Source organism: Numenius arquata, chromosome 5 (genome assembly GCF_964106895.1).
Source record: "Numenius arquata chromosome 5, bNumArq3.hap1.1, whole genome shotgun sequence".
In the NCBI taxonomy this organism is placed as follows: Eukaryota; Metazoa; Chordata; class Aves; order Charadriiformes; family Scolopacidae; genus Numenius; species Numenius arquata.
This window is the reverse complement of record NC_133580.1, coordinates 54,277,340-54,343,149: the sequence shown is the minus strand read 5'-3', so window position 1 is coordinate 54,343,149 and position 65,810 is coordinate 54,277,340. Positions and strand designations below refer to the sequence as shown.

The 65,810-nt window shown below is 48.7% G+C and overlaps 1 protein-coding gene across 1 annotated transcript; it reads right to left on the bottom strand.

Moving 5' to 3' along the window:
* Positions 1-5,637: 5,637 nt before the first annotated feature.
* Positions 5,638-34,399, bottom strand: NAT8L (N-acetyltransferase 8 like). The gene is made up of 3 exons (XM_074148154.1): positions 34,066-34,399; positions 32,457-32,621; positions 5,638-6,005 (listed from the first exon to the last, which is right to left on the bottom strand). Exons 1-3 carry the CDS (start codon positions 34,397-34,399, stop codon positions 5,638-5,640), a joined length of 867 nt encoding a protein of 288 aa, XP_074004255.1.
* Positions 34,400-65,810: the final 31,411 nt, after the last annotated feature.

Sequence of the window (65,810 nt, the reverse complement as noted above, 5' to 3'; positions counted from 1 at the left end):
AGACCTGCACCACGGACGGAGACGGTTCAGTGAGCAACGGGCAGCAGTGAGGATCGTGACGAGGTTTTGTAAAACCACAGTTCCCTTGGGAATTCTGACCACAGGACCGCCTGTTCTCGCAGCTGGCCCCAGCAAGGAAGGGGCCTGATCCCTCCCCCAGGCACCAAGCACCTTCTGCTCCCGCTGCAGGTGGGCAGCGCCGGGACCCCAACAGGCACATCTGCACCCCAACAGCCACCTGCCGGCCCTTGGTCCTGCTTCTTCTGAACAGGGACTACTAAATTCAGACGTCGTGACCTAAACTATCATCCTCATTTCTCCTGGGGACAAATGCTGGGGGGAAATGACTGCCCAGGTCCCAGCCCAAGGGACAGTTGTCCCCAGGGCCGTTTACCCCCCACATTCACTCAAACGAGTCAAGATGCAGAGCTGGCCCTTGGGATTTTAAGAATTTAGGTGCATCCACCTCGCATGTAGCAGAAGAAGGACTTGTGCCCCGCAAGTGGTGACGTTGGCTTTGGGGGTGCAACTACCCCTGCAGCATCGCAAAGGCTTCTGTGCCCCAGGCCACCCCCACCGCACCCCACCAACCGGCTCACCCTGCACTCAGACCCAAAGGGCACTGAGCATCCTCACAGTCTCCATTAAACTCATCTTGCTTCTGACAAAGGCCTTTTGAAACGAGCCCGCTTCTCCCTGACGGAGCTGACTACGCTGCCAGCTACCTCCTTCCACAATGGGCAGCTGGAAAAGCCCCCGCAGCCAAAGCACCCCACGGCCATGCATCTCTCCTCCCCGAGCGGGCAGTGCCCCGCAGCAGCCCCGACTTCTCCCCGAGCCGTACATGCCACAGAGACGGGAAAGGATGGACCGTGTAGGGGACAGCCCAGCTCCTGACATGGGTACAGCGTCCTGTGCCTGGGTTCAGCCTGGAGCACGCGTGGGGAGAGGTAAAGGCTTGCTCAGAAACACCGTCCCACATGCCGCACGGTAACAGCAAGGAAAAGAACAGCCGTCGGCTGATGGCAAAGCCCCAAACTTCTCTGTATCTCCCAGCAGAGATGAATTACGGCTGCCATTTCTAAGCATCTTGCAGGTGCTGTTTGCTTCACAGAGGGAAAACACGGCATGGATTTACAACAAATACCAGCTTCAAGGGTTTCAAGTAAGATTAGAAACCACCTTCTTTGTGGGTTTGATTGCTCAGCATTATTGGCCTGGATCCGTTCAGGGGCCAAGCTTCCCTCAGAGCTTATTGCCAAATATTACATGGGCTTGAGATGCCAGTTTGCTCAGGGTGCACAAGAGGTTCCCACTCACTCCAGAGGGAATGGCCCAGGGTGTCCTGGAGGGCTGGGGCAGGCCTCAGGCTGTGGACCTCAGCCACAGCTATGAAAAGTTTCCCCCTTTTTTCTTTTCTTTTCTTTTTTTTTTTTTTTAAATTTTTGGACATCACCTGGTGCCCTCTCCCTTGAGCAAGGGCTCTGCCCCAGTCCCCTCTGAGCAGAGGACACTCAAGCAGTTAGCACTGCACAGGGATGAGCAGAAAAAGCCTCAACACTAAGGAGGGAGCTGCCAGGCGAGGAGATTGCATCCTCAGAGCCACCACACAGCACGAAGCACAAGAACAGCGGGCTGCAACAACCTACATGCACAGCAAAATAAAAGCAGGCACCTGGCACAGCTGGAGGGAAGTTCCTTCACATCTCCAACACATCCTACGCCTCAATCTGAAGCCGTCTTACATCTTACATCACACTTACCAACTGAGGATAAAACCCAAGAGACGCTCCACTCTTCCCAGCACTCCTTGGAAGGAGAAACCACCAAAATAAATTAGGAGCATCCCCTCCCATCTCACACTGACATAAGTCTCTGTCGGAATTAAGACTCAACAACTGGCAACAGGATCTCAAGGGGTAGGTCCAGATCACAAGCTCTCCTGCTCAAGACCAAAACCACAACCAGCTTGTGCTGCCCTGTACCTACCCAGCTGCTGAACCGGGATGGGAAGTCAGGAGGTAACACTCAAGCCCAGAGAAGATGGGGATGGCCTCGATGCAGGGCTGTGCTGACCACAGCTATCTGGTGCAGGAGAAACAAGAAGCTCTCCAAGGGGGGCTGACAAAGCCAGTACTGGGGGGCACAAGCAACAAGCTGTGGGATCTTTTCCATGCAGTGCTGTTTAAACCAGTGCACCCTGAAAGAGGCAAAGCAGACGGATGGGTGCACCAAAGGCAGTTCAAGCTCAGCACGTCACCCTGTGAACTGCACTGGGGTCCACCAGCATGCTGGCCCAAGCAGTGGGGGTGCAGAGGGGCAGCGGGTGAGTCTGGGTGGTCCAGAGCCCAGGAGCCATGCAGAGCAGTGACTTTCTGGCTCCAGAGCTCAGCCTGAGCTACCACATTTAGGGAAACTTCCCCTGAACACAGGCGAAACGACAGCATCACTTGTTTAAGCCCAACCTTGTCTGATCCTATTCATAGCAGCTCTGGGTGGGAAAGCAGCAACAACGCCGGAGGTCCTGTACCCCGTGCCACTGCTGCTACCAGGGATGCAGCTCTGGCAGTCACAGGGGCTTCCCAATAAAAACCAGGGCTGGGATCAGCAGTGTTTCACCCGCCAGCCCTCTCCATCTTCCGAGGAAAGCAAAACCCAGCGCCTGCTTGGCAGCCAGCCCTTTCCTTCAGAAACGAGCTGTCCCGGCTGGAGAGCTGGGAGCAACCAACCTGGACTTTCTCCAAAGAGCCCGGTCACAAAGCAACTGGCAGAAGCACTAAGGGAAGAAATTTGCTCAGCAGCTACCAGCCAAGTGGCAACGACTCAGTCCTTATCGGTGCATCTCTGGCATCTGGCGTGTCCAGGGAGGAATGCAGACAGCACCCCGAAAGCTGCACCTTCCCAAAGCACCTCTTTCCCAGGCAACTCAACAGGTATTACGATCACATACTGTAATATCATCAGTTAAGGTTTACATGTCTTAAAAGAAAATACTGGTAACCTGATGGTACTTCTGCATCTGTGGGATCTGGTGGGATTTATTCCGGGTTTGGCTTTTCTGACAGGATGTGGAGTTTTATTACAAAGGCACAGGTATCAAACAAAACCAGCAACATTCTTTTAATTAAATATCCCAATAAAAAAAAATTAACGCTCAATTTAGGCTTTACGTATTCCTCCCTTATTAAGAGACTAGTTTGTTTTTTCCTCTCTGGAAAGGTTTTAGTGCAGTGATTATATAGCAACAGAAAAATAAACTAAAAAAGGCACAAACTTGTTTTGTGTTTTGTTTTTTTTTTTCTTTCAACTTTTGCTAACGCTTTATATTTGTCTATTTTACTTCGGTTAATAAATCACTGAATGCAGCAAGAAAATATTCTGCCAATTTCTGTACACTATACAAAAACCCCTACCAACAGTACATTATTTCAGCTTCAGGAGAAATGTACAGCATAGAAAGACTTTTAAAAATATAGTGCCCCATACAGAAACTTTGTTAATTAAACTGACGGTCTCTTGCTACAGTGCCCTTCACCATCCTCATTTTTCCCCCCCTTATTGCTGGGACACACACTGGGACTCTGCCCCACTACCCGCCCCCGGCTCCATACAGGCTGGACCGAGCCCCAGCCCAGCACTGGGCGCTACTGGGTTTGTGCCAAACGGCTCCTCCATCCCTGGCATCGGTGCCCGGTCCTCAGACCCTGCAGGGATGGGGCGAGCTCCTGTTCAGCATCGCCGGCCACGTCTCGGTGCTGGGAAAGCTTTGGGCTGGAGAGGAAAGGGCAGCTCTCGGTACGGGCGAGACGCAGGCAGCATCCCACGCGTGGGTCCATGCTGCCTGCCCCCCGTCCGCCCCACGGCTCCTCTCCTGTCCCCACGCTGCCTCCCTGCCCGGGCTCTCCCGCAGATGCTTCCATTGTGTTTGCAAGTGCGAGCGTGGTTAACGCACGCTCTACCCTTTCATCAAGCTCATCACGATAAGTGGTGGGTCCCTGTCCCCCCCCGCATAATACTTCATAAAATAGTAGTTTTTTTTTTTTTCCCCCCAGGAACTAAATTAAAGAGGTTTTCCCTTTAAATGTATTAACAGAGCTGAACCCCTCCACCCACCCTAAATTAAGTGCAGCCAGAAATGGTTTTCTTTATACTTCTGATACCACATTTTAAAAATTAAAACCTACCGATCTTCTTTTTCCCCAAGACGTTATTCATGCAAAGTTGCTATTTGTTTAAATAAGTTATAAAAGTTGATATCTCAGGCTAGAAGAAGCTGTAGTCTTGGTTATTCTTTAGTTGGCAGGCACTGTACATACATACCGGGTACAGACACATGCCGAATCTGCTTTGCATTGCTTTTTGCATTGTACAATTCACAAATCTGACATCATTAAAGCAGTTAATTACCTTTGATGGAAGGCTGCAGTGAGGCCATCTACATTTATCAAACAAGCAGCTGGTTAAGATAATAAGTATGCTCCCTGCCCCCCCCCCCGCCGGCGCTCCCCAAAAATGCTATTATCTGTCACACGTTGCTTCTCTGAAGTGGTTAGATTTGGTGTGCACATTAATGTGCAAATGTGTTGCCATAGGAACTGCAGCCTCCATTATGCCTCAATGACACCATTCAGCAAAAGCCAAAACTAAAAATAATAATAACAACAACAACAACAACAACAAAAAACCCTTAAAAATGAAATAAAACCAAACAAACATAAAACCCCAAAAGGCAGCAAAGAGAAAGTCCAACGCACATGCGGAGTCTGGCCCAGGACTGCAGGTTACGCGTGGCTACAGAACAGCGCGGGAGATATTTAGGTTTGATCTTAACTTCACACTATGGTACAATGGGGCTCAGAGTTCAGCCGGTCCGAGTCTGTGCTGGCTTAGGAAGGAGGGAGCGGGGGGGATGGAGGGGAGTCGTGGTTACCGGATGCACCCAGGGTCTCTCAGAGATTTGGCAGAATGAGGCACATCCAAAAAAAGTGCAACACCAGTGCCGTGGTGGCAGTGCGATGTGTTTGAGTGCGTGCACGCGCTTTCCTCTTCATGCATTGTAGCAAGCGGGTTGGGGAGGGGGGGGTTGACCCCCTACCTTTTGTTTTTGTGTTTTTGTTTTGTTGTTTTTTTTTTTTTTTTTTTTGAAAACTATTAACCAGTAAATAACAGTAAGACGAATGCATGTTCTACTTACTGGTGCATGAAATACTGAAAACTGCATTCAAGTAATATTTCTGCACTATTACGAATGCGTCACTATGTTATCTTACATTTGGAAAAGGAGGAGACTATGTACACCAGAGCAGTGGGACTATTTTGCAGTTAAAGTTTCTGTGCTTTACGGAGGTACCTGGGAAGGAGAGGCCGCCGGTTCGCTCCGCTCGGCTCTGCCCCGCTGGGCGGCAGGACTCCCAGCACCACCACCTACAGCATGCGAGGAAGGAGCGCTGCTTGGCCGGACCATCCAGCTGCACGGAGCAAACCAAAAGATGACGTGAGGGAAGAAAAACTCAACCCAAAATTGGCAAATCAACAGTGATGAGAAATAGAAGGGCAATTTATTATTTTTGAAGGGGGAGGAAGAGGAGAAAAAAAAAAAAAATATTTTTTTTTTCGTTTGGTTGATTGGGTTTTTTTTTATTCTTCCCGCAGCTGCAGGCGGTAGCGGTGGTAGCGGACCTGGAAAAACATTCTCTCCAGTAAGGAGCGTGTCATCCCTGGCAGGGCATAATGTTCGACGACACCCACGTGCTTGAACCCCAAGGACTCGTAGAGCTTGTGGGCTGCCATCTTCACGGCCGTGGTTCCCAGCACGACGGAGGAGTAGTTGTTGAGCATGGCAAACTCCAGCACTTTGCGGCCCAGGGCCTTGGCGATCCCTTTCCCGCGGTAGTTGGAGTCGACAGACATGCGGAGCAGCTCCACCGTGTTGTCCTCCTCGTTGCCCCGTGCCGCCACGATGCCCACCACGTTGCCGTCCAGGACGGCGACCCAGAAGCAGGAGCCTGCGAGAGATAAAGCAGCACATGTAGCTGCCGGCCACCTCGGACAGGCAGAACGGGCAAGGCACCCGCTTGTGAACACGCTGATGGGGCTGGGCTAGGAGTCAGAAATCACCTGTCACACGTGGGGACTAATGACCTTCATAAATAAGGACCAAACTTGCTTTTTCCTTGACACCATGAAGGGAAACGTGTGCCTGCCGTGGGCCAGATACCCAGCCATGGCCCCAACCTCTTATTAGGACTCATAAGGACGTTGCTTTTTGGGTGCAATGCAAGAACAGCCCTGATGGCTCAGGGCTCCCAGAGAAGGGGGCAATGTCACCCTGCCGTGGGCACCCCAGCACTGGTGTGGCTGTTTCCCCTCCTTGCAACTCAGCACCTTCCCACCACTGCAAACAGTGCATGGAAAACACTCTGGAAGAGAGATGCCATGGGGAAGGCAATCCACTGCAGAGAAACTGCTGCAAGTCCCCAGAGGAGAGGAAGACTGTCCCTCTTCCCCAAGGACGCTTTGCCCTCACCCAAAGCTTGTTCACAGCCACAACCACAGCCTTGCCAGATGAACAGGGCTGGCTGCTGCAACCCTGAGGGGAGATGGAGAGCTGAGACCTCTGCTCCGTGCACACAGGGACAGCACAGGGACCTGGCCTCCCTGCAGCATCCTCCTGCCAGCCCCTTCTCCAACCCATGAGCCCTGGCTTGTTTCTGACCTCCCCCCATGCATGTTTGGAGACGTGAGTGCATCCTCCTCCTGTGGACTTCAGGGGCTCAGTGCAGCACCTGCCTAAGACAGTTTCAAATAAAAAAAAAAATCCAAACTGGGCAGCAAGATGAGAAACTGGGATCACGAAAGCCAACAAAGCATGAACAGGGGAAAATGCCACACACACCTCCCAGAAGGAGAATCTCCTGCACACAGTCAAGATCAGGCTCACCCACCCCTTCCTCCCCACAGTTTGGGGTGCTCATGGCCAGGCCATCCTTGCTTTGGAGCTGCTCGCGTGTGCCAGACCAGAGCATCTCGTGAGCTAGAAACATGGTGCTCAAGCAACTTGGGCCAAAACCACATAGAGTTTCAGTGAGCAAAACCTTAATTGAGCATCCCTAATTGCGCCCTCGCACCAGTCAGATGGCAGTGCTGCTCCAGAAACGAGGACATGGCTTAATGAACAGGCTGTGTGTTTTGGGGGTGCGGGGTGTCAGCATTGCTGCTCTGCAATGGGGCTGAAGGCTCAGAAGGGCAGATGCTGCCTTCAAGAGGCCAAAGCAAAACCCACCTAATCAAAGCCCAGCAGCCTCAAGGTGCACCCAGTTGGGCTTGGGGCAAGCACCCTGAGGTCTCAAGTGCTCCAACTGCAGCCCCAGTTATGAAACTCAAATAAAACCAGACCTTGCTGGAGAGAGGCACCAAAATCATCCCATCCCACTGCTCATAACAACCAACAGACATTCAAGTTGATGCAGTTAGAAACTGCCATAACTCTGGAGTATTACAGCATCACTTGGCCACACCAGCAAACGGACTTAAAAAAAAAAACAAAAACCAAACCCAAATAAAATTCAAGTAAAAATTACTCAGGTCTTAACTAAAGATCTTCACAGGAAATCCTGATGAAGAAAAAGTGTCTTGAATTGAACTGAAAAGACCAATGCTGTCAGCACAGGGCAACTGTGACCTGAACTTGGATATTGCTTAATTAACACCCAAGAAAGCCACTATTCAATTACGGCAGCTAACAATGGGCACTGATGGGGCCTCTTGCCAAGAGGGACTCAGCCCTCAGGAGGAACATGGCTTCACCCGGAGGAAGAGGATCCCACCACAGAAGACACACCTGGGGCACTGCGACCTGCTGCAGGCTGTGGCCTTCTCCTTCCCCAGTGCTAAGCAGAAGGAAATCAGACTTGGGCAGCAGCTCCATCTTTAGCATCAACCTTGCCAACTGCCCTGACCCAAATGCCCGGCACATCTCTGTAAGGACCAAGGTTAAACAGCCTGGGTGGGTGCTCAGCAGTGCATGGCGCCGCTCCCCCTGCAAAACGGGGGGGACAGCGATGACAATTCAGAGTCCTTCATTACTGGAGGAGAGCAAAGCCCGGGGTGGCAGGAGGTGCCTCCCTGGCTGCTGCCAACAGAACAAATGCACCTTGCGACTCAGCAGAGCCACTGGAAAGATAGGGCCGAGGTCCTCTGCTCTTCCCCCCGGATAGCCCAGCTGCCGGGAAAATCCAGGTCTGAGCGAAGCGTGGAGAACCAGCCCAGGTTCAGCCCAGCACACCCGGCTCGTCCCCACCTCCGGAGCGACGCGCAGCTCCAGAGACACTCACTTTCATTCCCACTGCCAGCAGTCATTACGCTGTCGCTATCTAGGTCAACAGCTAATTTTTAAAACACCAGGACCCATCTTGACCCATTTATTGTGAGCAGTTAAGACATCTCTCTTCTGCTGCCGTGTTGACAGCATGGCTTGTTCCCATGCATCCACCCGGATCTCAAAACATAATTTATTCAGACACGACCCAAGACGAAGACCTACAAGCGCCGAAACCCAGCAGCAGCTCTCTCTCTGAATACAGATTGCAGGGCTGCAAGATCTCACTGCTCTCTGCTCCTCAGCCTTGCTTCTGAAGTGCTCCTTACTTGGTGGCTCTGCCCAGAGCCCCCCCCAGCCCATCCATCACACCTCTGGCTGCACGGCAAGCACAACATGAAATCGGGGCCACGGTGATCCTCACCCGAAACGCACAGCCACCAACGTCACCTCCCGTGGCACTGCCCAAAAAGGGGGTTCACAAGTCCCCCCGTGTTCAGGGAGCAGAGGTGGGGTGCTCCCCCAGGGACACGCAGTGTTGTTCCCAGCACCCACCTCATCCTGAGGCAGCCCCAAAAAGTGCCACAAAACAGCTGGTGACCAGTGCCCGTCAAGCTGCAGCTGGTGGCACAGCCAGCATGTCCCTGTCATCCAGCCGTGTGTGTGGCAACTGCTCCTGGACCTATCGATCAGAGACATCAATCTTCATTTCTCTCAGCCCCAAGTTATGCAATTGCTTCACGATTTTATTTGCCATTTTCCCTTCTTAGCAAGACCCTCTCCTCTGTGCCCGCCAAGCCCAAGGGGCTGCTAAAGCTCACTCAGCAACACTTCCCACATTTGTAAAACAGCACGTTTCTAGTATTTTTGGGTCTTCTGCCTATTTAAAACCCAAATCTGGACACGCTCACCACAGCAGAGCCCACAAGGCCCTTCACAACCCCAAGCCCCCTCTGACTGCCCTCCAGTATGGAGGCCATACCCTCACACCCACCCATCCCATCCCAGTTGCAAGCAGCATGACAGCAAACCTGCACTTCATTTTATTTTTTACTTACTACTTTAAAGATTAATTATAACAATCTTGAGTTCAACGTGAAAAGAAATAGTATCTGGCACATCTCCCAGTGTGTGTTGTGCATGCAACGCTTATAATTAGCAGCAGACAGGACACATCTGCTCAAACAATGCGAGTTGCATTCGGCTGTCATTTACACCAGCACCATCAGTCTCTAAGACCTTTACACTGCTGCCCACCCCGTGGTCTGAATCTGCTCTGAAGATCACCAGTGGCCAGATCCTTCAGCCTGCTAAAGACACCTCAGATTTCCAAAGGTGGCTGCAAGCCCAGGAGCAGCTTTCACCCGTGGGGTTGTCAAATCCCTCTCTCCAGGGAGCTGCGTCTCATTCAGATGGGGATTTGCTACCAAAAGTTGTTTTGGGGTTCCACCACGTGCTGCTGACCTTGGGCTGAGACCTTCTCTCCTCTGTGCAAATCCTCTGGTTTCATAGCAGGAGCCCTGAAAGTCTTTGGTTTGCTTTCTACCTAAACACAACATGTTTTCAGCAGTCTGAGCCAGTTGCAGCTCCTCACCACATCTACCCACTGTTCCAACAGCACATACTCTGGAGCAGGATGGAAGCACCCTGAGAAAAGTACCCCTCAGGGGTGGGGGGTGTGTGTGTGTGTCTCCTTCCATCTTTTCTGGACCAAAGGGATTGACTCGGAGCCTGTCTTGGTTTTGCACTTTTTCACACCTAGGATGAAATAAAATTAACTTCATCTCACCTGCCAGTAATGAGCAACAGCCTCGTTGTTCACAGTGCTATTAATAGCAGGAGCTGACGTTTTCCTCTCTCACACTGCTATCTGAAAATAATCACTGCTGCAAAGATAAACACACACCCTGACGGCTACAGTTCCTCCTGCCCTTCAGATACTCATCTCGTGGCAGCGTCTCCATCTCTGCCTTCACTGTCATCTGTCTCCATTTCCTGGGGTCCCCTTGTCACTCATCACTACAGACACCCACAGCCCTTCCAGCTCACCCTGCCCTAAGCTCCTCTCTTCGATTTTTTTTTTTTTTTTTTTTTTTAATCCTGCAAGGAAAGTCACTCCAAGATCTGTTCTTCGTGGATGTCTTGTATTTAACTCCAGCTGCCCTGTGAACACCACTCTGGAGTACTGGCGGTGCCCACTAGAGGCATTAGCTGTTTCCAGCCAAACACCAAGCCTCCTGGCAGCACTGCCTCTTGCCTCCACATCCACGTCAGCCTAAGTTGCCAACAGGCGAAGGTGAGGAGAAGCAGCCATGGAAAGCCCACCACCACCTTGCTCAGCTCTCTCCACTCCCACAGTCCACTACGTCACCACACGAAGCCTCAACTTCAGGAACTCACAGGCAAAAGCCTTAATAAAGGAAGAAATTTTTTTATGATGGCGGGGGGTTGAGACACTGGAAGAGGTTGCTCAGAGATGTTGCGAGTGCCCCATCTTTGGAAGTGTTCAAGGTCAGGCTGGACAGGGCTTTGAGCAACCTGGTCTATTGAAATATGTTCCTGCCCATGGGAGTGGGGTTGCACTAGATGATCTTTAAAAGTCTCTTCCAACCCAAACCATTCTATGAGAACAAAAACTTGAGATGCAACACATCTATGAAAAAGGCACAAAACAGCTGTGACATGCATAACAAGGAAGATGATTTTGGGTTGTTCATGCTTCACAGATTCAGTGAAGTTACCCTGGTTCCTCCAGCACCTCGACAGCAGTCCGCCTGGGAGCCCAGGTCAGCAGCGGACAGGTTTCAAGACAAGAAAGTTGAGCTCCAGAGGGTAACACCCTTCCCTGGAAAGACCCAAGGTATCTCCATGCCTTAACATGCCATGAGGATTCTGCTGTATTTAAATTCATGAATGACGAGACAAAACTCGAGAGGATGTGCACACACTGGTGCAATTGTACACGAGGCAGGTTGCTTTGCTTGCAAACAGGAGCATCTACAAGAGATGTCACAGTGGGATAAACAAGGCCTGCAAGATGCATTGTAAGACAAAGTAAAGACAGGGCTCCTGTATCTCTTGCCTCCTTGAAATTAAATACCTGGCATAGCAAGATGCATGTGGTTCTATTTTACCTTTGTCTCCTCGTCCACGGGTTGTCTGTGTCTCAGCGACAATACCTTTCCATACTCTGGGCAACAAACTAGACCAACTTACCAGCGAGTAACTCAAACCACATACCTGTCTACTAATCCAGACTTCAGCACTGCAAAGCCTCCTGCTCCTACAGCCCCATCATTGAAAATATATTCTGCTTATTGGACACAGAAAGAGCTGCTGGATTTTAGTGAAATTACTAAAAGAAACACACGGAATAATGGAGCAGGGTCAGATGTGTCTCCTCAGCTGATGGCACCCAGGGTCTGAGAGCACACACAAGGGTGATGTCTTTCTGCTTGACATTTAAGGAGGATTCCCAGCTTTTGAAGATCAAAAGACAGCATTCTTTTAATCCACCCACCCCTCTTGCGCAGCGCAGGCTGCCCTCAGACTCCACACGCACCACTGCTGGCCCCATGCCCCGAGGACCTCCCTGGAGCAGTGGCACCACTCTGGCCGGTCATCTTCCACCCAAAGCACCCACTGCTCCTGCCCAAGGAGGACACGCCATGTGATCCCCCAGCTGTGCTTGCAACCCTCCTCTCCCGCTCTCCTCCGCCGTCATGAGCTGCACAGCTCTCCCCCGCGCAGCCGACGAGGATGGTGGGTGAAAATAAATTCATTTATTTTTGCTGCATATTCTTCTACACCCTTTGGTGAATAAAAGGCCAGTGGGTGGATGGGTGGAAAGACTGGAGCCAAAAGCAATAGCAGAGAGTACTGCTAGAAGAGAGGGGGACAATGAGACATCAGCCTTCCCCACCAGCACGAGTCCTGCGTGATTGACTACAGCAGGTTCCCTCAGCTTTCCGAAGCCCCTGAGAACTTAAGGACCACTACCCCAAAACCCAGAATTTAACAGCATGCATTGCTCTGACAAAGCAAAGCTCTGTCTGCCAGGAACTTTTAAAATCCATTGTTTTCTAGTAAATTCTAGCATTTCCACAGGAGCAAGCAAAGCTCTGCTGCCCCAAAACATCCTGAACTCACACTCATGTCCTCCCCTGTGCCAGCACCCACACACCAGGGTGGTGAAGGGCTGAGCCGGGTAAAACCTGTCCCTGCTTTCCACAGGGCTGGAGAGAGGACAGAGTGGCTTCTGCAGCCACTACTGACTGCTGGGGCTAATTTTGCATGGGTGGGGTTGCATCCCTGCAGGAAGGAGCTTTCCTTGGAAGCTCAGCACAGGGTAAGTAAATAAACCGTGCCCAGAGGTTGGCCAGTCTTTCCCCTCTTTCTTCAAGGGTGACACGGCTATCTCCTGCAGCCAAGCTTTTACAAGCTCTTGGAGTGTTATTTGTGGAAAATAATTTCCAGACACACATGCAACCTCTCAAGGCAATGTCCCTTCAAGCACGGACTGTGATTTTCAGTTCTGCTTTAGCATGTCACAGCCATGCAAATGTGAGCAATTTTCCTCCTGGCTCAAAGCTGTGCTGGGTGACGTCCTCAGAGCATCATCCAGATGAGGGGACCAACAGAGCCGCTCAGCAGCTGGGAACCCACCAGGTGAACACCAGCTCCCCTGTGTGCTTACAGCAGAGCCAGGAAAGCATTCAAGGACTGGCCACCAAAAGGAAGCTGGTATCAAGAGAAACTCTGGCCAGGCGAGGTGTGAGCTCTGGGAGGGGATGGAGGCTGCCCACAGGCCTGGTGTGTGTCTTCAGGGCTTTGCTGGGAGCAGCAGCATCCTGCACAGGGCAAACCTCTCTCTCCAGCCAAGATTTTCCTCCAAGCTGCTAGGAAGGGGCAAAAGGACTAAAAAAAACCAAACAAAAACCATACACCGCCCCCTAAAATAACCCCTGTGCTTCCCATAGGGCAGGACCTGTGTCCCTCACTCTTAACATACCTACATAAAAGCTTGCCAAAAGTGACAATCTTGCTAATCCTAGAGATCTGAATGCCCCCAAACTCCTGCCTGTGATCCGCTGACACACTGCAGCATAGCCTGGTGCAGCACCACCGCACGGAAATACCAGGAGAGAGGAAATGCAACACGCTGTTGCATCATGAAGCTTTAAATATTTGCCCTTGGAGTCACTTCTTCAGCATCCAGTGCCATCTTTTGGTGTCATTTTGGCCAGAGCAGCAGCCCTTTCTGCCAAGCAGCGGTGGTCCCAGCGAGGCAGCATAGAGGGAACCAGAGGGCGTCCTACACTTGACACAGTACTGTGCAATTATTGCTTATTTATAGATAACAAAGTAAAAAGCCCCAAAGTTCAGTGTCTCGCCTCTTCTCCTGCCAGTGCTATTTATATACATTGCTTTAAGCGAGACAGGCCCTGTGCGGCAGCAAGTGGACAGAATCCCCAGCCCAAAGCTGTCTGTGCCATGGCTGTGCATCGCTGATGCCATTTAAATCCCTGCCCTTTTATCCTGTCTGGGTTTTGAACAGGGACTCAGCACTGGAGGCAAACCTCCCTCTTCCTTCCCCTTCATCCTTAGCGAAACACAGGGCAGACCAGCCAAGTTACATCAGTGTCACAGGAGAAAGGATGCTCTTCTGGGCAGAGGGTGGCTGCCATGATGTGAAAGCTGCCGGCGGGAGGCGTCTGGGGCACAGACATGGCACATTGGCTGCCGCCCGGCCAGACATGACAGCTCGGACGCAGGGACTAACCAAGGACAGGCAACAGCTGTACCTGCTACTGACTGCAACTGCTCAGCTAGCCAGGATGGGGAAGGATTTATTTCTGTGTTTATGAGGCACGTTATTATCCTATTATGTCTCCTTACTGCCGTCTTTGCCATGTCTTGATTTTCTCTCCCTTCCACCTTTCTAATTCCCCTTGGCTTCAAGCAGGGCTGCACAACAGCTCCCACAACTTCTGCTAATAACTCTACACTCGACTTCAGTTAAAAGGCATTCCTGGAGGGCTCCTACAAAATGATGGCATTTCAGAGTACTTTATGGCCACAGAAACTGGGTGAGATTTGAGAGACCCCAACTCCGACATTCCTGACACCTGTGAGCATCCTTCTACACCAGACAAGGCCCAGGCACGGGGGAGCAAAAAATGTCAGGGACACACAAGAATTATTCATGCATGAAATTAGAAATGCTGTGGGACCCCTTCCTTCCCATAAATAACTCCACATAACCTACCACCGCAGGATTCATTGCCCTGTTATAAATAATTCCCTGCTGGAAGAGCACAGGGCAGCACATCTATATGCTGAGGGTGGGTGACACCCCTTGATTCATGGGGCATCTGGGCAGCAGGCAATGAGATCACCTACACAGCGTGAAAAGAGATGGATGATTTGGTCCCCAGCAACCAGCTCAGCTACTTCCCCATCTACCTTCTTTTCCATCCCTGCTACCTTTCACCTTTGTTGTTGTTGTTACCGAGGGCTGAAGCTACTTGCAACCACCTTGAAGCCCAGGCAAAACCTCCAGAGCTGCAATCTGCAGGGAATGGGTGGGACGACAGATGACATCCAGTATTCGACCTGCAACATGGCCACAGTGCAGTTTCACACACATTCGCTACCAGAAACACCGTGACCACAACAGCAACGGGTCTCAAACTGCCCCAGGAGACCGGAATTCAAAGGGGGCCTGGCCTCTGCAGCTGGTAAACCTGAGCATGAAATGAGACACAGGGGGTGAAGGGGTTTTAGATTGCAGGCAACAGCTGGCCTAAACATCTGTGCAAACCCAAAAGCGTATTCAGATTCATATTGGTATATGCCGTAATGTGCCGCTGCTGATAGACCGGGAGCAGCAGCACACACTGCACAGGGGCTGATCCCACAGGGAGGTTTTGCTCCAGCCCGGCTTTCCCTTCACCTGGGGATGGAAAGGTTGGTGGGGCTGCAATTTAGAAGAACAGTATAAGAACTGACATTCACCAGTGCCTGCTCCACACTTCCTGATGGAGCTGGTCCATACTCAAGAGCACCCAGCTACTTTATCACAGGTATTCCGTTTTGGAGTGCCAAAGTCCCTGGAAAATCCCAAAGGTGTTGACAGCTAGCTATAGTTTCCTTTCATTCTAATATATTGACCGGAGAAGAGAAAAAACACATTCTGTAGCAAACAGACTTCAGAAAGGGGACAGGTTTGGTCCTAAACAGCATCTCCTGCTGTCACTGCGGGGGATGTAACCCAGCAGGCATTTCTAATCTTCTTAAAACCTTGCTTTAAACCTCACCCTGTTCCTCCAAAACACCTATGTGACAGCTCCTATGCATGCACCTTACTCCTGTAAAGCTTCAGGAGAACTCAGCCTGAATGTCTGGATCAACACAAGCTATTACTGGCCATACCACATGTCAGCACTTCACAGGCTGATTTTTCAAACAGGCTTCAGTCCCGCGGGGCCCGGAGCATCTCCATGCGTGACAGCACCAGGGGAGCTCAGCAAAGCCCCGGGAAGCGCTTGACACATCTCAGGAATTGGCTTTTGATGAGACAGCTAGAAATCCAGGCGACGTCGCAGACAGGGTAAAGACATCCAGCACATTTCAGAGGGTGCTATATTAACAAGTGCAACAGCAGGACTTCAAAAATCTTGTACCTGGCTCTTTTTGCTGGCCGTGATGCACCTTGAAAAGCAAAGACTATAGTAAAGTCAGCGCATAACAACTGTTCAAGAAAAGGCTGCGGAAGCAGTTATGTGGGATTAGAAGTACCCTGGTTATCAGGGCACATTTAGCCTGGTCCATCCCTCTGCTCTCCGCTATTGAAAAGAAGGACACACTACAGAGAAAGGAGAGACAAAACCACTGATTTAGCAATTGGGGTCTACCTGCTGGGTCATCAAGAGAAAGCACAGTTTGAGAAACCAGGCATTGTCTGTGGTTTTTGCGTGTGAACAATTGTTATCGATAAGCAAAGAATTAAATAGCTTAAAGGCGCGGATAAAGACTAGAATATGTGATTTTGGCCTGGCATTGTCCTTAGGGCTAACTGGATGGTGAGTCCCAGCTCAATGGAGCTGGCTCAGCAGAATGGACTGGTCTGCACAAATGAACAAAGCCAGAAAAGAGTATTTAAAGTACTTTCAGAGTAGATGTTCCCTATGCATCCAAAATCCACACTAAGCCTTTCAACTGCAGAGTCAGACCTTAAGTAAACTAATGCTTTAGAATTTAGGCTGCTTTTTAGTTACAAGTTTATGGAAAAAAAGAAATTATGCCCTTCTGCCAGCTTTGCTAGCCTGCATCCTCCCAGCAGCTGCTCCAAAAGACTGATGTTACAATTAGCTCCTCCTTAGTTAAATTAGTTTACAAGATAAAATGTGTTGCTGGTTGTGTTTTAAGTCAGCTCCTTAAAAGGACATTGTTAAGGCTCGGTCTCCATCTTCTGCATCAATCTTTAGCTATATGGCTTTACTGCTTTCAGAAAGGTACTGAACTCACATTACAGCACTTTCCACTTCCAAGTACTGAAAAAAACTGGAAAATCTACAATTATTGGATGTTTTAGAATTCATTATTTTCTGGCTGACTTTTACTTCATATGCATTACTGTAAAAAGGCACTGAGCAATAATTATCAAATGACTTCGTTTTAGCTTAGCAGTTGGCCAAGCCATAAATCATATGGGGAAAATGGATAGAATCGATCTTATTTTTGCCATCCATCATTACTTGTGTGGTCTAAATTTAGCCAAGACTCCCTTTAGTTCAACAGAAGTGCCTGTATCTACACAGGTATTGCACCAAATGCTTCACAGCAAAGGGAGAAACTAATGTTACATTTACTTAAGGTTAAACAATAAATGCAATTCAGAGCTCTACAAGGACTTCCATGGAGTTTTATGCTGCTGTAATTGAGGTCAACAACCTTTAAGGTGAGTCACCCACCGTGACAGCCCCTCTTCTGCAAACGACCATAGCAGGAGCCTACATGCCACTACTTTTAGCCAGGAACAAGGTAGGTAAAATGAATAGCACCCAAGGTGCAGCTGCAAACTTAGGGCATGACACAATGCCACGCTAGGACAGAATAACCCATCTATGGGTGCAAGCCATTTAAATCAGAGTCAAAAACAAGGCTGAGAGGTGCTTCCCCTAATTTAAAGCCAGTTCACCTACCTATAGTGAAAAGCGAGGGACTAAAGTCATTCGCGTGTTTAAAAAGTGACAGTCAAGAATCCCCAAAACAGGACTAAATTGCTTACATTGCTCTCAGAGGCACAAGGATGGCAGAGCTGGGAATAAGTCACCCCCCCCAACTGCGTTTTAAAGCATATAATCCCAAAGCACAGGATGGGGCTCCCCAAGTGCTGGTGCAGATGCTCACCGGTTCCGCAAATACACCCAAATCTATGTCTGTAAGGCAGAGAAGTGATAGAAAAGGGCAGTGGCACAACATTCAATTGTAAGTCATGTAAAGGATGAATATATTCAGTCAAAATATGCTGCACAGCATGTTTCAGTGGTTCTGAACATGGGTTTTTTTACTCCCTTAGCACATTCCTGCTGCCCTCAAAAGCCTCTGAATTAGGACTTCACTACCACAGCAGCCAATGAGCAATAATGACAAGAAGCAGTTAGCAGTATCTATGGTGCAGAAACACTGACCAGAAAAGTCTTAGACCCCAGGGCAGCTCCTCTGCTTTCCCTCCTGGGGCGTACCAGGCACTGATGGACAGGGACTGCATTTCACCAAATGCAGCACGGCAAAGACAAGCTACCACAATACTCTCCTAAAACTAGCAATAAATACAACTTTGCTGCACTCAAAACCTTTCTTTCTGCAGATTACTTAAATTTCACAGGAATCCTACCTTTCTGTTAACACAATGCATCAAACCTCCCCGATCTCTAACTTTCCATTGTATTAATAATCTACAGGAGCGAAACAGCAGTCACAAGGAGTTGTATTTTCTCTGAAACCACAGTGAAGAATTGTTTACTAACGTAGAGGGAGACGGGGAAAAAGAAAAGGTTCAGGGCATAGAACTACAGGCTGAAGTCAGTTGGTACATAGAATAGTAGTTGGGCTGGAAGGGACCTTAAAGGTCATCTAGTCCAATCCTCCTGCAATGATGAGGAACATCTTCAACTACATCAGGTTGCTCAGAGCCCTGTCCAGCCTGACCTTGAATGTTTCCAGGCATGAGGCATCTACCACCCCTCTGGGCAACCTGGGCCAGTGTCTCACCACTGTCACTGTAAAAACTTTCTTCCTTATATCTAATCTGAATCTACCCTCTTTTAGTTTAAAACCATTACCCCTTGTCTTATTGCAACAGGCCCTGCTAAAAAGTTTGTCCCTATCTTTTTTACAAGCTCCCTTTAAGTACTTTAAGGCCAGAAACATAGCAATCTGCTTGAGCCTCTTGCAAGCAATAATTATTTCTTCCTATTCCTAGCACAGCAGCTTCAAATGATCCTGCCCTTACACAAACACACCCTTCCCAGAGTTCAGGTGTCCAACAAGGATGCCAACTATAATCAGTTGGGATCAACTCACTCCGTCATATCACAGCACAGCAATAGTCACCACCTGCCACACTGAGATGAGTCCCCAAAATCCATTGCAATGGACTGGGAAGAGCTCTAGAGGTGAGGCATGAGGCACTGAAGCACTGCCCAATACCTCTGTCATCCCCAGCCGCTCACCAAGTGCAATTCTATGGGTGCTTCTCACTGGGACCAACCCTGTCTGACTTGTTAGTATGAGCCCCCCAACAAATGGGTCAAACCTATTCCCCTAATACCTGGGTGAGGAGTAGATGACTAAATAACAGGGGAACTGAAATGATAATAAAGCTGGTAAGGAGAATCAGGCTTGGGTCAACCAACCAAACCCACAGCCTCTCTGCCCTGCTGTCATCGAGGTGGCAGTGTCTCTGGGGAGATGGTCGCCCTGGCATGAAAGGTGACCAGAAAAAAACCAAAAGGTATTTCCACCTGCAGGATGCCAAGAAGCAAGGCTGTTCCCTTGGGAAGGGGATCTGCCATGCCCTTCTGACATTCAAGGCTACCGGTAGTGACAGGACTGATGCTTCAGTTTGTAGCAAATGCAACTCCTGACCCATATAAATAAATGAGTAAATAACTAGCAAACCTCTCTGGAAGCAAACCTTTCTGGTATTCCCCAAGTACTTTAAACACCATCACCTTTTAAACACCAGAGGCCTTCCTCCAGCAATGACTCTTCGTCTACACCATATCAACCAGCCTATCCTCTTCTGGAAGAGCAGGGAAAGGGGCCCACACCCAACTACACAGGACCAGACCCTGAGGCACTTTGCTGTGCTGCTGTGGGGATGAATCTGACCCGTTGACACCTACAGGCACCTCCTGCTCTTTGCACCTTCCCACACCTCCAACCCAACCCTCAGCAGAGCGACACAGTGAGTGGTGACTCCACTGGTCAGGTACAAACAGCAGATGGGGGTACTGCTGTGTTCCCATTCCACTGTGCTTGGAAATCCTGGCTGCAGGAGATGCTGAGCCCCTCCTGAGATGGTGTCTGGGGATCCTCAGCCCTTCCAAAGCAACCAGGTCATTGTGTTAGCCAGGACTCCCAGGGACACTAGTGCAGTGGCCACTCTCTCCTTGAAAATAAACACAGTTTTTTTTCCAGCAGGAGAAGCCTGTGAAGGCAGCCTATGGCCTTTCAGGTACCACCTCCCCATGGCCATCCCATCGCAGGCTCCCACTGTAAATCAACGCTTTTCTTGCTTGCAGCTCTCTTTTCCAGATTTTCTGTGAATATTTAATCCCTAAAGGGCTGTTATATTTATACCTGAGACAAACTAAGCCCTGGTGTGAGGTTGCTCTGATGTCCCGCAGCTGTGTATGCCAACGCCCCCCCACCCACTCGCTCTGCTGGAGCCCTACACAGCAAGGAGGGTGAACACCGCGTCAAGACTTCACTTCTTTCTGCCACCTAAGTAATGATAACAAAGGTCCTCTACAAAGTGGCGGTATTGTCTCTGTCCATCTACCAAGACCTCCCGAGGAGTGTGAGCCTCCACCACCTCACACCACTTCCAACTTTTAACTCTCAGCAAACCAGTGACAGTGCCCCATGCAAAGTCAGAGCGCTGCCACGGCGCAGAAACGCACCTCGCTGTTGTTAAAAACAACATGTTCCTACATCTCTCTTCCAGTACATCAAGGCCAACGTGCCTTGGGTGTAATTCTACTGAACTCCACTACTCCAGACTGAAATTAGCACATTTATTTAACGTGGCAGCACAAGAAAATTCTACATCCATAAATACATGAACATCTGTCAGGCTGGGCACAGAAAATGGACCTGTTGTGGATGATGCATTAACAGAAAATGAAAATTACATGTGTAAATCTCTACATCTCTAAAACAAAAAACCCCCCACAAAAATAAAACAGCCCTTTGTCATGTGTTCAGACTACCATGCCAGACCAGTCTGCCCAAAAAGTCCCTACAATAGCCTAATCCAGTTATTCCCAGATCTCCTGTGATGACCATCTATCAACATCTTGCAGCCTACATCCACCTGAGTGGGGCTCCTTTGAGCCCCAGCCTCAACACCAGTCAATGAGAGCCAGAGATTTGAAAGAGATTTGCAAAATAAATCAATGGAGCAAGTAGGTGACTCTGTTGGGGAGACACGTGGGAAATGAAGGACAGTCTGCTGAGGGCTTGTGAAAGCAGATACTTTTGTGCCCTGTACCATCAACCTGTGGCACACTCATTCACCAAGTACTTGCGGAAAGGGGATCAAGAAAGTGGATCAATCAACAAAGGGGAACTGCACCTACAGCAACCAGAGCCAGGAGAGATGCAAATCCACACAAACCTGGGTAGAAATGCAGTACTTTGAGGATCCGTGGGACTTTCCCAACTGCAAAGAGAACACTGAAAAGCACTAAACCCCCATACCTGATGATAAGACAGGGCAAAAGGAATGTAACTAAGAGCAGGCTCACAGCTGCAACAGCCCCTCTTTCTGATGCACCAGTTTCCCCTAAAACATAACAAATTCATCTTGCAGGCAGCTAGAGCACACACACAGCAAACTCAAGGTTTACTCCACCACTGCATTTCCCATTTATGTTATAAGTGTCCCGAAAATATCAAAAGAGCACTTGGACCTGTACTGAAGGATGCCTCTAAGTATACGCTAAACTCCCAATGAGAGACGAGGGATATAAGCCCATGATTAAGTTAAAGCAAATGCTCTGCTGAATCTTTAAGCCAAACTGTCCCAGAATTTAGTCTCAGTGAATATGGGAAGTTTTTGTGAGTTTTTTTTTTTTTTTAAATGTCACTGAAATCCTCTTTAGCTGTTTGAGTTATCCATGAAAAATGTTCCCACTTCTCAAGAATCCTTGCAGATGCTTTGATGCTTTTCAGTCTACTGATGGCTCAAAAAAAGCCCCGTAAAGGCTGATGATGGCTTATTCCCAAATGAAAATCGCTGCCCAAGAGGCACAGCTTGATGTTATCCTCTGAACATTTGCAGGTTTTGAAATCACACCAGATGTATATTTTCATAGCCATTAAGTGAATCTAATTGACTTTACAGACAGCAAAAGCTTGAAAAGGTGTTTTACAAATACCCCTTTTAAACAGTTTGGATTTAAAAAAAAAAATCTCTCATTAGCATCTCTTTCATACAGTAACTCCCTCCCCCCAGCTTGCTTTCTCTCTTTTCTAACAAATCCCACCACTAACGATGTAATTCCAGTAAGGATGACTTTACCAAGACTCTCACTGCTGTTAAGCAGAGTATCTGCCATACTTTTATTACTCTGTTTCTAACTAACCACCATCCAAAATTTCTTAGCACTTCCAAGTGGCAGGTGCTCCAAACCAGGCTATTTTCAAAAGCTTCTCTTTGCAGTTCTACTATTTAACATTATTATATCCCTGGATTCCCACTAGAAGTGTCACACAGTGTTTCTGATGCTGTTACCTAGTTCCAGGGAGGATGAACAGATCTAGCACCTCCCAAAAAAAGAACAAAAAGCCCTGATCTCAGCAAATGAAATGGTTTTTTGCTGTACTCTGACTGTAATAATGATTTTATACATCCTACTAAAACGGGAAGAAAGGGTTTTATAGGAAAAATCATAGCGGAGAAGATCAATAGGCTGTGCCCACATCCATCTTGGAGCGATGCGGGTCAGATGCTTTAAAGGAGGTGTAAGAAATCCTGTTGTTGGCAGCTCATTTGCCTTTAGGCAAAATGTTCTCTCCTCACCATCACTGACACGTGGGTTTCTGCACTGACGCACTGTTTTCAGCTTAGCAGACACAATATCCTCATGCTGCTGACTTCTATTTATTTTCTCATCTTTGTTACTCTGAGTATTCTAGCAACAAAAATAAATACTTGCCCTCACCATGCAAAATTATCTGAACGACAAACCAAGAAGAAGGAAGTACTTATAGAATGAAATTAAGCAAAGGGACATACATTTAAAAGGCTAATGGGAGGAAGGGGAAGATCAGATAGATACAAAGAGGGATGCCGGGTGTGGGACCACCACTCTTGGGAAATGCCAGAAGTGATGAATGCAGCAAGAACCAGAGCAGACAAACCCACTGGCAAATTCAACACAGGGACAGAGAAGAGAGCCAAGCAGAGTTCAAAGGAGAAAAAAAATGCAAATATTTCAATTTGATACAAGAGCTGGAAAAGCGGGATACAGAACTGCTGTGGCAGGGGAAAGAAGAGGGGGCAGGGAAAAATGGAAAAAAATAAATTCAAGGCACCACTATTGGTTCCCAACAGTAGATGTTATTATGCGATAGCTGTTGAAATGAGTGTTGTATGTGAGGTGCACTGAGACGCCATTCATGGCTGGACAGCTGGTCCATCACCCCCCATTTCAATTTAGCAGCATTAGCACAGAGACCAAGAGCTGCAACTGTAAAAAGCAAATAAACTTGCATCTCTGAGGCCGGTTTCCAAGTCAGGATTCAAGCACACTGGCAAGAGAGAGTAGGAACAGCTTGTATAGCAATTACTGGTGGTGGAGGATAAATCTAGGCAAGTAGCTTACTTAAAAATGCAGTTTTGTCAATTCAAAACAATTTACACATTTGTCCTGAATTTACCAAGCATCCTCAGCTGGGAAGAAAAACGCAGACGAGAGCCAGGCTGGCACCAATCCTGCGCTCATCCCCCAGCACTGCTGGCCAAGACACCTACAGACCCCTACCCAGGGTCACAGGGGATGTCCCAGCTGCTGGGACTTGAGAGATGGTCCCCCTCAACACCACCTCTTCAACTACTACACTGGTATCAAATACCTAAATATACAACTTAAACAGAGCCTGGGATTCAGGCAATCCCAGCACTGGCTCAGTACAGATTTAATAGTGCCATGCAAAGAACAGAGGGACCTGCCTGGCAGATAACAAACATTAATTTTATCATGACTCTACCCTAATCAGCATTTTTTAAATATATAGTTGGGTCTGACCTTTGCTTCTTAAGGAAGCCTATAACAGAAACAATATTGTTTCAGGCTTGAAAAAGTATTACATTCCACTAAACAGATTTTTGCTTCTTGATAGTGGAAAAAAAAAAAAAAAACAAACGAGAAAGGGAGTAGTAAATCAGCTTAATTTGGATGAAAACTATCCTCCCTTTTATCTACCAGTTCCTGAACTGAAAAAATCATTTTCTTCTAAAACCTCTGGTTTTCAGTTTTGCCACTTGGATAAATCCTAGAAGCAGCAGATGAATTTTAAGTGGCAAATATTACTTGCAAGTTACCACTTCAAGCAGTACACGCTAACGTGTGACTAATTCATTGTATTTTTCTATTAGTGTTTACACTGTTGTAAATCCAATTTTAAATAGCAGTATCTCACATAGCCACTTAAAAATACACCTGTAATACATGTTTCCCGTTACCTAATTTTGCAGAGCTTCCCTTCACTCACAGAAACCCATTTTAAAGCAGAAACCCAGCCTGGCACTAAACCATGGGAGTCCCAGGTCCAAATTTTAGAATTATCCTGTAAGAAAAGACATTTCAAATTCTTGAAAGAAACACCTGTCAAACAGTCATAGAGGACAATAAATGATACCATATATGCTTTCATAAACAGTTAATTGATTGCTGGGGTCCAGTGGGTCAATAGACAACTTAAAAGAATGGCTCAAAGCCATCTGTAACAGGTACAACTTGTACCTGTCTCTAAACAGACCACTGTGAACTAATTTTTTGATGCCTTAATAAAAGGCATGAGGCTTCTTGGTGATTCTGCTTGGCCTGTAGCAAAAAAAAACAAACCAAAACAAAACCCAAAACAAACAAGCAAAACACACCACTCCCAGAACCCCCTTATTATTTGATTACAAGTAATAGATTTGTGAATAGAAACCAGGTAAGACATGCTGCTATCTTTGGATTCCCTTTAAGACTGCTTTCATTAGCCACCTGTTATGAAAAAACCCAGTTCCTCAGCTTCCTGGGGGGTGTGTGGAATAAAAGGGAAAAAAAATAAGCTAAAAATATACTTTGAAGCTCCCTGTTTTGCTGATGCAGAAAGCAACCACAGAGGCCCATACGTCCCTCGGCTCCGTGCAGAACCAGATACTGCCAACACACTCTGTGAAGTCTCTCTTTTCGCTTTAGTCTGGAAGGGAGTAGCATCAAACGTGCGATTATTTTTAACAGATCTCCAGCGCTGCATAACCAAAATAAAAGCATGCACTCTGCAATCCTGATAAACAACGCCGCAAGCTCCCAGAGCCCACGAGGGGTTTGCGGCCGCTCCAAGCCCCGCCAGCCATTCCCATCCCCAGTAATTAAATACAACCTGCCTGAATAAATATGTAAGCCTACAGAAGGAATATGCAATTTTTTTCATTTTTTCAGAGCAAAATCCGCTCTGAAATTTGGAAACCTTTTGCGTGGATGGTCTTCCTGAAAAATCAAACCATGCAATTAGGCTTTTATGCTAAAAACTGCTTTTTCAATATATTTAGAGGACTTACAATAGAGAGCAATACCAACTGATAATTTCTAAAGTACTGGGGCTGTGGGTCACGTACACTGGGAGGAACCAACCTGATCGCAGACACTCCTGAATAATCCCAAAAGGTTATATATAATACTAAACATAATATAACAATGGGTTTGGGAATACGATTTTTTTCAGCTAATGTTCCTACATTGAAAATTCAGTGTCAAAGCTTTGTATTTTTAATACCCTTGCCACTAGTTGGACACCTGACACAGAGCCTAAATTTAGGCTATTATGAAAATCTTAACCTCAAACAGACTTTTGGGTAATTGTTTTAAATCTTGGCCATTCCTAAGAAAGTGAGAGAAGGAAGAAGAGCCACTGAGAACCCTTTATGAGAGTAATTACTTTGCAGTTAAACTTGTGGAGAAAATCCTGCAGTCCTTTTTGGGTTTATTCACTGAGACAGTCGTGAGAAATTGCACACAAGCATGCCAGAAAACATCCAGCACCAGAGAAAACATTAAAAAAAATTACTCCTAGCCAGCAAAGCCCCAAATGCCTGCTGTTCCTGCTCTATTCATGTTCATAAATCCTGGCATGGCTTGTGTTTGACAGTCTTGAGAAGTTAACTGTGCCTAAAAAACTACTGATCTTCAATTTACACAACTTATTACTTCTTGTATTGAAGATTAATGAACACCACTTGCATGTACCGGGGTTTTTAAATACCTGCAGGCACAGCTTACATTCAGAAGCATCCTATCCACCCAGTCATGGCTACAATTTAAATACTGCTGCACTAACTGACGGCTGTGGCAATTAGGGACTACCTTTACAGAGAATTTTTGAACGCATGGAGGGAAAAAAAAAAAAAAGGTTATACTGCTCTGCAAAATTTACTATCAAATTTGTTTTCATCTAATTTTGACATGGGACCGTGCCAGAGCTCATGGATCTGAAGTGAGAGCTATTTTTGTCTTGCGGATACACACGTTGAGGAATGGGTTTGTGCATATGTTCCTGCTCCAGTAATAAATAAATAGGAGAGGTGGGGGAAGGCTGCAGCGTCTTGCCCATGAACGTGTTTATCCCATTTGTGTGCATGGCACAGCCCCGAATCCGCAGGCTGCTCAGACCATTTCAGCATTCCCAGGAGGCAGCCCTTGGCTAACAGCACTGCTCCTCCACTTGGCACTACCTGAACCCCCCAAAAGCAGAAATAACTCTGAAGAATGATGGTTTTGCGGGGCAGAAAGACCTTGCAGGCCACCGAGTGGGTGTTTCAGTCCATTACTAATGCTGGACAAAGCACTCTTCTAATGCTTGGAAACATGAGTTGTTGTTTTTTTTTTTTTCCTTTGAACTCTGCTTGGCTCAAGGCAGACACTGGAGATGAGAAATGCCAAACCAGGCAGTTCCAGCACCGCCAAGTTGTAGAAACCCAAAAGCAATGCTGGGAATTGGTAAGCATCAGCATCCCTGACCGTCCCTCTTGCAGGAGGGCAGTCTCAGAAACACTTTCAGACATAATACTTCCCACTATATTAAGGGTCTCTAATCCTTATCCCGTAGGATCTCTCTGATGTGCAGATCACATCCCTTGAAGCGCCCTCACTGAACTGCAGGGAGATGCCAGCACGTGAAATGCTCACGGGACAGACCCTCCACTGCCTGAGGAGGAGACCTGACCTCAGTTCCCAGCAGGGGTGGGGAACAGAGCTGGGAAATGCTGAGGCACATGAGATAAGGACACAGCCTCTCCCCTGGGCTTTCCAGCTCCAAGCCCCACACTGGACTCCCCAAGGCTTTATGTGGTGCGTGAGGAGAGGCACACGTGAAAATCCCGACACAGGACAGCTAGCTCAGGGGTTTGGCAGATACATGAGGTCAGGGAGCTACATAAGCCGGGAAGAAATGCTGAAGATAGAGATGCTTCAGATTCCAGCTGCCTCTCGGGCACCACGAGCGGGGCAGGGCTCTCAGAAAACACATTCCTCCACTGGGAAGCAGCAGCCCTGAGCCCTCTCCCAGCATCAGGTAACTAAGCCCTTTCTTTGCAAAGCAAGAGCTGCTCTATTCTTTCCAAACAATGTTATCAGTGGGCAATGGAGCTCCTGCTTATCTGGCAGCTTAAGCACTACCCAGAATGTGGATGAACTGGGCTGAGGGCCACCCCTCTGCCCAGGGGCTCTGTGGTGGGAAGAAAACCCCCCCACCCTTGGCTTGCAAAGGGTCTGCAGAACAACTGCAGCTCCCAGGCTGAGGATCTCCTCCCTAAGTGGCCACTGTATTTTCCCCACACCAGCCCAGCACCCCAAAACTCACTGCTGCTCACCCCACAGGCACCTCCAGGGCTGCGCACCCGCTGAGTGGGGTTAGCAGGAACCACACCATTTCAAATCCAGCTGCTTACCTCCTTGCAAACACCTGGGTTCAACCCCTCTGGTGTCAGCTCTGTCGCTCTGGCATCAAACCCACTGTGCACGGGCCCAATCCAAGAGCACAACTAAAATACTTGCTTGTTAGCCAAACATCTCACTGAAGGTAAGGAACACCTCAAAAGGAACGAGCAGCAAACAGGATCTCACCTTCTCACAATCCAGCTCTGGCCCCATCTCAACTGGAGTCCTTCTGCAAAAGGATGTGATCCCAAAACCTCTACCCAGAAGGGCAGGACATCCCAGCTTTGGCCTCAGCTGAGGAATGTGCCACCCTTAATGAGCCAACCCCCTGTATCCCCTCTTCCTTAGGGTACAGCTTTGCCCAGTCCCCCAGGGAGGTTGGGATTTGAGGGCAGGCTCTTCATCTGCACCCTCACATGCTAGGGGACAAAGGGCAGGGAGGCTCTGCTCACCCCTGGAGGGAGGCAGGAGAACAGAGAGGCATGTCCTCTCCCAGCACAAGGCAACCAGAGGCACCCTCATGCCCAAAGCTCAAGAGCCGCAGACGCGCAGCCACTACTGAAAACCACAGCTCTCAGCGTGGCGTGTTTAATGTGACCCGACACCTCCTGCAGCAACCACTCCGGCTTCATCTGCTGCATGACGCATGGCAGATACCTTCAAGACTCCACCAGGTCCTGCAGCCGCAGCTCTCCAGGTTGCCCATCTGTGCTGTCTGTTAGTCCTGCCCCGCTGCACTGGGCATCGCAACGCAGCCACCCAGCTCATCACCAGTGTCCAAAACCACTGGCAAAAGCCAGCTCCCACCACCGCGACACATATGCACACTGTTAAGCAGACCCTGCCAGGACAGCCAGCATCAGGAGATAACACTTCAGACCACCGCAGAAAGACATGCTAGCGCATCAGCCAAAGCCCCGGCTCCCCTCGTTTTGGAGAGCAGTGGTTTTGTATTGGAGGCAAGGAGTCCTGGTTTCCATCAGGTCTCCAGCAGAGACCTCAGCCTTGCAAGAATCTCTATAACACACCAACCACTGCAAAAAAATACATAACAAAACCAACCGGGACAGAAGCTTGAAGAGACACTGTAAAATTGATTAGTTGTCAAAATCATCAGACCATAAAAGAAGCTCCAGCTGTGCTCCTCTTATTTGCGTAGAGAAATGCAAGAGGCAGGGCTCTATTTAAAATTAATTCCTTCGTTTGGTTTTTGTTTTTTGTTTACTAGAGCCTAAGTTACTCTGGTTGACAATTAAGCCCATTATACAACTCCCTTTCTTTTCTACCACCCCAGTGCCTTTTTTCATAGACTATGAAGAAGAAAGTAGTAAAAAAAAAAAAAATGGAAAATTCTGATATGTGCTATTTTAAAATGAAAAATGCAAGTTTACAAAGAGCTCTGGTAGGTGTTTGAACCATTCAACCTTCTGTTTTAAGACCCCAGCACAGGACTCAACACAAACAATTCCTTTCAAATCAACAGCAATTTCAAGTCCCCCCGCTGCGTACGCGCTTGAAGTTAAGTGCTGGCCCAAATGTTCTGCCAGATCCTTGGCGTAAGTGTAGGAAGGCAAGAGAAAATAAAGATTTAAATTTTGGCTAGTGTACTTCTGCAAAATCACTGTCAGCACATATTTTTCAGTTCATACAAAACCCAGCAGAGGAAATTTAAAACAATAACTAACTTGGAGGCAAGTGGTTCAGAAAAAACTGCAGAAGAAAAACCATAATACGATGTAACTCATGGGACTGTTCAACGCTAATCACTAAAGCTGGGTGCTTACGGCACCCCATCGCAGACCAGGGCCTTTTGGTTCACTTTTAAAACCGACCCACAGCTTTTGCAGATGCTCTGGCAAAGCTCCCAAGAATTACCTGTTTTCATAGTTAAACTACTCCCTCACTGTAGACGTCTGCCCAACTAGAGGCTATTTGCTGTAGGTGCTCTGTACAATGGTACCCCAACCCCGGGTACCACAGGGAGCCCCACTGCAAACAACAGCTTCCCGTGCCTGGGTACCATGATGCCAAGAGCAAAACCTCAGTGAAGCCACAACCCACATCATGATGCAAGACCTTAAAGCAGGTCCCAGTTCTACCTTTGTGTTCATCACCCTAAAAACTAAGAATTTATAAACCCACCACAGAAATGCTCCTCTCCCCTATTGTCCAAGCTGGAAATTCAAGCAACTAAACAAGGATTCTCCAAAGAAGGAACGAGAAGTTGTCTGGCTGTAGTCCTAGCTAAAGCCAGGCCAACATATATCAGGTTGGGGATTTTTAACTTGTCTAGTTGAGCTCTGGCCATCTCCAGCCCCTTTGGGTCCCTGTGCCTGGTTACCCTCGCTGTGACCACTTCTTTCCTCACACCTCACTAAGAAAGCTTCCACTAACATCTAAGCTGGAGCAATACGCAGGAGAATGAGCCCTTCTCATTCCCACTGCAATCCTTTCTGCCTGCGTGCTAATTTGTAAGCTAGCCAAATAAAACATAAACTTGGGTCTGGAAGTTGTTTTATTGTCATTTTTCTGTCCTTTGGGTAGGATGGGCAGCGCTGACGAGGCACATCACTGCATTTCTCTGTACGGTCAGACAGACAACACAGTTTAGACAGATGCCCTCCAAAGTGTACAAGTCTCCAGGCTTTTCGAAGACGACTGTATTTATGCTGCTGTCTTACAGGGAAGAAATCCGGCAACTGTATTTCTGGGGCAAACAGGAGCAAACCACTGGATTCGTGCCTCGTGCACAGCTACACCAAATAGCACCACACGGCTTCACGGCACATGGACAGGCATCACCGGTGGTACCAGTCCCGACCCATGGACGTCCTTCTTCTCCCCAGTCCCTGAAGCCTCTTTGGTCTTTACATAGTTACAACTCCAGCCAACTTGCTCAACACCACTATCATCAAGAACCTGTAGCAAACAGCAACGATCCCATGAATCTGCTTTTCATGGCATGGCAAAGCCTAATTGCACATGATTAAATTCTGTCAAAAATTAAAGCCCACACGCTTGCTCTAAAATTGAAATCAGCCCTTCTAGGTACCAAACAAAAGCAACGCTAAGGTTCCAAAGACATGTTGGCAACACAGCTGAACCAGATTACTTTAGTGACCTGACACAAACGAAGGGCATTCCTTGCTCTTCCTTTAAGTCCCTTTCCTTTATTTTCTATATATGCTAGTGTTATAGCTACAAGCACTTACACCATGCCCTGAATCATGACCATACAAGTCCCAAGCATTCGTGAACGATGCAGCTCAAACACCTATTAACTCCATATGACATGTTCTTATTTTTCTGGAGTCCCCTCCTACTTTTTCCACCATAATATGCTGTTGAACCTCACTACAGAGGTTCGGAAATGTTTTGCTACGAGCCCTTTAATCTTTGTGACACCACCTTTAACGAAGATTGAGCTTTTTAAATACAAGTCACTCGTCACTTAATTTTTACAAAAACAAGCACTGTAGATGAAACACAACCTGTGTGCAAGACGGGCAAGATCCGTGCAAGACACACACTGTGATAGGAAATGAAATCTAAAGCGAGCATGTTTAAGATATTTGTGGATTTTTATTACTGGAGGAACATAATATTTCAAAAATTTAATACTGCACATAGGAAGTGAAGGAGATGGAAGTTTGTGGCTATGGTACTTCCTATGAGTCCTCTGAAAGTGCCCAGGAAGAGGTTTGTCACACCTGGGGAACAGCAATGATACAGCGAAAACATGGTCACACAGAAAAACAACAGCGCAGATAACCCGGAGGAGATGGAAGTAGCTCTGGTGGGTTACTGGCTTTGCCTTTGCTCTCCCAGCTCACCACTAGTGCTATGCAACCGCCAAAAGCAAACCTCAAACCCCAAGTCATCTCCCAGACATCCCCTTGCTCTGGTCCTCAACATGGATGCACACCTACAAAAAGGGAAATAGCACCTTCCCTGCCTGACAAGCTCTGAAGGAACTTTTTTTTTTTCTTTTTAAATAATCACATAAGAGATCTTTTACAGCTTAACAAGCAAATGTTCCTGCTAGGTACTATATTATTAATTACTTGCATATATGTAACAAATGGATGACCGCATATTATGTTGAACCCAGGCAGCATCCCTTTACATACCTGATCTGTGCCTCCTCCAAAACACTTGCATTAAGGAAAGTTCTTCTTGAATAATATGGGAAAATGGGCGCAATAACTAAAATGGGTTCCTCTACGCATCTGGGCTGAAAGAGCTTTCATCTTCCCCTCCCCCAACTCGCAGAACTAATACCAAGCACAAGACGCAAAGAAATACCGAGCTCAAGAAGTAAGGGCTGGGGTGGACCTAGCCAGCAGTAATTAACGGCATCATCCCCCTCAGTGCTCCCGAGCACCCAGGTCCAGGTCCCTGGACCAGCCACAGGACCCAGGAGCACTGCACTCGGGGGGTGGATGGAGGCTGCCTTGGATGACTAGACATCTTGCGCGGGGGAGGGGGAAAGGAAAAAAAAAACCCACCCCATAACTCAACCCAAACCAAAACTAGAGATGGCTTCGTGCCTGGTATGGCTAAAGAGCTGCATTCTGGTGACTTTTGAGTTTGCTCAGTGCTGCTGACAGGAGGAAAAGGCGCCAGCAGCAGGGAGCAGCCATGTTCCCCGAGCAGGGCTGGGGGAAAGCTCCCTCCAGGGAATTCGTACTCACCTGGCGGTTTCATGTAATATTGCTCAATATCGGACATGTCCGTATGCAGCGCACAATCGAGATAGTGGAGGATAACTTTTCTACTGAAGTAGTACCTCATGCCCATTAGAAAGAAGGGCAAACAGCAGGTCAGCAGGAAGGACTTGGTCACAACAAAGCATATTACTATGGAGATAAGGAAGAGAAATAAACGATACCTGTCAGAAAAGAGAATTTAGTGTTGATTTCGGAATACAAACTCATTATTTAAAATAAAAAAAAAAAGTACAGACAAAAACACATTTGTAGAACACACACAATTCACGCTCTCGAGATTATCACGTTATGTGACGGCGTATTACGCCGAGATAACCCAGGAGAAGTTTATGGGGTGCCTGGAGAGAGCCAGTGGGGAGGGTGCTGCTATGCCATGGAAGGTCATACCAAACACACCCCTCCTCCCCCCCCGAGAGGGGCTGGTGGGGACGCGGGGGGGCAGGCACACCCCAGGCCCCAATTTGGTTTCCCCGGCAAGGCCAAAACGCATCCGGGGCGGAAAAGCCGGGCTGCGGGCACGCCGGCCGCTCCGCAGCCATGTGTGTGTCACTGCGGCACTACTATTTCCATCACGGCAAGCACCGACTCCTGGGAAGACACCCAGCCCGCCTCGATGCCGGGGTGCCGCTGAGGCCTTGGGGGGCTCCTGCGGACACCCCCGAGACGGCGGCTCCCCCCGGCATGGCCCCAGCCTCCCAGAGCCACCGGCTGAGAGCCCCCTGCGCCCCAACTGCCTGCTGGGGGAGGGAAGGGGGGGTGTCCTCCTCCAGCATAGGGCCCCCCTGCCTGGGCACACGGGGGTGCAACCTGCCCGCAACCACCAAGGGCACGAGAAAACAGCCCAAAGCTTTCTCAGGGTGAGGGCCACATTTGCAAGGGGAGGGCACACGTTATTAATAATGTGTCCCCTGCTTCTGTACAATCATTTGCGGGGGGCGGGGGCACCTTGCAGGCGCTATTTTGGGCATTTAACTCCAGGAGGTGAGCCTCCCCTTTCCCCCCGGCCCTGCTGCAGGAGTCACCCTCCTCGCCATGCCGGGTGGGGATGTTAAAGGGGGGGGTTAAAGGGGCTCCACTGGCGGGCCCGGCCGTCTCCAAGCAACGCCGGTACGCGGCGCCCCCCCCCCGCGCTGTGTTGCGCGGGGGCGGTGCGGTGCAAGGCGCGCACCGCTCCCCTTCACCGCCCCCCCGTCCCCGGCCTGGAATAACTCGAAGGACGACTCTACCCTCACCCCCGCGCAACCTACGCGGCGACACCCACCCCTCACCGCTTCCCTCCCTTAAAACCCGCGCAGGGTCGCGCATCCCCCAGACGCTCAAGGCTCTCCCCCTCCCCCCCCCCGCCAATCCCCACCGGAGCCCGCCTGCCCCCCGCCGCAGCGCTGCGGCTCCGCGGCCGCCCCGCACCTCCGCAGCGCGCCCGGGCCAGCGGGTCCCCGGCTCCTCCCGCCTCTCTGCCCGTTCCGTGAAGACCCACGCGGGGGGATGGAGGTGATGTGGCAAAAAACCAAAAAAAAACCCACAACAAAAATCGCGACCCCCCCCTTCCCCCCAAAAGGGAGCAGGTACTCACCCGCCAGCAGCCCGTAGAGCAGCTGAGTGAGGGGCTGCTGCTTCAGCCCCCTGAACGCCGTGTTGGGGATCCGCTCCATGATACCCTCGTAAAATATGCGGCGCACCACCTCCTGCTCGGAGGGGTGGAATTCGCGGATATAGACATTGTCGCGGCGGGCGTCCTCTTTTGGGGAGCCGAGGGGGGACGGGGGTGAGGAAGGGGAGCCCGCCAAAGAGGGCCACATTTGGGAGGAAGAAACAATGATCGTGTCTTTTTTGGATCCCGGGATTGATTCATGATCTTCTGCCACGATCTTGGTCTCACAAACCATCTTGGGAGACAGACAATGCATGCAACCTGGCCGCGGGGAGGGGGCGGAGGAGAAAAACGGGGCGGGGAGGGGGGCGCCTAAAAAAAAAAAAAATTAAAAAAAAATTAAAAAAAAGGAGAAGGGGGGAGGGGGAAGGAGCGGGGCGCGGAGCAGGGACGGAGACCCGCCAGGCGGTAGCGGCTGCGCGGGTCGCGGAGCGGCGCGGCCGGGCGGGAGGGGAGAAAAGAGCTCCGCTGCATTTTGGAGAGGCATTTATAGGGCGGGGGGGGCCGCGGGTCCCCCGGGTCCTAGCGCCCCCCGCATTGGCTGCGCGGGGTCGCCATGTGATCGGGGGGGCGGGACGCCTCCCCCCTCCCCATATCCCTGCACCGCCCCTTGCAAATTACTACGGCGCGTCCCTACGCGGGGCTGCGCGGGGGGCGGCGGCGACCCAGCCTCTTCCTGCCGGGGGCTCGCACATCTCTACCCGCACACGCCGCTGCATGGCGGGGGGGGGGGGGCGGAGAGGGAGAGACGGACGGACACGGACGTATTTATTTATTTACAGTGAAAGCACCTCACGCCCGGCAGCTTTCTGGAACAGTCGGTGCGGGAGGCTGCGGGGATGGGGAGGGGGGCGGCGTGGCTGGTACCACACCGCACCGCGTCCCGGCGGGCTGCGGCGTGGGCTGCTTCGTGGTGAGTCATTCACCGCCGCGGCGCGTCCCTGCGCAGCCCCAGCGCGACGCTCCGCGGAGCGCGGAGGGGCGGCTGTCCCCGTCCCGTTCCCCACCACCCGCGGCCACCCTGCGTGGGAACGCGATGCAGCGGGGAGGCGGGGGGGTGCACCCGCGCTGCCGCCAGCGCCCCCCGAACCCCAAATAAATCCCCACACGCTCCGCATCTCACGCCCCCCCCTCCCTACCCCCGCAGTCGGTAACTTTTCCCCCCGTGCCCACGCCGGTGCTGGTAGCGCGGCCGGCCCCGCCGCCTCCGCGCCCCTCCGCGGGGCGGAGAGAGGAGGCGGGAGGGAAGGAGGGGGGGGGATGCGCAGGGAGGAGGACGGGCTCCTCCTCTTCGCAGGACCCGAAAAGCTTCGGCCTCTCCCGGTTGGAACCGGCCGGCATCTGCCCGAGGCATGCGCCGTGCACGGCCGGTGCAGGGACGGGGCGGGGGCGGGGGAGCCGGGGTGCCCCGGAACCCCCCCCTTTCCGCCACCAGCCCCCCCTACTGCGAGGTGCATCCCCCGAAAGCTTCATCTGTGCCTCCCCCTGCCAGGTGACATCCCTGCAGCCACCCCTGCGGGGTGCAGCTTTGCCTCCCCTGGAAACTTCACCTGTGCATTTTTCCCCCCCCTCCTCCCCCTCGCAAGCTTCAACTGTGCCTCCTCCCGCAACATGCACCCCCTGCAGTTCCGTCTGTGTCTTCTCCTGCAAGGTGCACCTGTGCATCCCCCTGCCAGGAGGCACCCGTCCACCCACCTCTCTTTTGAGTTAAATCTTTACAGTCCCCTACAAGGTGTACCCATGCACCCCCCTACGAGCTTCATCCCTGTATCCCCCCGGGAGGTGCACCCCCCCCGACAGTGGGTGCAGCTGTATCGCTAGCACCCTGCAGGATTTGCTGCCCCAGGAGCTCATGGGGTACGTTTTGGTCCTCTGGAAGATGCACGGTGACTGGATCTTTGCTTCAAGCTAAAGCTTGATTTCACTGTGATGATTTCATTGTGGTTTCATTGCTTCACTTTTCTATGAAAAAATTGTTCAGGAATGAGAGAGGGGAGAGAGGGAAGGATTAGGTAAGGGCTTGGAAACCTTTCCACCCAGAGGAGTGGTGCCAGCACCCCACAGGCTCGCAGTGCATCAGGCATCCCTGGTGCGAAGCTGCTCCTCGGGTGGCTGTGGGACCTACTCGTGGTCAGAGGCTGCAGGGCTGCCAGCCTGCTCGGAGGGGCCGGCACGGCACGGCTTTACTGGCAGCCGGCTCCAGCACCCGCAGAGTTCCCATTTCTAACGAGCATCTTCTGCAGCTGCAGCCAGAGCAAGCCCCAGCTCCCAAAGCCTGTGACTGTCTGAACCAGAGATCAAAATGTAGGATTATAAAAGGTGGCATGGCGCAGGTACAATGGTGGCCTCGCCGCTCGATCAATGGGCTAACCAAAAGAGCAACATCTCCTGCTCAAAAGTGAAGCCTCCTACGGGAAAGAGATCCCTCCATGGGGAGAGACGACACATATGGCATCCCCACATCCCCCCCATCACATCTTGCCTCAGCAAGGATCAGTTGGACTCCTGCACTCGGGAGATACCTGGCAGCCCCAAATTCACCGATGCAAAGGCAAAGAGGCTGTGGATGGGGGGGAATTTAAAAAATCAGGGCAGTGTGTTTGCCTTTGAATTCTGAAAGCTTCGGGCCAAAGATAGGAGGCTGCTGTTTCAAAAATATAATTAAAATAACGCTTAGTTTCCATATGCCTGGGTTAAGCAGGCATTTATTTTTGTTTGATCCTTTCTAGTCAGATGCGTTGTTTATTTATGAAATAATTAAAGTAATAAAAGCAACCCATTCCTTAAAAAAAAACCAACCCACTGCAGTTATGTAACAGCCAGGGGAGCTCCGGATTCCAGTCCCAGGCTATGGACCTGAGTATTTGCAGATGAGTTATCTTTAGAAAGGCACTAAAGACTTGTTTACTATTTATGCTGCCACATTTGAGCATCTTATGAACAATAATTAATATCCCCTGTTCTGCCGAGGTGAGAGGGTCCTGTCATCCTCAGCCACAGTGAGGGAACTGAGGCACGGGGGAACGCAGTGATTTATGCACCATCATGCAGTAACTCCAAGAAGACGCAGGCACTGGACCAGATTTCTCGAGTCCTTCCTCGCTGTCTGAATGCCAAACTTTGCCTTTCTTATTGCAAAGCCAAGATTTCTGGCTTTCTCTGTAAAGGGGATTGAAGGGGAGGCTGTGGAGATGCTGCTGCAGGGTTGGGAGGAGGGATGGGGAAGGAGCAGGCAGCTGTGACTGACTGAAGCAAATGTCAGTGAAAATCAAGGGTCTTGCCGAAATCAATTGCAAAAGCCAGTCAGGTTCACAGACAGCAGATTTGGGCCCCTGGAATAAAAAGGATATTGTTAACAGCAGCTTGCTGGCAAGGCAACTGCTCTGCCAGGAGCTTTCAGTTTTTAAGAACGCAGTTGTCATCCCAAGTCACTGAGGATTTTGCTCTTGGGTTTACTCCCGCTCCTCCAGGACCTGAGGGTAAATCTCCCACATGCCATGACCGACCGCTGAACCTCATGGATAGAACTAATTTAATTAAGATGGACAGTTTAGAGTTTGAATTTCATGCCAGTGCTCTCAGCAGCTCTCACTGCTCAGTGTAAAGAAGGAGCTTGTATAGATGTTTGATCATTGGTAGAGCCGGGAAAAAAAGCTGGGATAACCAGGGCAGATTGCGTGGCTCTGGAGGCTGAGGAGGTTTGAGTATTTCAGTAAGAAACACGCTCTGCCTTCAGCAGGTCTGCTTTAGGCTGACTTTGCTTTGGATTAGCGCAGCAAACCAGTGAGCCTTGGAAATGTCATTATTCATCCTTCCCAAAACTGCAGCTCTCATCTTGGGCCGGGGGGAGTCACTCCCCTTTACAGGTGATAGGAAGCACCCAGCAGATGTACAACAGAATTACTGCTTCCCCTGCTGGGAAGCTCACACTCTGCTTTCAGTCCAAAATTTTAAGTTTTCTATCCAACACTGGGCTTTGAATGACTCAAAACATTTTCTTCCAACTAGATTTTGCTGTAGCTCTTGAAACAATCAATCAGACCTGTGTGTGACTGCAGATGAAGTAAACACCTTGGGACGAGCAGTTAGTCTCGCAGAGCAACAGTATTTAAGCAGCAGGGAACGCCAAGGCAGGTCCCCTGCAAACCTCCTCAACCCACTGCTCAGTATCTGCTGGGCAAGAAGAGAGGTGCTGCTGGCTCTGTCTTCTTCTGCAAAAGCTACAAGCAGCCACAGTCCTTCGCTCGTCAGGGGCTGTATCAATCAACCTCAGCAACTGACTGGTTGACAGTAAAAACTGCCCCAGGTTATACTGATGCAGCGATTCCAGAACAGCTCATCCCAGCAGGATGGGGCTGTTTGGCAGGGATGGTTCCCACCCTGTCCTTTGCAATGTCTCCATCAGCAAGCGAGGAAGGAAGGTATACAGGTTTAAAGCTCTTCTTCTCTACCTCCAGGTCCTCCTCCAATCTGGACGTCGATCATTTCCATGCTTGACCCAAAATGCCCGGCACGGGCTGAGCTCCCCCAGCACAGCCCGGCTGTTCGGGCCACAGCAGCCTCTCACCCTCCTGCTTTGCTGGGCTGGGAAAAAAAGCAAAAGCCTCTCTGTTGACTGCAGATGTGCATATGAATGTGAGGCATTTGCCTAATAAATATCTTCCTAAAGGGGCATTAATTAGCATCCCAAGATCTGCTCTCTCTCACTGCACTCCCTCTGACTGCAGCAGCTCTGCAACAGCATCTCTTAGGGGCACTTGTTCCACACGGAGAGGTGTTGCTGGCCCCTTTCCTGATGCACAGACCCCCAGGGCTGAGGATTTGCAAATCTCTTGCTCAGGAGCTGTCACAGGCAGCGGCATCTGTGCCTTGTAAGCAGTTGGCAGTAACCACACACACATCCCAGTTTCCCCAGTCCTGCCATATGCCGTGACCTGTGACAGCGGCAATGCAGGCTCCCTTCTGCTGCGGCTGTCTGGGTGCCACGTATAATAAGTCACCATGAAACCCAACGTGCCAAATTATTTCCAACCTGTAAAACTCCGTGAATCGGTAACCAGGGGCCAGAGATGGGATCTGCTGACCGATGTAGACCTCTGGCCAGGTGGACCTCGGTGTTGGAGCTGGCTGCCCTCTGCTCCAGGCACAGCAAAGGGGGAAAACCAGCCTCTTCAGAGGCACGGAGCTTCTCAACCCAGCGTGGACCTCTAAAATAGATCGGATGAATCATGTGCTAAAAGTGCTTGGGTTTGACTACAAAGGGAGCGCAGGGCGAGTCGCTCAGCTGTGGAAGTCTCCCCAGGGGATAGCTAAAGATGAATCTCTTCCTACAACTTTTTTGCGTTGAAAGAATTTTGTGGGTTGTGAATAACATACAAATGTCTCCCCAACAGTGTATGTACGCACACCTGGCTTTATCCTCTTCCACACGGGGATTTTGGAACTTGCATGTACATTTAATGTACAGTAACATCAGAAACACCACTCTAGTGACAGGAACATTGAACTCTGAGCTGTGTTTCAGACCTATCCAATGATTATTTGGAGAGTTATCTAGAGCATCTCAGTGCAACCATGAGGAATACTTTCAAACAAGGAGAGGTTCTGTAGAGATTTAAAACATCTTCAGTTAAAGAGTATTATTTTCTTGAAGGAGTAGCGTTTCCAAGTGTGGTGGCTTGGGGAGACAACACGTCTTTCCTCCTGTTAATATTATTGCTGCAAGCTTAGATTAAAAAAAAAAATAGAAATTTTTGTCAGCTTTTACCAGAAACCTTCATTTTAATTAGCTGTAGGAGACAGCTGTGCATGCAGAGCAAGGCTCTGCAACACACAGGAGATGCTGTGCAGGGGCTGTGGTGGGAGCAGGGTGCCATGAAGGAGGGACCTAGGTGACGTGTGGCCTGAGAAAAGCTGAGAGCACGAGAGCTCTTGTGCACGTGGGAATAACATGGCTGGTGTGAGCCAGGAAATGCTCATTTCTTGGGGTTTTCAGTGCAGGACTTTGCACCCTCTTTGCAAATTAGCAACACGGCTTTGGAAAAATACCTGCCTCCACAGCCAGTTCCTTCTCTTGCTCTACATAACCTCCAGCCACCCAAATTTTGGCTACCTGCTTGGGTCAGTGAGGTAACATTGCTGCAAAATTTGCTGTATCATGAGCAACTCTGTCAATGTGTATCCATCTTTGCTAAGGAAGAGACGAGAAGAACAGAAGGTTAATGACTGTACTTTCGACCAACAGCTATTCTGCTGGCATTTTTAACAGCCATTATTTTAACTAACGATTGCCAAAATACGGCTGTAGCCTTATGATCTTCTAAGGAGGCTGACGGGACTTGGTTGAGCAGCATCTTATTTACCCCTTTACATGGCAGGAGCTGCAGCCTGACAGCAGGCGGGGGGGAGGGGGAAGCGAAGGAGTTTGAAAAGGACCCAGGGGAGGTAAAAGGAGGAAAACCGGCAAAAAATGGCAGAAAAGAGATGAGGATATTCTGTAGCAAGGAGAGGGAAATTAGATGTCAAACCAACCACAGGTGGAAAAACCCCAAAATATGACTAATGAGTGCCATGGTCCAACATGAGCTCCGCCATCATAAGGCAGGAAAAGATGTGAAAAGATTATTTGTGGGTTTTTTTGGCTACATTTGGGAGTCAGTTCTACTGCTGAGCAAAGGAAAGTGGAATTTTCAGCTTGGCCTGCAAGGCTGTGTTGTCACTACTTGCAAGGGCCAGTGAGTGCCCCAAACTCCTCCAGCAGCAATGTGCGTGTTGCCTTGGGGGAGGCAATATATATATCATCCCCTATATGGGTTGGGCTTGTGTCAGATCTGATTTTACACTGGTTTTTCCAGCACTTGATCCAGGTTGGGATTTTCCTTTCCTTGCATAATGCCTTTGAGCAAGGAGCTGAGGCAAATTTTCAGGTATTTCCAGTTTTCCTGCTCAGTGGTGCCTCCAGGCCCTTATGCTGCAGGGTGCAGGTCCCAGGTCCCCTTCCCTCTGCACAGGGATAAGGCGATGCTCGCTCTAGGTGCTCCTGGTGAAGCAAAACTGATGGCAGATAGAAGCATCAGCTTGAACCCCCTTCACCGTTTGGGGGGCCTCAAAATCTTAAAATCACACTTCCTGCAGCTGTCCGATACTCATTTCTCCACAGAGATCCAGACACTGTTGAGCTCAGCATCCTCCTCGGGACTAGTGTGGGCATGGGGAGAGGTGTTGGACACTATCAACTGTGGTCTGCAAAGGGAGTTTAAGGGGCCTGGGACAGGCTCTGAGCTGGCCGCAGGCAGGAGCTCTGACACACTTCCTGCAAAGAGCACGCTGGGCATCTGTTCATGGAAGGTTTCACGCCCGAAGTTCACAGCTGGGGCAGGAGATTCAGGGTGGGATCACACATCATTGTGTTTCTGAGTCAGATGAAGACCAGCCCCAAGAGCAACTACTCACTATTTGTCTCGGGTAGACAAAGCCACAGCAGCTTCAGCCCAGAGTCTGCTGTGAAGCCTGCTTTGGTTTTCTCTGTGTGCGCTGCTCCGATTTTGCTGGAAGCACTGTAAGTGCAGGCCATTTCTTCTTCATAAGCCAGAAATGGTAGGGGTCACATTTTCAGCAAAGCCACCTGCATTTTCTACCACTGCCACTTGAGAAAGCCCATCATTTAATATCTCCTTGCTCTTCCAAGCTGCAATGCTTGCAAAAACCAGCAATGCTCCTCCTTTCCTGGAGCTGGCCATCCTTTTCCCTATGTGCCCCCTTTTCCTTGTGCCCCCTTCCCCCAGCCCAGCCCTGCATCCTTGGGCACTAACAAAATATCCCATGTCTTCTGTTCCTCTCAGCTCCCACGATGCCTTTGCCGCCACTTTTCCCTCCCTCCAGAGCACACAGCCCACCACAGCCCAGCTGAATTTCAGTTATCTTTTGCCCAACCTGAACTGAAAGCTATTTGGGGGATGTTTTGCGGGTTTGTAACATGGCAGCAGGTTTCTGAAGCTCAGTTAATAAAAAGTCATATTAAGTTTTTGCTTGACCCCTTGCAAAGCAGACAGTGAGGCTCCAATGGCTGTTGCTTACTTTAGCTCTGCATTCTGCTCTCCCTTCGTAGTGAGGTCCACCATCATCATCTGAAGCTCCTGGCCAGAGCAGGGTGGTGTAGACAATGCAATTATAGGTAAGGAAAGCTACAGAAATATGTCCCAAGTGAGACTTTCAGCAGTAAAACGTCCAAGTGGAAAAGCTTGGTATGGATCAGGTAGGAAAAGGTGATGGCAACACTTAGAAGCAACAACCCCGGCAGCAGATCATGAGCAATAAGCCCTTTTAATTTTCCTTCTGTTTGAAGCCGAGGAAACCATTTCACTCTCTAAAGATTTTTCTACACCTAATTCTGGGGAAAATCCCATTTTCTGGTTTCTGCTTTGGTTTTTAAAGTGGGAATTAGTGGGAGGCACTTGGTTCCAGAAACTAGAACTTTAAGGAAAACACCAAGTATCGTGAAAGCTGTAATGCAGTGGACTGGCAACAGAGGTACTGGGTGGAGAGAGACACAAGCAAATCTTGTATTTTTAAAGAAGTGTTTTCAAGAAAGTGTGCATGACTGGAAAGATGACTCTGTCAGGGTTACCTGATGGATACTCTATCTGGTAGCTCTGCAGGATTCACATCGACATAGGTCCTGGTCCAGGATCATTTACCATTTACAGAAAGCGGACACTAGAAACCGAAAGGTTAGGTTTGACTTTCCCCTCTGACCAGGGCCACCACACGATAGTGGGTGACGCTGTCATCCTGGGGTGCCATATCTCCTTTAAAATTGAAGTCCTAACAACTTGTGAAATTTAAAAGATCCAGTGGCATTTTTGTGATGGTGAAGTTGCTATATTCATTCACTGGGAAAATTCACAAAATGCACCCCAGGCCAGAGTGATAAGCACAGCCTGGCACCCTACAGAGGCCAGGGCAGGGAGGACACCATCCTGCAGTTGTGGCTGGATAAAACTGGATAGACATACAGCCAGTGCGAGCCACCCTTGACCCACTGCCATGATCCCACTCCTCAGTGACAGCGCTGAACTGCTGCCTCCATGTCAGATAGCTGCTGTATTGTGCCCGTCTGCTTGTCGAGCTGGGAAAGTGGGTGCACACCCTCCCAGAATGCAAACACTCACACCATTATCCAGTGGCTCACAAGAGTGTTTGAACTCGATTAAAAACAAAGTCAGGGCAACTGATGCAGCAGGGGCCAGGGAAGAAAGGATGGAGATACAGGCAAGAGGTGCAGGACTGGAGCTGCAGGAGCTGGATCACAGCAAGTGTCTTTAGAAAGCAGGAACTTGTGGCCCTGGAGAAATGAGCCTTATTGTAAGAGCCGCAGCATTGCCCTGCCCCTGAGCCCAGCCAGCCAGGGAAAGGAAGGAGGTTTGCATGTCCTGAAGGTTGACAGCTTCATGCTGGTCTGGCCTGAGGATGAATTCACTCCAGACTTGGGAGAGCTGCAGGCAGCTCCTTGAGAAACAGAGAGCAGGGATCTCCCGCTGGTGGGGTTTCCGCTGCAGGAGGTGCCTCCTGGGTGGAGAGGAGACTGATGAGCCATCCTCCTGATTTTCCTGTTTTGCAGTTCGATTTTCGCCCTGCCATGGAGCATGGTGGGTCAAGCCCTGAGGCTGCCCTGGGATGCTCAGATGGGAGTGGAGCTGCCCTGTGGGGTATGAGGCTGTCCCGAGGAGGTGGGTGTCCCGTCCTGCCCGGGCTAGGGGAGGGCGAGTGGGGTTTATCCTGCACTGTGCAGTGCTGTACAGTGAACAGGAGAAGGCAAACTCACACAGACCTCCAGTGGCCCTCCCGAGTACTACACTGCATTGTCACTGCGACCCCAGGGACGATGACCTTGCCTGGGGCTCCTCTTCTCCCTGCCACTGCATGTGGGTGGACAAGAGCTCATGTACAAAGTGAGGGGTCTCATAGAAAAAGCAGAGAAATATGGAAGAGATCCCTTCTCCTCCCTGCTTCAGCAGCCTCAAGCAGAGGCTGAGGCTGTGCTTCATGTCTCGGGGAGGAGGACAGCAGGCACATCATTGAGGCCGTCTCGTGGCAGTGCTGAGCTGCCTTTCCTGTGCTTGGTGTGACTTTTGGGGCCCAGAGACTGCAGCTTGTGTAGGAGGGTGCTGGTAGCTGCAGGTGTTTGGAAATACAGATAAACCCACATGGTTCTAACATGGGTCTGGGACCTCGCATGGGCTCTCAGCTCTGCTGCTTACAGCCCCCACCGGGGCGTTGCAAGACAGAGCTGGAGTGTAGGTGAAACATGCAGGGATTTCATTTCCCAAACTTGACCATATGGTTTCTTACAACAAGGGACCAACCCTCGGGAATGCCCAGTGGAAAACATACTGAAGGGCCAGAAAAGGTCTGGCTTAAGGACTATTACAGTCCATCATCGGGACAAGCACCGTGCATAACCTATACACCGCAGGAAACGGCGTGGTATGGAATATCTGCACCCTGCTCCTTCCCTCCTTCCCTCCCTCTTTGAGACACACAGAGGCTTTCCTACACCATCCTCCCTCCTGGTGTTCTCATCCAGACAGGCACAAAGCTTCAAATCATCAGCCTCGTGATCTAACCAAAACCCTTCTAACAACCAGCACTTCTTCACACACCTCTATTGTAAATACCTCCGTAAGAAATGGTTACTCATTTACAAGGTAGTGCTCTATGTGCCGGTCTGCTGCTCCTGGGGGGAAAAAAACCCAAAGCAAAATAAACCCCTGGTTTTTGGTGATGATTTCCCAGGTTTAACAATGGCCAGGGAATCAGATTTGATGTTTTTTTCTTTTGTGATCCCTTTCCATCATATGGGAAAGCTGCTTCTCCTTAGCATAGTTTCTTAGCCCCAGTCTCCTGTATTGCATGGATTATTCTGACTGCAGTGTCCATCACCTTCCCGTCATGCCTTCTGTAAGAGGCAGAGCCATCTCAAAACTCTGGACAAATGTTTTAGAGCCCACATCCCAATGAGGTATCTTGTGTGGCTTCGACAAGCAGGTTTTATAAGGGAAAAACCAAGAGCAGTGCTGAATGCAAAAGTGAAGATCAGAAGATTTGAGTTCAAAGCTTAGTGTCTAATTTCAGCACATCTGAGTGAGGATTGAAGCCTGGTAAGAAAAACCTCCTTCCTGCTGTCCCTCGTCCACCCGCTGGTGCTCCTCAGGGGAATTGCTGCCGACTGCTTCAAAATTCAATTTCTGCACTAGCAGCGGCATGTTGGGCCTGGCAGTAATTGCTTTGCCAGATGACAGGCTGCGTGTCACTGCTGGAGCACCGCAGGGCCAGAGCGGCTGGTGCGTGGTGCCGGGATGGTGCCATAAGTCATGGGGCTGCAAGAAGCCCCACGCGTTTGGGCCAGCACCACCCTGCACTCAGCTGTGCCTCCCTGAGCAGACACGGAGGCTCTCAGCTCAGTGCCTTGCCCAGAAACAGGGTGGTTTTGCTGAAAGTGGAGCCAGAAAGGTTTTGATGAGAGCAGACGGCTGCCTTGAATCAGCAGCACCGCGCCCACCACCTTCCCTGTCCCATCTCATCCCAACCCATCCCATCCCGTCCCACATCCGCCTGCTTTCTGCTGCGTCCCCCCAGCATATGCTGGGGTGCCAAACCTAGTGGGAAAGGCTTTGGGGGACCACCGGCTCCCTTGCTGATGCTCACCCGCTGCTGCTCCCTGACTACCCCGTGCTATTTCCAGCACATCTCCAGAAAATAGCTCACTCCCCCTGATGCGACTGGCTCTCCACAGCAGGGAGCAAACTCAGCAATTTACCAGAGGGATTCTGATTCTTATTTTAGACTCCTATTTTAGCCTTCTTTTTCTTTTTAAATTTGTTAAGTTAATCCTTTTTACAGCTCTGGGAGGGAGGTGCTGCTGCTGCAGCATCACAGTGCCCGCAGGAAGAATTACTGGCTTCACAGCCCCGCTCCCTGGAAGCCACTTCCCTTACCTTGCCCCGATGTGCTTCCTTTATTTTGGGCAATAAAAGATGCTCTGAGCTAAGCAGTTGCTGTTTGTTTGTTTGTTTTTTTCACCTGCTAAACTCACCATCCCTTCAACAACAGCAGAGAAGACAAACTGGCAAATCTGGGCTTTTGGCATGCCTGGTCCAGGGTGGCAGCAGTGATGTTGCTGGGCCTGAAGACTGCAGAGTCCTAACGCAAATCAAAACTGTGGGTTATATGCATTGCTTTGCAATCTGCTGCATCTCCACATCCCTCATTGCAAATGCCCCTTCCCAAGATCACATTTTGCTGTGAGAGCTGCCTTGTATCTGTCATGTGTGGAAACCAGGCCACCAGAAAATCTATGCACAACATCTGCGAGACATCTCAGTTTCAGTGGACAGGAAGAGAGCAGTCATGCGAGTCTCTTTTCAGTTGCTTCAGTACATCAACGTGCTGCTACAGCCAACCCAGGCTACATCTGTTATTCCTGCAATGCCAACTATGTATCATCTTGACTCATTTTCTATTAGATCCAGCTGTTCCGGCTGATATGCTATTGACCTTTTCAGCTGGTTCAGCACTTGGCTACCAGGAGGTCATTGGATGCAACTTCAACACAGGCTCAATGATTACATCTATTTTGCTGGGGTGAGGGGGGATTTCATCCACCTGTTTCAAGCAGGAACACCTTGGAAGACCAGCTGGCCCTTGCTGACCAACATGAGGTCACCACCATGTCTGCGGGCTTTGAGCAGCGTCAATAAATCAGTCTGGCCCTGAAGTTTCAGTAAACCATGTAATCTGGAAAGTGCAGCTCAGTAGCTCGTGCCCCGGCTCTCGGGAACCACAGATTCATATCACAGCAGGAGCAGGTCCTGACTTCAGCTTTGTTAGGCGGGAGGAGATGCCATAGTGATGCACGTGCTAAAAATACCTACTAAATATCATGTAGCAGCCCTGCTTCCAGGGAAAGCATGGCCAGGGCTTGGGAAAGGGGAGAGGACAGAAGAGCAGGGCGAGGGACTGAGCATCACACGTAACTGCAATACAGGAGACGGGAAGCAAAACAGAGCATAAAATGTCGGGATGCTGTATTTTGCAGAGTGGCTTGTTCTTGTGGGCAATGATCTCTCAAAGCAGCTTTATCTTTTAGTTTTGCCCATCTATTTGTCCATGTTCAGGCCCTAAAACAGAATCTCTAATTGAGATGGGGCCAGATTTCCTTCCAAGTATTCCCAAACTATTCCCGGTCAAAGTCTTGTCATTAAAAACCTTCAGAGATGGGGAATCTGCAGTTTTCTTCAGTAACTTAATCTCCAGTTTTATTGTCTGGTGTTTAAATCTCCTTTTAGTTACTCCTCATGCATAACCTGACTCACTTTTGCTGGATATTACTCCCTTTACCTCTTGTCGTCTTGCCAGGAGCTGAGGGACAACAACTGACCACCTTCTGCTTTACAGCAACCTTTTACATGTTGGAAGACTATTATCATACTGTTTTTGTAGACCAAACAAGGCTAATTCCTTCAACTTTAGCCACAAACTTTTTTTTTTTGTCAGCCATTTGGACTTAATTTAGAGCATAAAGCTTGGCTGCTGTTCTTAGGTTAAGACTGTGAGCACAAAACTCCCTCTCCTCATCACTTCAGTTGTGCCGGCAAAATCATCAAAGCAGATGCAGCTACATATATTATATGGCCTTTGTTGGTGCTGTTTGTGGTTGCAGCACCACGGGGAAGATAAACCAGCCCTTCTGCAGGGGTTTTCTAGCTGAGAGTCAGCTGAAACTCAGAGGTTTGTCTCTTTGCTGCAACCATGGTGGTTTGCAGCGTTTCTGCCACAGTTCCTGGTGGCATCGCCACTAATCAGCTTCTCCAGGAGGCTTCCCAGGGGACACACAACCTGTACCTTCAGATCTGAGCTTCCTTGTGCTTTTGTCTGCTTCTGGTGCCATGGACACAGGAGGAATTGTAGCAGAATCTGTCCTGCAAGGCTCTTGCTTTGTCTTTTCTCAGTGCAAAAGCCCATGCAATGCTCCCGGAGCAAGGCAGCCTGGGCTGGTTGTCCGTCTGCCTGCAAGGACACCCCGTCCGTGCTTTGTGCACCCTCATGTTGACCCCTCTGTGCTACAGCAGGTCTCTGAGAGATCCTAGAACAGAATCATAGAATCCTCTAGGTTGGAAGGGACCTTTAAGGTCATTGAGTCCAACCATTAACCTAACACTGCCAAAACCACCACTAAACCATGTCCCTCAACACCATGTCTACCTGTCTTTTAAATACCTCCAGGGATGGTGATTCAACCACTTCCCTGGCCAGCCTGTTCCAATGTTTGATAACTCTTTTGGTGTAGAATTTTTTCCTAATGTTTATCCTAAACCTCCCCTAGCACAACTTGAGGCCATTTCCTCTTGTCCTAAGATGCCATGGGCTTTTAACAATCTTGCCTGGATAACCTCCTCCTGCATGAAAAAAAATTATGTATGTGTGGGTAGAAGATGGAAATCTCTCCTTGCATTTTCCCCACAGGGTTCCTTTCATCTCTGTAGGTGGGAGCTTATGTGACCGGTGGGTCATCAGAGAAGGCCACCTGGGCCAGACGTCCTGCACCTTCTGCGAAAGGGAGGACTAGAGAAAGAGGAAAGCCAAGACAGCAGCCAGACAGCATATCCATACTGTGGTGAGGTTTTTTCCTTATGGTTGGGTCTGCACTGATGCCTCCTTGGGTCCCCAGTGCTGAGGACAAGTTCTGCAAACCTCTATTCTGCTTTTGATAATCCTCTGCTCATTGCAGAGGCCCCAGCTCAGGGTCCATGTCCTGCACAAGGCTTTCTCTTGGTGACTTGTGGAAGGTGTAAGGTTGTTTGTAGGCTGGAGGGACACACTGGGAACAGTACGTTTAGCTGGTTTTGCTATCTCAGTGGGACTGATTGTGGGGAACAGCTGGTCCGGCCAGGAGAGAAGCGTGATAGCGAGATGCCAGATGAGCAAGACTAAACAGAGCAGTCCTGACTTGCCTCTCCCTTCCAGCAGATCAAAACAAAAAATTGCCCCAAGCAAGTCACCCAGGTGAGGGGCAAACGAGAGCCAGTATCTTCATTTTAAAATGGCACCTGGTCCCACAGGAAAGGACCCTTTCAAAGGACGTGACACCCTGGCTCTTTTGTGCCCAACCCTGATGCTCAGAGACTCCCAAGTTTTTTGACTGTACCAGTAATAATTCTTAGTTTTTCGGATTTTTACATCCCTGATGTAAATTGCTGTTGTAAATTCTTGTAAAAATTGTGCTGGGTACAGGTCCTACAGTTTTCTACAGGGACCTCTCTCTCCTCACCCTGGAAGGCAGATGGCCATTGCAGGGGATGCTCTGAGGTTGCTGGTGCTTCTCACCCCAAGGCACTTTGCAAACGTCTGTCTCTCCTCCCAGTACAGCCTTGGCTTACTGTGTGTCAGAAAGCAAGCCATCAGCCACTGAAACCTCCTGCCAGAGTTTCAGGGCTGGGGTGATAAGTACTGCAAGAACTTTGGGCTGAATTTAGAGACCTTACATTAAGTGTCTGGTTTAATTATGGTGCTTAAGGTCAGGAGAACAATGAGATGCACCCACCAGACCCGACTGCCTCAGCAGTGGGCAGAAGCTCTGTAAGAAGGTGTATGGACACTGTCATAGTCTCACTCCCCCAGTAATATTCAGGTAAAGAAGAGTCTTTAAGCAGATGAGGACAGTGTTGTGTTGTTGCCTAAACAGAGGCGGGTGATGCCATTTCACCACCTGCCTTGTGTCCAGCTGCTCTGCACAGACAGGAATCTATCCCAGGCCCCCTGTCACAACTGCCAGCCCTGTAGAGATGGTCTAGTGACCACAGAGGACCCCAAATGCTGCTACGTGCCTCTGCACGGGCAGCTGGACGGGCCCGTGCTGGCTCTGCTTTGCAAAACCAGAAGCAGACCCCAACCCTGCTGCAGGTAGGCAATGCCTGGTGGGGACACCTGCATCCAGACTGCAAGATGTCATTGCTGGGGACTCGAGCAGCTACAGTTGCTTTGACTTGTTGACTGTTAATACTGCTGTTTTGGTTAAAGTTGCACAACTGGGCTTGGGGCAGCCCTTGTTTTAAATGTACACACTACAGACTTCTTTGCAAAATAATGTCTGGCCCCAAAGTGCATGCAGCCAGAGCTGGGCAGAGCATGGTTTTCTTTCCCTGTGAAATTTGTTAGGGTATCAAAAAAAAGAATAATAAATCTGTCATGAGTTGCAATGAAAAGCCACAATCACAGAAGCATTTTCAAGCTGTAAACCTGAAAGAAAGATTCCAGTGAGCACAACTGAAATATTTCACTTCCATTTCAAGCACGCAGTGATTGCCCGTCACCCCGCTCCAATTGCAAAACTGTACGTGTTCAGCACTGTCGTGTGGTTCAAAAAAATACTTTTCCGAGTTGCAAAATTACTTGAAGCCAACATTTTCCAGCAGAACACATTGTTTTTAGCTCATCTGATCAATTTTTAATTTTCCCATGAATCTTGTTAGCCCAGCAGCAATCCAATAAACTCCAAGCTGTAACTGGGCTCTTCCATTTCTACAAGCACTGGAGGAATAGCTGTGGCATGTGGAATGATTTATGCAAGTTCACTTGTGTTTCCCAGTTGTGGTTGCAGTGCCCCTGCAGCGCCGACACTCTCCAGGAATCTCCTTGCTTCTTGCCCTACTGCTGGGCTCCCAAACAGCCTGTCTGGGTCTCCCGTCTGTGCTGCTATCTCCCAGCCCACCCACGCTGTATCAACCTGTCACTGCCACCAGCACAGAGAATGGGGAGCCAGGAGTGGAGCTCAGAAGTGTGTGTGCCAGCCCACCTGCCTGCCCGGTAGCGCTGGGCCAGGACCTCCACCAGCCTGCTCTGACTACAGCAGCAAAAGGAGGAGAAATCAAAGGAGGACAGCGAGGCTGGGGGAAGCGGTGGCAAAGAGGGGTCTGGAGCTAGTGGCACTTGCAAGTTGATTTCTGAAAGGCACATAGAGGGAGGATTTCACCTCTGTGTATTAGGAAATATCTGGTCGGGGAATGAGACAGAGACACTCATTTTGTTATTAGGCATCTGAAAGGATCATGGGTTTCTGATGAGCTCTGAGACAGGCAGAGCTTCTCCTGAGGTCGAGGTGTGAAGTCAAGCATGAGATGAAATCAGTTCCTGGGACGAGATAGTATTTAGCACTATTGAACACGGAACTGTGGGGAGAAGGCAGGGAGAGAGGCTGCTCATGGCATTCAGTCCTGCCAAGCCCCAGAGCCAGGGAGAGTCCCTGATGTGGAGTCCCTTGGGGTGGAGAGGCACAGCGACTGAGCCGAGGCAGCTGGAGAGCAGTGATTCCAAATAGATCCCTGCAAGGGGAGAAACAAAGGTATTCTGGCCACTCCTTCAACCTCTAATTGCCATTGGGGGCATATTCAATGGCTAAAGTTATGCTGCTTGTGGGGAGTCATCACCCTGAAGAAAAAAAGGCAAGGGGAGCTAAGATCCTGGCAGTACTTTTAAGTTCCTTTCCAGTGCTAAACTCTTTGGGGATGGCAAATTCCCCAGACTATTTGCATGCACTGCATCTGTAAAGCATGTAACACAGCAGAGCCTCGCTTCTCCCCTGGGGTTTCTCCAACCACAGCATGAACATGTAGTTGTGGTGTGGCCTCGTGGGACCTGGCACTTCTGTGGTCTCTTCTCCAACACATCAGCAGCTGTCAGCTCTTCTGCATGGCCTCCAGCTTGCCTGTGTTTCTCCCCAAGGCTTGGCGGGCAGGGGCAGCTTTGACCAAGGACATCTGCAAAGATCCCCATCATTTTCCATGCTGGACGGGCGATTGGGTGATAGCCTCAAGGGTTAACAGCCACCACCAGCTGTGGCTCCTGAGCAGGGACAGAGAGGGCCCAGGCACTCAGCCGGGAGGTATCGCTGTTTGAACACTGCTGGCAAACACTTCAAACCCCTCGGCTAATTTCAAATGTTCCGCTTGTGACACATTCCCATCTGGGAGAGAGCTCTTCCCTGGAATTAGGAAAGGAAGGGACTGTTTATTAATATAATATTGTCAAGAGTGGCCTTTAGTTTCAGCACATCTATCTTTCTGAAAGCCCCAATTGAGGTGGTTTCCTTCATATGATGCTTTTCCTCTAAGGACCCCCAAGGGTACTGCAGAAGAGGCTGTTGCAAAACCCTGGGGACAAAATGCGGGATGACCGCTCCCTTTCCAGGAGCTTGAGAGAATACAAAATGCAGAATATTAAAATCAGTGAGAAAACTTTGGGCAAAGTCATGCTTACTTTCCATGCTCTGAGCAAGACAAAAGATTTCTCCACATTGGCAAAGTTGCATATAACTTTTTATTTACACTAAAAAGAGCTGTATCTATAGCAGATACAACCTTTTCTTTAAGCTAGTTAAAAGATTTTTAGCTAGGTCGGACTTTGGACCCGACGTGTCAGGGACAGATCATCCTGCTGGGCTGCAAGACTCAGGTAACAAAACAGGCCTGTGCTTGTCTCCAACCAGAGATGCCATTTGTTTTAATGCTCCCTGATTTAGAAGCTGCCAGGGAGCTCCTCAACATGAGGAGGCCCACCCAGGCCCACTTCGGTGCTCCCTCATGGAGACACGATCTCTTCTACTGCTGTAGAAGACCAAACATGGAAACCTATCTCTTCAGGGAGGCTGGATTTCCCCATGCCTGGCCAGGGTGGTGAAAGCAGCGCTATCTCCCTGACAGGAGTGGAGACTTTTTATCAGCGAGGGGTTTCCCCAGAGGGTGGTGCTGACGGATGCAGCAATGAGATCATGGGAGAGTAGCATCAGATGACTGGATCACGGTCTGTCTCTGTTCTGGATGTGTGTCTAACCCAGAGCTTGTACCTTGTAACACACTGGGTCTGTGACCTGTTGACAACACGAGATACGTATGGCCTGGTGACAACACTTGGCGAGGCTGATAGAGTGTCCTCCAGCCCTTGCCGTGGTCTGTTACCCACCTTCTGCAGTAACAGACATTGCAATGATCAAGGCTGCTGGATGCTATTTAGGAAGTTTCAGGCAGTGATTGCTCCCTCTCTATTGTCAGCTATATGGTGAAATGTTATTCTTGGCTGCCTGGTTCCCTGTGGGAAGTGATATCTGGTGGTAAGGATATTACCATCAAGGCCATGCCTCTTCCGGGGAAGCTATGGGGATAATTCCCTTGCTTTTTCTCTCTGTATTAGGTAAATGTGTCACCGTACCTAACACACTGGCCCTGCCTTAGATCCTGTAAATGTGGTGTGAGCATTGGCTCTGGGATTTTTATACCATAATCCCCCCATGTCTGAAAGTGCCATGCTTTCAGAAAAAACTCAGAACATCTCTGCAGGGTGGGAGTGAGGACATGTTGATGACCAAAGCCTCTCCAGAACTAGCCCTGTTGGCTTTAGAGATGGAGAGAGCTTCACGCAGGGACTCAGAGGGCAGCAAGGATCCTGCTATAGAGGGGTTGCCACTGCTGGGACACCAATGAAGGAGTGAGTACCACCAGCTCTGACAGCAACCCTGAGGGTTGGGCATCATGTCCTCCCTATTCCAGTGTCATCTACGTGGGACTTTGTAAAACTTGGGCTTGGGGCACCTCTCTTCCTCCACAGCAGTTAAAAGGGCCTCAGATCTATATGAATAAACCTGATTATTTTCGGCCCCCCAAAATGAACTATGCCACTTTACTTCCAGACTGTGCTGTACGTTTTCCTTGTAGCTCAGGGGACATGCAATTGAAGATCAGGTCTCTACTGGGCTTAAGGAACACGAGGAGATCCTCAGCATCACTGCTGATGATCCGAGTGGAACAACAGAAAGGGAACACAATCTTTGTGCTGAAGCCAGCAAATGCAGACACCAAAAATACAGTGACATCCACAACAACATAGCAAGATTCTGGCACAGATAAAAATCTCCTCGGTCCCCTATTTTGTCCTGACACTGTCTGCTCATTATGTCTGCAAAAGCCTGCAGGAGCGCAGGGACATGCCCTCCACACCCTCCATGCTGGGGTCATGCAGCAGCTGATGTTACTGCCACAACCAAGGATCCCCTGTGGCTTCCCGGGAGCTTCCATCCGACTGCTCCAATGCTACAGCACAGATGTTCCCGTGCGCAGCGGATATGCCAGGATTTCTGGACATCTGCTCACCCGGTAAGAGCGGCTGCCCCAATTGGGCTGCCTGACATCTGTAAATTAGGGACAAATGTGCTACAATCTACAAATGCCACCAAGGCGGAGACAGAGAGCATGTCCCCAGAAACCCTGAGAGCTGGCTGCCCTTTCCTTGCTGGTGATGTTTTGTGAATGTGTAGCAAGTGCTTTCTGTCATTGGCTCCAATATAGCTCCCTTACAAATCCACCTCAGCTTAACAGACCCACCACAGAAAGTGGGCATTTTTCCTGTAGTTTATAAATGCAGGTGGGATGTGAGCTGGGTGGGTTCAAAAGTTTGGCTCAAATGTTGGCATCATGGCTATGAAGGGCAAGGAGCAGAGAGCATGGGGAAAGAAACCAAGGATAGGGAAGAAGAGGTGTTCTAAAAGAGGAGTAGAAAGCCAGAAAAAGAAAATTAAAAAATGGGGAGAAATTAATGAGGGAAGAGGAAGGAGCAGGGGTATGAAAGAGGGAAATTTGGAAAAGCAGGGAATATATTTATGGTGCAGTGGGTGCTTGCTCGCTCCAGACTAACATTCAGCCGGTTTCCTTAGAACTCATAGAGAGAGAACCAACATTTTTCTAACTAACTACAAACCACGTGTATGCAAATAAAACTCACAGCAAAATGAATCACCTTGAGAAGAAACACAGGAGATTAAATTACAAGGTAGGGGGGTTGAGATGCTTTCAGAGGAATGAAAGTTTTGGCAGGAGACAATTTCTCCAGAGATGATGGGCCTGTCAAACCCTCCCCTTCCCCTTCTCCATGAACCAACCTCATCCTTGCTCTGCCAAAAAGGCTGTGCTCTTTATTTCAGCCAGTTGGAGGTTTCCATCACTGAGCAAGTTTCTAAAGGACTGCAGGATCTGCTTCTGACCATGCATTAAAAACTGTATTTGCCTGCTGCTTTCAGCAGGGGAACACCATGCCTGGGCTTCTTTGGACCTACAACTGCACAACACAGTTCTACTAACATGATCAGGGACCTCCTGCACTTCTAGAAAGGGAAGCTGAGGTAGCTGGGCTTGTTTAGCCTAGCAAAAGGGAGAAATCAAGCAGTTGCCTACAACTTGCTGGATGAAGGAAAGGCAGTGGACGTTGTTTATCTGGACTTCAGCAAAGCCTTTGATACAGTCTCCCACAGTATCCTCCTGGAGAAACTGGCTGCCCATGGCTTGGATGGGAATACCCTCTGCTGGGTTAAAAACTGGCTGGAGGGCCGGACCCAGAGAGTGGTGGTGAATGGAGTTAAATCCAGCTGGCGTCCAGTCACGAGTGGTGTCCCGCAGGGCTCGGTACTGGGGCCAATTCTCTTCAACATCTTTATCAATGATCTGGACGAGGGGATCGAGTGCACCCTCAGTAAGTTCGCAGACGACACCAAGCTGGGTGGCAGTGTTGATCTGCTGGAGGGTAGAGAGGCTCTGCAGAGAGATCTCGACAGGCTGGATCGATGGGCCGAGACCAATGGGATGAGGTTTAACAAGGCCAAGTGCCAGGTCCTGCACTTCGGTCACAACAACCCCAGGCAGCGCTATAGGCTGGGGGCAGAGTGGCTGGAGAGCTGCCTGGCAGAAAAGGACCTGGGGGTGTTGGTCGACTGTCGGCTGAACATGAGCCGGCAGTGTGCCCAGGTGGCTAAGAAGGCCAACAGCATCCTGGCCTGTATCAAGAACAGTGTGGCAAGTAGGGACCGAGAGGTGATCGTCCCCCTGTACTCGGCACTGGTGAGACCCCACCTCGAGTACTGTGTCCAGTTTTGGGCCCCCTACCACAAGAGGGACATTGAGGTGCTGGAGCGGGTCCAGAGAAGGGCAACAAAGCTGGTGAGGGGTCTGGAGCACAAGTCTTACGAGGAGAGGCTGAGGGAGCTGGGGTTGTTCAGTCTGGGGAAGAGGAGACTGAGGGGAGACCTTATTGTTCTGTACAAGTACCTGAAAGGAGGCTGTAGAGAGACGGGGGTCGGTCTCTTCTCCCAAGTCACAGATGATAGGACAAGGGGTAATGGCTTCAAGTTGCGCCAGGGGAAGTTCAGGTTGGATATTAGGAAACATTTCTTTACTGAAAGGGTTATCAGGCATTGGAATGGGCTGCCCAGGGAGGTGGTGGAGTCACCATCCCTGGAGGTATTTAAGAAACGTGTAGACATGGTTCTTCAGGGCATGCTCTAGTGTCCAAGATTACTGGTTTGTGGTGGGGTGCTGTGTGGGTGGGTGATGGTTTTTGGTTTGGTTGTTGTTGTTGTGTGTTCAGGTGGTGGGTGGTGGTTTTGTTTGTGGTGGTTTTTTTTTTTTTTTTTTTTTTTTTTTTTTTTTACTGTTGGTTGGACTCGATGATCTCTGAGGTCCCTTCCAACCACTACGATTCTGGTTCTGATTCTGATTCTGAACTTCTTGATGGGCAATGATAAACGTGATGGAGCCACTCTTCTCAGGAGCAGGGCAGTGTAAGAGATGGCAATGGCCGCAGTCTGTAGCTTGGGAGGGAGAGCAGGGAAAACAATTTCACAATGAACATAGCAAAGCATTGGAACAGGTTGCACTGAGGCTGCTCAGTCTTTGTTTTTGGAGGTTTTCAAAATTTGGCTAGCAAAGCCACACCTGACCTAATTCAGAGTTGGTAGTAGTCCAGTTTTGAGCACAAGGTTGGGCAAGAGGAGGCCTCCAGAGGTCCCTTCCAACCACTGTGTCTATGATTCTGGGGCTATTTCCCCTAAATTTCAGCATTTATGCTCGAAAGTTTGTTTGATTCAGTCTTGCTGTGCAAAATGCTTAAAATGATGTTGCTTGCTCTTAGCAAACTGCAGCATTTTATTATTTTGGCTCCCCAAACTCTCTTGCTTGAATCATTGTCCTTTTAAAAAGGCATCTTTAGATTGTAGCAGGTAGGATTTCTGGTAGGTTATTGAATCTCACCCACCTTTAGCATGTTACTAGAAAACATTTTTAATTGTCAAAGTTCTCCAATTTGTGTATTTTGGAGACAGCTAAGAGCACAAATTGGATCTCAGGTTGAGTATTAAGCAGTTGGGCTATTGGGTGGAGTATTTTATCTTAATTTAAGGGTTGTTTTCCTTTTGCTAATAAAATATTCAGCCTTTAATACCACATAGTTAAACAACAGTTGGAGAGCCAAATGACTGGTGGTTCCAATTCTGCAAGAGCATTAGGAAACCCATAACATTTATCAGGTGCTGAAAGCTAACACATGATGTGTTAAATCTGTGATTTAAAATGAGCTTGATATATAATCCCTGAGACACCAGAGCATCAAGGTTGGATAAAGTTTCTCTGTAATGCACTTAAGAAAGCTAAATTAAAACAGTTGAGGTCAGTGAGTTTAATAAAAATTATTTCATGCTAAAGCAATTTGCTTCTGACTCATAACAGTCTTCCCCTTTTGTTAGTCCCAAAATTAAATAGAGGAAAAGCTGTGTTTTCACGGAACAGAAGAGCAGCTCGTTTTTCCTTTGGATGCTCTTGAGCTGAGATGAGCAAAATCTGATTTACTCAGATTTAAGTCTAACTCATATGCTTCCTGCAGGAATTCCACAGCAGTATTCTATTTTTTCAGGTGCAGAAAAGATTTTTTAAAATTTTATTTTATGTGATTATTCACTCTGCTGACATTTAAGAAAATGACGTCCAGTTTCCCCATTGTGTATAAAATCTTTCCCTTTCCAGCAAATGTTACCTACTTTTTCCCTAATCCTCCACTGGCCAAGGTAGTACTGTGTAGCACTGCGTTACGCCAGGTTTCATACCTTTTTGGTCAATATTTTTTTGGCTGCAAGAAGGTTGGGAATGCAATTGAATTTCTGATCTTTGCAATTTTCTCCTTCAGATTAACACTTTTGATTCTGCTATAAAAGATCAAATAGAACATAAGCAGAACAACTTGTTTTTACAACCATCAGAAAACTTACTGGAGAAAGTCCTACCAAAAATACAGGTATTTTGCAAAATTGATTAACTGAGAGTATCCCCTGGTCAGCAACAGCATTTCAGAAAGGCAGGGCAGCTGGAACACTAATAAGACTAAATGCCAGAATTTAATGAAAAGCTGTCAAATCTCAGTGTGAAGAGGTGGAGAAAGGAGAGGTCATGTTTCAGAGGGCACTTCCGTGTGCTCTGGTGATAACACTTTGCTCTTCTCCAGGGTCTCCTCCTGGCATGAACAGTGATGTTGTTCATTTGAACGTCTCTCCTCTTTTTCAAACAAACTGTGATTATATTAGCTGTTGTTGTCAGGTTTGTTGTTTTGGCAACTTTTAATGGTATTTACACAACATCACCGTTGCTTTGACTCCTGAACAAGAGCTTTGGGATCAAACCATCATCCTCGGCGAGCCTTTGGCTCTCGCCCAGGAGACACGTTTATGATGTTTGCTTCCTAAGGAGGCAAAATGGTTAAACAAGACATCTCCCCGAACTGGCTGGTTTTCTGATCACTGCCTGAAGCGTTAAAGCTTTCGTAATGTGTCTGCTTCTGGAGAGGTAGCTGTATTTGTACAACTGTCATATATCCTGGTTGAAGGTGTGTCTCTGTAAACTGCTAACCACTTGTTTAGGAGCTGGGAATTTTCTTGGAAGTGGCATTTCTCAGACTTTTCACTATGTATAAGAGATACCTCCAGAGTCTTTTGATGCCCCTGAGGTTTACAGGTAGTGATTGAAATATGCTATTACCTTTTTCCTTACATTTTTTACTACTTCTGGGAATTCTGGGATTCCTTGTGAGAGCCAGAGATTTCAGTCCATGCTCTGCCACTCCTGCTCTATTTGTTGTATGGTGACTGTGCTACAGAAAACAAAACTGAATATTTATCTATGCCGGAAGTATACTTTGTATATGATAAATATGTGTATATATTCCAGCCAGGGGTAGATACATTTTTTTTAAAAAGCACCAATGGCAAAATTCCATTGCCTCCCCTAAGAACTCAGAGAGCTCCTGTCCAGATGTACTTATGTTTGCTGTATATTCTTTACATAATAAATAGTGCTGGAGCATGTATGACTGAGCCCCCAGGAGCATGGATGCAGGATACAAGTGCAGCAAAGGGTCAGGGCTGCAGGGAGAGAAGGAAATGGTCATGGTTCTCACAAGCAAAGGGAGATGTACCAGGATTCACTTACTGCCTGTACTCTCTTCTGTCTGTCTTTTTTATGGTGATAACAAAATCAAGTGAAAACATAGGTCCAGCCACGATGGTGTTACTATGGGCAAAATGGCAGGTAAAAAGGAGAGCAAAAGCCAGAGACACTGGTCAGGTATGTCCTGAGAGATGCTGAATTCATCCAGCTTACTTTGAAGTGAAGTTATTGTAGATTTGAGGATCTTCAACACTTCGTAAGAGATATCTTGCAAGGTTATGCTTCAAAAGGCCTGGACGCAGTCAGCAGTACAAACATGCAGGAAGGGAAGCCTGTTCAGGGCTTGCTGGGGATAGGGCATGGATATGATCAGGCTTAGCTCATGTGGAGTTTGGGACCTTTTACCAGGGATATGCTTCTGTGGAAGCAGAGAAATGACAACAACAGTAAATGGGACATTATCCGTGGAGAATTGATTGGGTGACAATGAAGGAGACATTCTAACATGGTGAAATAGGGCTCAGGAGCGGGCTCAGTATGATTATGTGACATTGCAAAGGCTGGTCACTGCAAACAGAAGTTTCCGAGTAGAGGTAAGGGCCTGGTTTTTGCCAGGCCTACCCGGTCATTGGCCGAGGTTGCTCAGTGAGAAGCTCCTGGCAGCACCTGGCAGCTCCCTGCCCTAACACTTTGCGGTGGGATTTGGAGGGAAGGCACAATGCCAGTAGATGCCAAGCATTGCTGAGACCTGTATTAAAGGGTATGCAAAGAAACCGGAGTTGGAAGGGGCCTCCGGAGGTCTTCTGACTAACTTCGTGCTGCAAGCTGTCTACTGCCAACTCCAGATGTTGAGACAACCCACATGTCCACTTTCAGCTGTCTATCCAGCATGGCCCAGATTTCCCATAGCACCCATGGGCTACCTGCATGCATAGCCATGCCATAATGCACATAACCACATACTTGTGGCCATCTTAAATGACACCAGGCCCACATTCAAGCAACTGAATTGTGCCTGTCAGACTGGACACACAATTGGCATGACAGGACACATGCAAGTCTGTTTCCAAGGTTGGGGTCTGGAGCCATTACTTCAGAGTTTGATATAAAGACTCAGAGACCAAAATAAGTCCATGAGCTAAATACAAACTTGAGTGGCCTTCCCCTGCTCCCTCCCAAAATGTGAGGAAGTACCAAACAGCCAGATGCAAGAAAAGCAGGTTAATATAATCCACACATCACTCCTGCAATTGGGACCCATTTGTCCAAGAGAACACAAAAAAGATGACAGATGTGCTAACTAGAATGCTTCCCCCTGAGTGATAATCTTCCTTCTGTCATGCTCTCACTTTGCAGCTTGAAGTACTTGAAAGGGTTAATGAAACCATGGAGCCGGGAGGACTCCGCCTGCTCTCAAAAGGCTTTTGATAAAGTCCTGCACAAGAGGCTATTGAGAAACTTGGCAATCCAGGGGTGAAAGGTAAAGTCCTGTCATGGATTAAAAACTGGAGAAAAGATAAGGAGCAAAGAGTAGGAACAAATGGCCAATTCTTAGCATGGAAAGAGATTAATTGCGGGTAGCTGCAAAGAGAGGATTGCAGACTGGTGCTGTGTTTACTTACTGCCGGCCAGCCACTAGGTAAAATGCACTGCTGGTTCAAAATGTTCAGGATAGCCAAGACTAGGAAGATTTAATACAAACCCAAGGAAAATCTAACTTAAGAATCCAGTTCTGCCAGGGATTAGTATCACTCAGCATGTTTTAAGAGAGTAAAAAGGCAGGTTGGTGTGAGAGGCAGAGACTTGACAGAGACAGGCAAGTACAGGGTAATGCTGAGAAGACAGAACACTTATTATCCTATTGTCATGGGCAGTATAATTAATACACCAGATTTCAAAAGCCAAAAAAAGTAAAAACAGGAAAGGGAAAGTCCCGAGGGCGTTGCACATGGAACCACACCACCACCCACGTAACCTGATGCACACCCATGGACAGGAGTGAGGCAAGATGGAGACCTTTAAATGAATATGAACAGCCTACACAGTTGTACATAAATTGCAAGAGCGCTCCATCTTCCTGCTCCCTGCTACGAGAATAATCACTGACTGGACCCAGAAGAGGTACTAATGCAGTTATGGTTTTTTTCTGAAACTCTCTCTCATTGGAGAAAAGTTTTGTAGAGATAGTTGCTTTCTCTGATATTGGATAAAAATGGCAGCAAATGCAATTTTACTTCCTGCACAGGAGTTTAAGAACACCTGACCTATATTAGCAACTAAAATTTCATGGTTGCCCTCATATCACACCTAATAAACCTTATTGTCTCCATTTGATATGGAGCATCACTGCAGTATAGAGGCATTACTACAGTCAGTATTGATCTTGGAGATAAGTTACTTTACTTAAACATATTTATTTGGTGTTAAACGACACATCCACAAGTGGCTCTCTCTTCCACCTCTCAGCAGAGGAGATCTTGGTGAATACTTGAGTCTAACTTTATCTTTTAAAAGGTCAGAGCCCTTTTGTTGGGTCCCTCCTCTACTGACTAGTGCCAGAGACAGAAATAGTCCCCCAAACTCCTGACTCCCACTGTTATATTCAAGTACAAGTGTCCATAAGTGTCCTTGAAGATGCCAAGTGGAGCTTGTTCTTTGGGCAAGTTCTTGAAATGTCTTGGCCAGGTAGGAAAACATAATTTCGAGTACAGAGCCACCCTTGGCAGGATGGAATAAAGATGTGGAAATGAATATGCCCTGGTTAAATCCATCAGATATAAAGGGAAACTAAATAGTCAGGAGTTGTTTGTTGCGATGAAAGGTGACTATAGTTCATCTACATATGATCTCTTTAGGATTCACCATCACACAATGCTGTCTCAGGAGTAAGTGGTATTTCTTCTGGCTTTCCTTCAGTTTTGTTTCTCCTCACCTGTGAGTCTTTTGAAAGGGTATACAGAAAGGGAATAGAGCGAAATGGACACAGCAATCAAAAAACAGATTGTGTCTTTCCTACAGAGGGCTCATCTCCGGCTGCCACAAAATTGTTTGGAAAGATCATGGATTCCCTTGATGACAGCATTGCAAGTTAATTAGGTGCACAAAGTCAGGTAATTAGGTAAATGCGAAGAGGCAAAAATTGAGAGCTTCCCTGATGTAAGAACTCTCAGACAAATTGGTGGCCTATTGGATCAGATGCATTTCCTTGTGTATTAAAGTCTTCCAGCAGTTTGTATTAAACAACCTGCAGAAACTTGATAAATAGCAATGATACTTATTCATGTAGCATCAATATGGTGTTCTGAAGATTAATCAGATATTGTCAGAGGACCTGGGATTGCTTTCTGATGCATACATCACGAACCTTCCTGTCATTCCTCTATCACAAGGGAATGGTGAAAATGTCCTCTGCAAATGGCTGAGACTTGCCCTGAAGGGGAGAGATGAATTATTTAGTTTGGGTACAACTAATCATCAGAGGTTCCGCTTTATCATCAACATCAGTGAGAGGAGTTTTTGTTAAACACGATCTCTCTCTGCTCTCTTCGAGGTCAACTGGAAAACTATTGAATTAAAGGAGAATGAAGTTAAGCCAGAACCTAAGGCTGCTGGTCATTCCCTCTTCCTCCCCCACCTTCACCCACTCTCCAACATGTTCATATAATAGAGCTAAATGATTACACCCTGGGGTCTGTGTGGGCACCCTGATGAGCAGGATCAGCATGCATAAAACAGGCTGGTGAATTAGATCATCCAAAGGTGGGGCGTGCACGTATCACCACGCACCCTGCGCTACCACCATGCACCTAGGCTTTCAGAGCTGCAGTAGATAAGCACAATTGCATCTTGTTGGAGCACTTGCTGTCTGCCCCCTGCCTCTCCCAAAAAGAAGCACTCCAGGTCTGTGGAAGGTGTGTGCCCCCATGACTGTAGTGCCTGGGCTGGCATGATTTACCTGACCTGCTTTGTAGCTGGGGAAAGGGCTCCCTGCTCTGGCTGGTGTTTGGGCCAGGGCAGGCAGCTGCTGAAGGCAACACCTTTGGCCATCTCAAGGATTCCCAGTGCTCACTTGCCATGGGCTGTGCAGGGACTCTGGGAGGTCTCTGTGTGGCGTGGAATCACCCAGAGCTGGATACCAGTGGTGAAGATGGGGTTTGGCCAGTGTGTCTGAAGTGGCACGACATGAGCATCCCTGGATATGCTGCCAAACACACAGTCCTTCTACTCCAGCCTGTGGCAGGGCTACCTGCCTGGACTCTGTCCAAGCTTGCCGTATCATTTGCTCAGCATGGGACCAGTCAGGTTGGTTCAATAGATGCAAACAGGTGATTTTTTAAAAAAATATGATGTTTACACATAAAAATCAAACTTTGCCACTTCAGATCCTTTTAGGGATCAGCAAGAGCAGAGCTGACACATGAAGGGCAGAGAGCAACTACAGCGCAGGCAGGGACATCACTCACCAGGACAAGGCTGGGAAGAGAGAGAGGTCCCATTGACAGTTCAGTGACCATCGGACATGGCAAGGTGATGAGCTAGGTCTGAGGTCCTCCCAGGAATAATTATTGTTATAGTAATTACGCTTCATTAAAGCAGGAAAAAAATTATATGCTTAGGAAAAGCACCTACTTATTTACAATTTTAAAGGTTACATTTTGCTTCCAAACAACACTCATAATAGCTTCTAAAATGTCGGTTTTGACTTTTGCACATTTCTGTATTTGGCAAATAGTTTCAGATTTCTTGAAAATGTCTCTTCCACTCAGTGTTTTCACCTTGGCCTAGCATGAGTCTCTGGCAGAGAGCACCTTATCATTCCTTAGCCAACAAAACAATTACTAGTAACGTGCAAACAGTGATAGAAATACTGAATATCTTCCTTAGGCATTACATTTACTTGTTCCCCTTGTGCTCTGTGTGCATTTCAGAGCCAGCTTTCAGCTAAGCAACTACATCCATGTTTTTTGCCACGCATGTGAGGAAGACGAGAGGCAGCAGGTACAAGTTGAAATAAGAGGTTCAATCCAGGTAAAAACGGAAAACTCTTTCATCATGAGGACAGGACAGGAACAGGTTGACGTCAAAGCTGACCCTGCTTTGAGCAGGAGGTTGGAGTAGAGACCTCCTGAGGTCCCTTTCAGCCTGAATTATCCTCAATCCTGAGTGCATTCAACTCATCTCACAGAGACAATCCCTCCTCCACCAGCTCTGTATGATGGACTCACCCTGTGGAGACCAGCAGGGCTTTGCTCTTCTCCAAACTCTCCAGAACCTCCTTGGCAAATGATAGCCAGAAGACCTTGGCCACAGCACCAAAAATTCATCCCAGCAGCAAATTCTCCCCAGCATATTGCTGTGAATCTGTAGCTCCGATCCACCTTGGTGCATCCACAGGAGAGCACTCTCAGAGCTACTGATCTTCATGACACTCCTGCTCTAAAAGGATGTGTATGTCTAATATATACAGACTGGATCCTAGACGTGACTGATTTCCTATTGAATAAATATTAAAAGGGAAAATACTGTTTTAGGGAGAAATGACCTCCCTTCATAGGTCTTCTGAAGTCCCAAACTCAACTGATTCCAAAGGATTTGCCCTCCCAGGCCAAATGTCTAAAACCTCATTGAGGCAGTGCCTACATTAGGCAGTGATCAATTATTGCCATTCTAGGGGAGAGGATAATGCCAGAGACAGTGAAGAGCACAAATACAGAGTTGATGACCCTGGCAGTATGCTGCACAGATTCACTTTGGTGCATGAAACATCCAGGGAAATAGTTCCAACAAGAATAATGCAAAAAACATTCTGAATCTCTCTACCAACACCACAAATAACGTTTACAGAAATCTGTCACTGCAGAAACAGGGACAAAATGAGCCTCCTATTCTTTCTCAATCAACACAATAAAGTCAGATCTCGGTAGGGCCATTTTGCATAGTGAACCAATTAATCAGTCCAGGCACCAGATCAGACAAATGATTTTGCTCCTGTGAGGAGCTGTCAGCACACTACAATGATGAAAACAACTAAGCATGTATGGAACTAACTGGGAAAGAAAATGGTACCTGACCAGAATATATTTTCCACTCAATAATGCCTGCTTGAATTTAGCCTCTCCAGTCATGCCAAACCTCAAGAAGCCTGGAAAATACATCAGGAGGAAGAATAAGTCTGTCTGGTGCAAATTGGAATAGTCAACACTCCTTTGTGAATGGCACCGAAACACATAGTAGCTCAGCCAGTCATCGTTCATGCCACCATCCCTCAGACTTCAGAAATCTCGTCAGTTATTGCACCATCTTGATTTCTCGTTCTTGGGCAGAATAACAGCGAAGGACACAGTTACCAGACTTGTGACACAA

Bases quoted from the DNA above. Each gene is read 5' to 3' on its own strand.
- NAT8L (XM_074148154.1), bottom strand. From the start codon at position 34,399: ATGCATTGTCTGTCTCCCAAGATGGTTTGTGAGACCAAGATCGTGGCA. The intron at 32,622-34,065 runs GTGAGTACCTGC...TTATCTCCATAG, and splicing joins GCTCTACGGGCTGCTGGCGG to TAATATGCTTTGTTGTGACC. The intron at 6,006-32,456 runs GTGAGTACGAAT...TATCTCTCGCAG, and splicing joins ATATTACATGAAACCGCCAG to GCTCCTGCTTCTGGGTCGCC.